A 72,089-nucleotide genomic window follows, 5' to 3' on the forward strand; every position below is an offset into this window, starting at 1 on the left:
ACACGAGCCAGGCTGCTGCAAGGCAAAGCTATGGGAAGTCAAATTGCTGTCTCCTGTGATATCCTGAGAAACTAGGAATGCCCCTTTGTGATTAGCCCCCATTTTGGTACCTAATAAAGCGTGAAACCTTCCCCATTTTTGCCTCTAAATCCCACTTCAAGTCAACCAAAGACAAGCTTGCAAATCCAGCCAGTATCATTGGCTATTTCACTTTTGTTTTTTTGAAGCTGACCAGCAGTTTCCTCATATGAATGGCCTCCTGTCAGGAAACACTTCCCTTTTTCTCCTGTAGAACTTTCTCAGAACTCTAGCCTGCCTTTGGGTCTCTGGAAAAATACTAGTGACAGGGATAATTGCTTGTTGCAAGCACTGAACAAACAGCTTTTGCTTGCTATTTGGTTGGTCTTTGCTTATTTCCACAGTAAGAATCCTGACTAGTTTCTGCTTAGCATCCAGACACTTCCGTCAATTTCACTCTACAACACTAAGAATACATAAAATTCAGAACAAATATTGCTGCAGATCTGCTTGCTTTTATTTGTTTATGTATTTATGTATTTATATTTTGCATCAATTACTAATTACCTTAGATAAGGAGCTGAAATTCTTGAGCTGAGCACCTGAGCAAACCCCTACCGGTTTATGCTTCCAACCTCAACAGTTACCACTCTCCAAGTTGTGGCTGTTCTTGTGACACACCCTAGAGTATCATTCCCCCAACTGTGTGAGCAGATGGGTTTCAATTCCTGTCATGAGTATGTCTACTTGATCCACCTGTTCAAACCCTTCCTACCCTTTGGTGCTAGATTTCCGTCTTTCCCCGAAACATTCCCATGCTTCCACTAATCATTACTTGCCTAGCTCTCTTTTGTACTCTGATAATATCCTGAGGTGAGGATTTACTAACATCCCACTCTTTTATATACTTTTATCTACTTTTCACTAGGCTACGAGGCTCTCCAGTGTTGATGTTTCATCTTAATTAGTTCTCTGTCTACAGAAATTAGGCTAATTCTTAGAATGTTGTTGATCCGTAACCAGTAACACTGGCTGCGTTACTAATTGATGCCCAATATAAATTACTTTTATTCTGAATTTTAAAAAGTCTGCAGCCTTTGATAAATATAACCAGCTGCCATAAACATCCTTCTTAATGGGCAACATCCAAAATATCTAAGAGAAACAATACAGTGACTATTTCCCATGGAGCATGCTGAATGTTGGGCAAATCTGAAGTGTCACCTTCCATTCTCTCTGGGAAACGTTTTCCATATCTTCAACTACCAACTCTTCCTTGATCATCACTGAGTCCAACTTGGGCTCATGTGGTTTCAGGGCCTCAGAAATACGAAATGTTTGTTTAATAGAAAGGGAACCTCTTTTTTCCTGTCTAGCTTTTTGTGCAATCATAGCAATATTCCACACAATCTTAGTTCTTTGCTTGTTCTACTCCAAACTGAACAGGCTCCCCACTACTTTCAAACTCTCCCACCTGGGATGTTGGGTTGTGGCATTTGGAGTGAGGCCATCACCTGAGACAGCAGCACTGCATCCCACCCAGATGAACAACAGCTTGAGTCCTCGGTATTCCACCTGCAACCTAGCTCCTCGTTCAAGTGCCTGTGGGAAAGCAGACGATGGCCTAGGGGATTTAGCTCCTGCTACCCACCTGAGAGGACCGGGTGGAGTTTTAGTCTCTTGGTTTGATCCTGGTCCTATCTTGGACTTTGCAGATATTTGGGGGTGAAGCAAGAGATGTAAGATCCTCTCTCTCCCTATCTCTCTTTTCCTCCCCTCTGTAACTCTACATTTCAATGAACAGAGAAAATCTTTAGTGAAAAGCTCTCTCACCACCAGGCCTGGGCTCTGGCTTGCAGCACTCAGGTAAGAAAAGCAGAGGGGTTTTCCCAGGGGTAACATTAACTGTGGTGGAAGGCATCAAGAGGCAGTTACAAAAGTATGAGTTGGGACACTGTTTTTCTCTGTTGGACTGGCCATGCCATGGTGTTGCTATATCCACTGCTGCCCGACAAGCATCCCACGGAAGAATCAGCTGTCAGTGAGTTTGCAAAATGAATTTACTTTGTTTCCCGTCTCTGTGTGCTACTAAATTCTCTAGCACTCTTGTTGCATTAGGGTTGTACCTTCTGAATTGAAGATCAGCAACAGTCTTTGACTATAGTTTTGTTTTCTGGGGATCAAACTGTAAAACAAAAATGGGAGTGAACTGTCAGCTTGCCAGAAGAGTGATTTGCAGGCATAAAAATATATTGGAACAAATATTAACACAATTGTTGTCTTAATCAAAGTGAAACTTTTAGCAACTTACCACTAGCACGTTATACCATTGCTGCATATATACAAAGCTCCCAGGATTTGTGCCTGTATTTTAGTACACTTTGCTGTCCATAGCCGTTGATGAATATGAAAAACCTCAGTCCTTGTGTTGGAAGAGAGAAAACCTGGTCATATGCTTATATGAAGTAACCAATGTATAAGGATGGCTTATTTCAAAGACATCTGGAATAGGTTCAAAGGATGTAAAAGAACAAGACGCCCTCAGAAATCCTGGATCCTGGGTGAAGTCTCGGTGTCCTAGCCGGGATGTGGGAGACAGAGGCACAGCACGGTTCACTTCCCCCATGTGCTGTTCCGTGTCAGTTGTTTAGAACTCGTGGCTTAAAGGCTTGGAGGGAAAAAAGTGAACAAAAGTTATAATCCGACACAGAACATCAGGCATTTGCAGCAATTGATGCCTGGCAAAGACACAAACTGCACATGAACACTGCAGAGATATGTTGGACATGGTAGGGGGAAACAGGCCCTTGAGTGCAGAATCCCTGCAGCAGGGCCTCCTGTAGAGTCTTGGGAATGCTGCACAGTGAAGGAGAGATAATTGCTGTGTCCAAATGTGCTTACTGGCTACTTTTTTGCTTGTTTTCTAAACAGAAAGCTCATCTTCTCTGCAAGAGTAGATGGGTTATCAGTATTGGCACCATGGAGGCACTTTAATTTGATTAAAAATTACACTGATTTTGATGTAATGATATGTTTCATAAAAGAATGTCTATACACTGTGGGGTTTGCAGCTCAGTGACACAGGCTTCATATGACAGAAACTTAGCAAGGTTGATGGGAGGGTGGGCATGACTTTCAGAGTTCTTTCTCTTCTTACCAGTTTTGCAGTGTGCCAGGACAAGAGGAGTAACAAATGTGCACCAAAAGAAGTTAGTAATGACTTCAGATCAAATGATGAGCTGGAAATGTGTTAAGGCATTGGTGCACAACACCTTCAAGCTAATTGCCACTTTCCCAAGCAAAAGGGAAACAATGTGAAAAGAAACTCTTGGATACACTATTAAAAATTAATACTGGTAGGGCCCAGAGCATAGCCTAGGGGCCAAGGTCTATATGGGCACTGGTTCATGTCCCAGCCATCCTGCTTCCAATCCAGCTCCCTGCTTGTGGCCTGGGAAAGTAGTCAAGGACAACCCAAAGCCATGGGACCCTGCACCTGCAAGGGAGACTGGGAGGAGGCTCCTGGCTTTAGATCGGTTTAGCTTCAGCCATTATGGCCACTTTGGGAGAGAATCAACAGATGGAACATCTTCCTCTCTGTCTCTCCTTCTCTCTGTGTATCTGACTTTCCAATAAAAATAAATAAATAAATATTTGAAAAAAATATTGTGGTACAATATTTCCAAATATAGTACTATTGCCCTTTTAAAGTAAATATGCTCGTAAAAGCAATTGGACTTTTCTACTTTGGTAGTTACATATTTTTACATTCGCTGGCAACATTTGAAAATGTAAAACATTGTTAGGTGAAGGTGAGTAGCCACACAACTGGTAATGGAATGGCCGATGAATATCACTAGGTTCACTTAGTGTGTCGCAGAATGTAGAGCATTAATATAAACCCCATGGTTAACTACTGCATCGTCCTGCCAACTTGAGTCAAGGCTACTGAGCTTCCAACCCAGATTTCTATTCATGTTTCTAAAATAAACCAGGTGATGGCCCAGGTGTTTGGGATTCTGCCATGTGGTTGGGAGACCTAGATGAAATCCCTTGACCCTGGATTTGGATTCACCTGAGCTTGGATGTTGAATGGACTTGGGAAGAGCTCTCTCCCTCCGCTTTCCCCCTCTCTCTGTCTTTATCTATAACTCTGCTTTCCAAATAAATAAAGTAAAAAGAAAGAAAAGATTTGAATCAGTGATTGAGATGGAGACTCTCCCACGCACTGTGTCACTGCACCCACATGTCCACAACAGCCAGGTCTGGGTCAGTTGGAAGTCAGCACCCTGGAATTCCATCTGAGTCTCCCCCTTTGGATAGTAGGTGTTCAGGCACATAGGATATATTTTGTTGCTTTCCAAGATGTTTGAGCAGCATGCTGGATTGGAAGCAGTACAGCCACAACTTGAACTGGTACCCAGGGAGTATCTTTGCCTCTTAGAAAATGACTTATGAGACCACATCAGAAAGCCATAACAAAAAAATTATGAATTTATTGAAAGTTAACGGTTTTAAATAACCAGATACATCCCTTACACCAGAAATTTCAAGACATTTTGAAAAAAAATATGTTTGATAAAATATGGTATTTATAAAAAATGGAATTTAAACATTCATTTAAGCTTTATTTCAAGTATTTAATTTAGAATAAATGACATAACTAGTTAGCATAGTACATCTTTTCCATTGGGATATCATTATATTCTCAGATTCATCCCTTTTAAAAAGATTCTCAGTTTAAAAAACAGTATGCAATTATTGGTTAATTTATATATTTTGGAAGCACAGAGCTCTTACTACTGGTCTATTCCTAGAAGAGTTGGGCTAGACCAGAGCCAGATCCAGGAACTGGAATGATAATCCTGTGTCCTGCATGAGTAACAGTGACTCAATCGCTTAAACCTTCACCATCACTTCTCTGGATTGAAACTGGTGGGAACTAGAATCAGGAACTAAAACTAGGAATTGCACAGAAACACTTTCATATGACATACGGATCTTGTACATACTAGAATAAATGTCTGCATATTTTAACTAGTTAGCCAACTCTCTGGTCCCGAGATTCACACAGTGTTTTGTTTCCCTTTTGTCTGTGTGCCTCTTTGCCCCTGTCTTCCATTGCTTAACCTCTTAATTTCATCTCTTCTTGCTTTTTAGAAAAATCACACTGACACTCCTAGGCTATAAACTTTTGTTCCTCCAACTTCCTAAAAGAGTATCTCCTAATTCTTTGACGTGAAAGAGGAATTGTTCCCACAATTGTATTTCATTGAAATTCTACATTGACCCTGAACATACTATGGGGTTATTTGCTACTAGGTGATTTTTTTAAATTGTTTATGTGGGGGATAAAAAAAGCATCTTGATCAACTTTGTATATTCTGTACTTAACACAGGGCTTACTACATTGTGAAAAAATCAACGTATCTTGTTCAATTGATGAAGATAAGCTTTCTGTTTTAGGAATTTAAAAGTTAATACTGGGCCTGGTGCAATAGACTAGCAGCTAAAGTCCTCAGCTTGTATACTTGGGATCCCATATGGACACCGGTTCATGCCCTAGCTGTCCCGCTTCCCATCCAGCTCCCTGTTTGTGTCCTGAGAAAGCAGTCGAGGATGGCCCAAGACCCAGCACGCATGTGGGAGATCGGGAGGAGGATCCTGGCTGCTGGCCCCTGGCTTCGACCTTTCTGGCCACTTGGGGACTGAATCAACAGATGGAACATCTTCCTCTCTGTCTCCCCTCCTCTCTGTACATCTGCCCTTCAAATAAAATAAAATAATAAATACTTACACTTTATTTGTTTATCCATTGATTTCACGTTTGAGACAGCAGGTTTATTTTATATTACAGCCGGAGGCCTAATGATCCACTAAATAAAAGAATTTAACAAATAATGAGAAAGATTGTAGCGCAGACTGAACATAGAGAAGGGCTGCAAACAAGCATCTTTAGAAAATAGTGTCTAATTTCACTTATATACACCAAATAGTAAAGTAGTCCCAGCTCATCAAAGCTGTGATGAAACGTCATTCTTAACAGATTGCAAAGATGGAAAACTAAATTTGACAGAACACTGTATTTACAGCATAACTGCTATTCCCAAACAATTTGTTACTGTTGATATTTGGTTCTTATTTTTGTTCCTTTAGTTCTGTGGTTTGACTTGACAGATATAGCCCCCAGTGCCAGCTTCTGTCAGCTGATGCTGTGGCTAAGCCCAAACAACCCCTACCCACTCTAATTTCATTTGCACCAGTAGGAATAATCAGCCCAGCCTGGCTTTTTCCAGATCTTGTCCACCTGAGGCATAGAGGCATTGTATCCATGCTTAGTCTAGTCTGCCCCCAACCCAACTCATGCTCTCCAGTGGGAGTAGCTGTCCAGCAAAGGAACCACTCCTTATTCCCCCTGTTGGCTCTGCCCCCTCCCTTTCTGGTTCTCACGCATGCTGGTTGGGTGTTGCGGTCACATCTGGCACAGGCAACCTCACCTTGGCATTCAGCATTGTGCACTAGTTTTTGTTGTGACCAAACCCGGCTCGACCCACACTGTTCTGGTGCTTGGATTTGCCAGTGGATGACGTGGACAGATTCAGCCTGGTCTTCCCCCAACCCACGCCAAATGTATGCCAGTGGGTAACTTTCCATAGCCTGTTCTGGGCTATTTCCTATCATGTTTCTTGCACTTACCTGTCAGATCTGTGTCCTGCCAGAGGAGTTGCCAAGGCTCCTCCATCAGACCCCTTCCCAATGCCCGATTTTGCGCATACCTGAAGGTCCACGAGCCAGCCCTACTCAGTTCATCTCCTGTCCTAGCAGAAACAGTGGCTTTTCCTGACTGGCCTTCAACCCAAGCAGGTCCTTGATGTTGGATGTTTCAGCTTAGCCATGGCTCGAACATACCCACATATGGCTCACATATGGGTCAGTAGGGGTTGAGACCTTGCCTAGTCCATCCCACATCTACCCTCGTCCTCCAGAATACCAGATGGTGCTGGAGTCTGGCCCGGCTCAGTGCATACAATCCCAGTCCACATTTGTGCCAAGGGAGACTACAACCGTTTCCTGTTCAGAACGCAGCCCTTATTTCAGGCCACGGGCCCCTTTGTGGGAGCCTCAACCCAGCTAGGGTTGTCCCCTTAGCTCTCCAACTAGGCCTGTTCCCAGCCATAGATCACGTGCATGCCAATGGTTGCTCTGACTCAGCTTAGCACAACCCCTCACCTGTCCTGACCTCTGCCTTAGACACTGTGGCTTAGCATTCCTAACTCATGTAGACCAGTAGGTGCAAGAGCCTAGCTCAGCATGACCTGTGCTCCATCCTGGTCTTTAGTTTTGCTTGTGGGCTAAGGTTTGTTCAGTCCTGCCCAGTCCACCCTGTTCCATTACCAATTGACATATTACCTAGCTGTTGGAGCTACTTTGCCCAGCTTATCTGACCCCCAGGTCTGGACCACATGGTCACCAATGGGAGCTATGACTTGCCAAGGGAGTTTCTCAAGTTCCTCCACTTAATTTACTCCCAGACCGAGTTCTCATACATTCCATTGGGTTTAGGCCAGGTCCCGGCAAAGTCTGACCTTCCATTTGGCCTTGTATGAGCTGGTGAACATTGCAGCCCGGCCGACCCCACACCCTATTCAGGATGCACATTTGAGTGCTACTGCCCTGAGCAGTCAAGACTGTTGCGGGTTCCTTTACTTGTGATTCATGGCAGGCTTGTTGGTCACACCTAGCTTAGTCCATCACCACCACAACTCTTGAGGTAATCAGTGGGGCTAGAATTTCCACAGGGTTTGGCACACACATCCTTCAAAGAATCTGCCCCGGTTATTGTTCTCGAGTGCTAGTTAATGTAATGACCCTGCTTAAGGTGACCCTTCTGATCCATCATCATGTCAGGTAACAGGATATGATGCTGATGGACAAGCCCCAAGCCATAGCTTTTGCATGGACTGGTATTTGGTGGTTAGCATTGTTCAGTGATTACAAGTTTTTCTAAGGAAGAGTTACTGTCATTGGGAATCTTTGTGACTGCTTCATATCCTGGAAGCACAATAGGTTCAACCTGGAGCTACCTAAGCAGCGATTCACAAAACAAAGCCCCAGAGCGGAGCCTGGCACCAAATGTTGCACTGGCCACCCAGGGACAGCTCACCACGTGTATGTGGTGGCTGTCATCTGGGATTCAGGCATGAGACACCCCGTCCTGAGACCCACCAGCAGCTGGGAAGTTTAAACTCCCAGGCCCAAGGTCGCGCCCCTCCCTAATCTCATTCACAGCCCAATGAGGGTGGCCAGTGGGCCCCAGACCGGCCCAGTCAAGGAGACCTCCCTGCTCGGTGTACTCACCCCAAAGGGAGCAGCCCTGGGGACAGGCCTGGGGACAGCTCACCTAGTGCGCATGGTGGCTGGGGTCCGGGATCCAGGCATGAGATGCCCCATCCTGAGATCCGTCTTTCTTTCTTTTTTTTTTCTTTCTTTCTTTCTTTCTTTTTCTCTTTCTTTCTTTCTTTCTTTCTTTCTTTCTCTTTCATTCTTTCTCTTTCTTTCTTTCTTCCTTCCTTCCTTTCTTTCTTTCTCTTTCATTTTTTCTCTTTCTTTCTCTTTCTTCCTTTCTTTCTTTCTTTCTTTCTTTCTTTCTTTCTTTCTTTCTTTCTTTCTTTCCTTATCCCTTCATTCTCCCCTCTTTCCTTATTTCTTCCTTCCTTCCTTAATTCTTTAGTTACTTCCTTTCATCCTTCCCTCTTTATTTTTGGAGATAACATTTTCAATTTATAAGATAGTAAAAAAAAAAAACACTCGTCTAAATAAAGAGTAAGCAAACAAAAAAACAAAAAGATCATAGGTCAATGTGAATGCAGGGAAGGACTATGAAGAATCAATTAAAAGATGTTCATTTTAGGGATCACCCTGTGGAACTGCCATCTCTACTGGCATGCGCAAGAGCTGGGGATGGCAACAGGCTTGCCCAGGCAGCTAAGAGGATGGCCCAGCTGGATTTGAGTTCCACTGGTGAGGGCAAGAGCAGGACTACGGAAGGCAAACTGAAATGGACATGGCTACAATCTCACCTGGGATGGGTGTGGTGTGGGTCAAGGGAGCTGCAGATTGGGCTGAACTCCAACACCTTGGTACTTGCGAAAGCCTGGTTGGGTGTAAAATGGGCTGGGCTAGGTCTTGACTTTACCATCTCAAGCACAGCCTTGCTGAGTTCTGAGCATCTCGCATCTGCTGAATACACTGCTTTCCTACCTCTTGGTCACTACTCCACTCCAAGCCCAGGATGGTTCATGATGCAGCCTAAATGATGTCATCTTTTAGAATTGCCTTATGTCTTCTCAATGTCTTTCCAAGCTGCAGAAGTAGCTCTTGAAGCACTTGCTTTTTGGATAGCTACAACACTCAAGGCCTTCACCATATTTTTAATTTTTTTTTTTTTAATTTTTGGATCACTCAAGAGTGTCCTCTTAGTAACAACATTAGCAGTGGGTTTTGTATATTTAAGGCCCAGGATGTTTAAACAAAATGAAATCAAATTAAACCCCAGGAAATGTGGAACAATCCACATGAAGAATATGATCCTGCTCCAGAATTAACAAAGCCTAGTATATTACAGTAAGAAGGAATGCATCCTACAGTAATGATAAAAATACAGTGTTATGGACAAATAAATCAGCAAAACGATATTTATCATCATTCTGAATAATGCATGATGAAGATAAGGATATGAAGGCATACTATTTTAAAATTTGATTTATTAATTTGAAGGACAGAGAGACGACAGACAAGCTTCCAGAGAGCACCTCTCGCCAGCTCCTTTACCAAATGCCTGCAGGGTCTGTTTTTGGGATTGCTTAGGATCAGCAAAGCAGTAGGCTTGTTTATAGCAAAATATCACAAACGTGTGGAATGTGTTTACTACAAAATTGCAAGAAGAACTTTTCAACTCGTTTACAATGTTCTGTGATTGCCTTCACATATGCTATCTGTCATTCACTAAGGGGTCTTTACTGCACATACACATACAGCTGTGCTTAGTTATATTGAATTACTCCATTTGTATATTGTTGAACTGATGCAAAAACAAAAGTGGCCATCAACAAATGTTTTTCACACTGAATGATATGATGTGTCAATCAAAAAACGTTTGCCCCTTAGCCTTGTCTGAAAAGATTTCAGTTATTAAAACTCTGGTTTCCAAACCTCTGCTATCTGGCTTACCAGTAAGTATGCTTATCTGGTATTGTACATGAATCTTTTAGTGACAAAATCGTCTTTATAATATAATGAGAAAATCAGGTCTTAGGTAAGTCAGGTGCATTTCATTTTTGTATTTGCTACTTAGAAGTTGCATGAAAAGGGGCTTATCCTGTGCTGTCATCATCCCACATAAGCACCAGTGTGTGTCCTGACTACTCCACTTCCGATCCACCTCCTTGCTAATGAACCAGAAAACCAGTAGAATATGTCCTGAGGCTTTGGCCCCAGAATGCATGTGGGGAAGCCATAAGGACCTCCTGGCTTTTAGCTTGAGACTGGTTCCACTCTGCTTTAGCAGTCACCTGGGGTGTAAACCAGCAGATGGGCAACCTCTCTGTAACTCTGATTTCCACAGACACAACAATCAATAAATAAAAATTTGAAAATAATTTGTATGGAGAAATAAAAATATCCAAGTTTTAACCTGTATTGGAATAGATGGTAAAATCACATTGATTTAGATTTAGATTGTTAATGAGGCTTATTGATGGAAATTATAAATTCTTTATATTTGGATTTAATTTTTAAAAAAATACTTTAGGAGAAATTCCATCAGGGATAGCAAGTAGTTTTTCCTACCCATGAACTTGCTCCACTCCTCTAGGGCAGTTTATGATGGAATGTAGGAAAAAAATGAGAAGCTAATTTATTTCAGGAAGGTAAAAGAAAAAAAAAAAGACTGAAATTGTTCATCAATTGATGAAGTGTAATTGTATCTCTGTTTTAGTAGATACACCTTTTGCTTCCTAAACTCTTTGCCATCCTCCCTCATACGTAGGGGAGTTTCCAATGATTTGGCAATTTGATAGTAATAGGGAGAATAATATATAATCAACACACTTGATTTCACACCTGATTTGATTACAGGGGTCTGATTAAACCAAAACTTGCACATTCCATTTAATTTAGTAATTAGGAACAGGGTGCTTTCCCTGTATTCCTCTGAAGAGACCAATCAACTCAGGTAAGAACATTTGCTATCCTATATGATGGGGAGGTCTGATTCAGGCTGCACTGTATTTTATATTCACTTTTTTTCTACGTAAATGCATCAACAGGAACTGGGGCTTTCTTAAGACCAAGACTGTCAGTCTAGGAAATGAAAGCCAAGTGTTCTCCTTGACTCTCAGGGTTAAGAGCATTTCTTACTGTGGAGTCCTGACAACTCCCAGTATTACATCTCCAGTTTTGAGTACTGGCAGGATGCTCAGCCAGGAAGCTGACACAGCCTTGGGTATCTTGCCCGGTAGGTTTACAAGTTAATTCATTAAACCAAATCATTTTCATTAGAACACTGGCCTCATGTGTTACTACCAGCACTAAAATAAATCATTTCCGTCTATCCATTATGGTAAGTGATGCATCTGATGCATTTATTAAGTTAAAGTGTTCTCTCAGATTCTCCTGGTCAATTATTCTTGTCACCACTCACTTGGCTGATGGGTCTCCCAGGAATCATTAAGTACAAGGATAAATCCTCAGCTTGGATTCCTCCACAGCCTGGTTGAAGCCTGCCTTTGCTGTCCTAGTTGCAGTATGAAATCGTGCTGGCATCCTATGGCCCACTCTCTCTTCAGCCAACTCTACAATCTGTATTGGATCCCACTGATTGACATCGCCTGCCTACAGAGTTTGATTCTACATCTCATCTGATGCGTTTCTTCACAGAAAATGTGTTATTGTGAACATGTTTCTTTCATTCCTTTACTGTGTTGTTGTTTAATAGAACCCATTATTGCTGATTTATCAGCTGACTATTCCTTGAGTTTATAACCTGGTGTTTGTACCTTTTTGAGGATGCAAGAAATTATTTCTTGAGAGTTCATATACAGACAAAACATGGCAAACTCACCTAAATATCAGTGTTTTCATTTTTTAAAAAGTATAATTTTGGTAATATTTTGAGACTTTTATCTTAATCTGTGTTTTACCTGGAAGGAGGAGATTCATGTTTCTCTACCAGACGTCTTCTTAATGAATCAGTCCTAAGATCTTGGATTGCATAATGATGGCCCCTCTTCTCGGGTTTTTGTGCACCTGGAAAACAGCATCCCTTAGATCATCATTGCTTGGAGCTACATTTTCTATAATTGTTGAGCAATTCTTAAAGGTAAGGTGCTATTTCTTACACACCAGCATGTAGGGGGATTCCTTCAAATTCTTAATTAGAAATTCAGCTTGAGTTTTGCTGTGTACATATTTTCTTCAATAATTTTAGCACTATTACAGAGTTCAGTTTTTGCATATACAAAAACATTGTTGTGTTGTCACTTGCACATATTATATTTTTCCAGCATCATGGTGTAAAATATTTAAACAGGTTATAACCAGTTTATTAAAGTCAAGTCACAGTGGAGTAAATAAATAAACTGCACTGTCAACAAAATTGACTGGTGCTGTGGCACAGAACACTAAACCTTCCCAGAAGCATTGGCCATCCCTTATAAGCCCCAGTCTGCGTCCCGGATGCTCCACTTGCAAGCCTGGCCCCTGCCTTTGCCTTGGAAAGGCAAATACATATGGTTTAAGTCCGTGGGCATGTGAACTCACATGGAAACTCCAACAAATCTCTTGCTCTTGGCTTCAAATCAGGTTAGCCCCAGAAGTTGTGGTCATTTTGGAGTGAACTTTCTCTTTGCCTCACCTCTCCGCAATTCTGTCTTTCAAACAAAAATGAAAATCTTAGAGTAAATAAAACAGTCTTTGTAGTGCATATTGCCTCAGTGTTGGTTGACCATGAAACTATGGCAAAATTGCATTAAGCATTGCCTGAGAGCATACGGCAGGAATAAAAATTATATTAACAGACTGTATTATCAATGTTATGTTTCACATATACAATATATTACATACATAATATTACAGATGCATGTGTATATTTGTGAAAAAAGCACGTACATCAAACATTTCAGAGGAAATAAGTTTTCACAGAAAAACAAAAAGCATTGCAATAAAAGAACTCTCCCAGGATCCTGGAAAAATAGGTTATGCATATATTCAAAATGAGAGCCATAGAACATATGGGTGAATATATTTGGATAACTATTTCAGTTATAGAAAACATTTGATTTGTTGCTTCAGCCTTTCTCATGAATATTTAGCATAATTCTGGTAACGTTTATCAAATATTTGAGATATTTTAGGAACCAAGGATCCAGATGTCCAGTCTTAGGAATTTCATACTCATATTGGAGAGAAAAGATGTGACATCACACATCGTGACACCTAAACTCACATATTCTGCATTGTGCTCTGGTGAGTTTTTGAAGTGTGAATTGTGCTAGACTGTGGTTGCCAATTATTCAGCCAAACATGTTTTTCTGGTGTTGGCTCAGAAGACATTTTGTTGATGTGACTAACATATATATATTCAACTGGCTGTGAATGAAAATTATTTTCCCACAAGATCTGGATGACCACAATGTAATCTGCTGGAATCCTTGGAAGCAGAGATGATACTTCATTGATGATGAATGCTGGTGCTGGGGTCATGTGACACTACGTTTGCTTCTCACCCGTGACACTGACATCTTATCCAGGGTTACCTGTTCTTGTATCAGAATTCTGCTTCCTAAGCAACTCCCTGCTAACACATCCAGGAAGACAATGGAAGTTAGAGCAAATGCTTAAGTCCCTGACATCCATTTGGCTGTCCTGGATAGAGTCTAGGGCTCCTAGTTGAAGCCTGGCCTAGTCCCTACCCCTGGCCACTTGGCCATTGCATACATTTAATAAATGAGCCTGAATTTGGAAGATCCTCTGTGTGTGTGTGTGTGTGTGTCTGTGTTCAAGTGCACATGTCAGAATGTGTGTCAGTCTGCTTTTCAAATACATAAACTAAATCTTTAGAACAAGAGTGAAGATAGACCACTTAAAAGCCATGTACATGGAGCACTTCCAAAAAGAAGAAGGAAGAGGAAGAAAGAGGAGGAGAACAAGGAAGAATGATGGGAGTAGAGAATCTGTTCCACCCAGGACAGCGTCATCCACGACTGGAGAACTCTAGCTTGAATTTCTCATATTCCTTCACAACACATTTTGCACTTGCCTAGTTTCCCCCTGTGACCATGAGATCCTGTTCCTTATCATAGTTCTAGCTGACACAATGGCATAGCAACCTAGTTCTCACCTGCAGTGGCAGCATCCCATAAGCACCAGTTCATGTTCTAACTGCTCTAATCCCCTTCCAGTTCCTCACCTATGGCCTTGGAAAGCTGCAGAAAATAGCTCAAATCCTTGAGTCTCTGCACCCATATGGTAGATTTGGAGGAGGTTCTTGGTTCCCTCTGGTTCCATGGCTGATCTCTGACAATGGCTGACATTTGGGGAGTTAACCAGCAGATGGAAGATCGTTCTTTCTCTGCCTCTCCATTTTGTAAATTTTTCATTCAAATAAAAATAATAAATCTTTTGAAAAAGTACAATTGCTTCTGGATGTACTTTTTCTTTGATGCAACTATAGACACTAAGTGTATATGTATAAAATATGTATATAATTATGCATATATGTGTACACGCACTGCATAGATCCATACTAAGATTATTTATTGAGTATGTATTCATCATTCCTTCCATAGGGCAATACTTTAATAAGGAAAAACAAAGACAGTGGTTGGGTTTACTAGGATACAGAATAAGCTAGGATTGTTTAAGGCATACTAAGCATATCTCTCTATCTTATTTGAAAAAAAGAGAGCAAGCACTTGAGGATGTTAAAAGGACATGAGATTACCTTAATTCCACTGGACGAAAAAGGTGTACTCACCTACGTTTTTAACTCTGAACTCCTCCGAAGAATTCATGACTCACGATGATTAAGAATCATTGAATTTTATTCTCTTTCCTCGAAAATATATTTACTACATTATATTGGACTTAATTTTTATTTTCAAACAGTGTTTTAATGTGCCTTGTAAGCACTCTAAAGATTCCATGTCTTTGTGCTCTCATTTCAAGAGGCCATTCATTCACTGCAAAACACCTAATACATTTGTAACACAGGCTTTTCTATATTTTCTCTATAGGAAGGCAAAATTATTAATTCCATAAATCATGAAATGAACCCAGCAATAAAAATGCAAAGACACCAAATGCAGATAACAACACTGGAATTCCTCTGTTGCTCCCCACATTTATTATATTAAAAAATATATATTAGCAGTGCTAGCAGTAGTTTCAGTTTGGATTCTCAAAAAGAAGACATTGTTGGTCATATGATGTTAAAGTCCATTTCCTCAATAGGTCTGTATAATCCTACCACTCCGAACAGTTGCCGTCTTTCATTTGTTTTCTTGACTTGATCATTCACACTTTTAGAAGAAAGATCATGTTCAATTATGGCAATGTATATCCACAAATACCTTCCACCAGTGATCTGCTACATGAGGTGTGCTTTGCTTATTTATCTTGTCTCTGTATTTTGTTTTAAAAAAACTGTCACATATATCACAACCTCCCCACACCTTATCCACCAGGCCAAGGGCGTTTCCAGAGTTATAGAAATACTTCTATAATTCAATAACCAACTAATGGACACTAGTTGGTAATTTAAAGCTATTCCAAATTATGTTTTGTTTAATTAAGTACACCACAGTTTGAAGAATACTTTTTAAAATTATGTGTCTGAGCCCAGCGTGATGACTCTCTCAGTGGTTAAATCATCACACTGCAATAACTAGGATCCTACATGGGCAGCAGTGCATCTTCCTGCTGCTCCACTTTTCATCCTGCTCTGTGTTTGCTGCCTAGGAAAACAAAGGGGGATGGCCTAAAACCTTGGACACCTGCACTTACATGGGAAACCAGGGGCTCCTGGCTCCTGGCTCCTGGCTCCTGGCTCCTGGCTCCTGGCTCCTGGCTCCTGGCGTTGGATTGGCTTAGCTCAAGCCACTGCAGCCATTTGCAGAGTGATCCAACAGACTAAGGATTTTTTTCTCTGTCTCTCCTTCTCTCTGTAAAGCTGATCTACCTTTCCAATAAAAAAGTTTTATAAAATTAAACTCTTTAAAATATTGCTTGTCAAGTATATAATTTTCAGATTTACTCAAGATATCTTCCTTGTAGACAATAACAGATCAATTTTGTTATTAACATAATAGTCAACTCTGTGTAACTCAATCTAATGTGATAAGTCTATTTCATGAATCCATTTCCTGCATTCTTACAACAGTACAATTCGTATCCCTGGCTTAACTTCCAGAACAATTCTGAAGGGAAGATCTTAAAATAAAACATCCAGTATTAATAAGGAGAGCAGTAAATATAAAGATTATATGTAAACAAAAAGTAATAAATTCCCCTGATACGGTTGTAAAGTAAATGGCATTCTTTCATGCATGAATCTGTAATTATTTAAAAAATAAGTATCATATAATATGAAAGAATATAAAACAATTTGCATACCAATTTCCATGAATGAGATTGAATTTACAAATGTTAAAATGAAAATTAAATTACATACCTGTCATGCTATCAATATCAACTCTTTTTAGAACAATCATCTTCAAATTAGTTTCAAAAAGTTAAAACTCAATTCAGTTTTGTAATCATCATTCTGTTCTTTGTAACCATCAGGAATACTCTTAGCTAAATATAAGCGGATGTACATTAAAATTAAAGCAATTCAAAACAAGAGTGCTTGTTTTAGGCACTGGTGCTTTAAATATTTTATGTGTGTTCCAGCAGCCAGCATGAATTACCATAATTAATGGGAAGTGTGCAGTTCATCCAAAGTATCATAATTTGTCATTGTGTCATTTTTGAGACAAAACATTGCATACTTTTTGCAATCTCTTATGTAAAGAAAGCATAGAAGCGATTTTATCTTCCCAACCATGTAGTTCAGAAAATTTTGTATTTTTTGTAAAAGTATTCTATTATTATCCCTTGACTTTTTAAAAATTTTCTTTCTTAAACAGAATAATATTTATTCATTGGTTTGTTCTTCCAAAGTGTCATAGAAAAAATCTGGAAACAAAGTTTAAACCGGAATTGGAACTTATCTTTTGAAGGCTGGAGTTTAAAGTGACAGGATATGTAGTTTAGAAAAAAGCAGAAATCACAGCAAAATCTCTTTAAATCAAAACAAAAACATACGTACATATGTAATATATTTCATTTTACAAAACTCATGCAAATGATTCCTCAGTGTTGCACATTTCATAGTTTAAAAATGTCCTCTATGGTTTGAAAATTGAACATTCTGATTCTGCTGTACTCCTTGCTTTTTGTCCTTTTCTTCTAAGGATGTATCTGCAAGGTACAAGGCATGACCCTCAGCTGTTTATTCTCAGACTCTTAATAAGAGCACTCTGAAATTTTCCAATTTGACTTTTTCCTCCCATCTCAGAGGAACTCTCGAAGTAAACCTCTAACAATGTCTTATATTCTAATATCAGACCCATCTTTCATCTGAAATGTCCCCTCTCTCTTATCTTTTGTACTGAAATTAGATTTAACTAACTCCTAATATAATGAAGAACACAGAGTTGATCTTGGCAAAAAAATAGAATGAAGCAGTTCCAGTTTTTGCTGGCTCTTACCTGAAACCTCTCTTATTTAAGAAATGTAACTCATTTGTTACATAAATTATTCAAAACAGAGGGGTACAAAGAAGGTGCAACAGACAAGAGACAGAAATACTTCATCCACTGACTCATCCCCCAAATGCATACAACAGCAAGGACTGGACAGTGTCAAAGTCAAGAACCCAGAGCTTTGTCCAGCTCCAGGGACGCAAGCCCTTGAGGCATGGCCTGTACTTCCTAAAATGTCCAGGAACAGGAAGTGGGAATCACAGCCAGGATTCACAGGATATGGCATCATGCCAAGTAGAGTCCACCTTTTTGAAAACCACCCAACCAAGACCTCTTTTATTTTTGATGCTCTATTATTTGTCTACAAAGATAACTTCTTCAATTTTTTTTTTTTTCTTACAGGACCCCATAGTGACACTCTAAGTACCTATTCCAAATGAAATGAAAAAAAAAAAAAAAAACCTTTCTTTCCTGTGATGTTTTCTTGCATTCTTTGAGAATATCAACATAAATTATTCTTCTTAAAATACAATTTTATCACAATACTTTGTCAAAATTGTTCAGTGTTCAGTGAAGACACTTTCTTGATTAATTATGACTAATTACATCAACTAATATTTTCACTGTATTTTAAGTATAAAGATTTCCATTACTTTGGATAGTCTGCACCATCTATTGCTCCAATTCTTGTCAGAGGTCTAATTTTTACCAGTACTGAAAATCTCAGTGCAAATTTCACCAATTTTAGGAAGGCTTTCCTAAACAAGCTACCTACCTGCCCCTCCTCCCCCCCCACTGAGATATTCAGTATGGTGTGATTTGGTAACTCACAGAAGTAGTTCCCCAATTTTGAGTTAATCACCATGTGAAAACCTGGGGCGATTTCTTAATTTTGTAAACGTTTAATCTGTTAATCATAAAAATGGGTTCAGATACACTCACATTGCTTCTTTTTTTTTACATTGCTACTTTTTTTAATATATTTTTAATTTGAATTTGAATTATGTGGTACAATTTCATATAGGCTAATTCCCCCCTGCAAACTCCCATCCCCCAACAGATTTTCTCCATTTTACTACAATACTGTAGTCCTTCATAATACATCATAATTCTATTAGTCTCTTGTTTAAGTGTACCACGACATTGTTGGTACAGATAATGTCAGACAGCCGAGCATCCTATTGTCTACACATGTTCAACAGTTTCATTGGGAATCTATCTTTCATCTGAAAGCAGGGATGCATGTTCCATTATTCCTCCACATCTATATATGATGGACCCTTGTACTGTATCACTATACATTTCCATAAATGAGAACCCACCAAACCATGTTAACAACTGGTATGATTAGAATAGCCACAACAACAACATCAACAACAAATACAGCACCATGAAAAAGCTCACCACTGCGTAACCAACACATGAGTGACAAAAAGCAAACACAAAAGTCTCTTGGAAAAAATGATGCCACCATGTAATGCATGAGCCAGTGATGAATACGACAAGAGAAAAGGAATTAGTTGGAATAAACAAAACTGAAATTGAAACATCAAATGTATGGGATATAGCCGAAAAAGCAAGCAAACAAAAGCAGTACGTATCGGATTACTGAATTTACACTTTCCATATTGGTTTTCTTATATAAGGAGAACATATGGTATTTGTTCTGTGCTTGACTGATTTCACTGAGCATGATGGTCTCTAGTTGGGACCACCTGGTTGTAAATGGTACCATTTTATTCTTTTTAATAGCTGAATAATATTCCATGCCTCAGCAAATTCTAAAAAGTTGAAATCATACCATGCATCTTCTCAGACCATCAAGGAGTGAAGCAAGGACCATCAAGTGGTGAAGCAAGGACCATCAAGTGGTGAAGCTAGGGACCATCAAGTGGTGAAGCTAGGGACCATCAAGTGGTGAAGCAAGGACCATCAAGTGGTGAAGGTAGGGACCAATAGGTCAAAACGCCCAGGAAGACCTGTAAACACATGGAGACTGAATCATATGGCACTAAATGAGCAATGTGTTAGAGAGGAAATCAAAGGGGAAATTTAAAAATTACTTGAAACAAATGAAGGCATCAACACAGCATATCAAAACTTATGGGACACAATCAAGATGGTGCTAAGGGGATAGTTCATTTCAATCAGTGCTTATATCAAGAAACTAGAAAAGCATGAAATAAATCAGCTAACCTTACAGCTGAAGGAACCAGAAAAGCAACAACAAAACGATCCCAAGATTAGTAGGAAAGAAGGAATCATCAAAATAAGGTTATCAATGCATTACTTCTTAAAGGCTGGCATAACAAGATATTTACACACATGTATGTTTGAGTGTGTTTATCAGTTTACACATAATAAAGTTTATCTACAACTTCGATTGAAGCACTTTTGGTTGCCACTTATGCAATCTTTAATCTTATATCTGATGATTGTGTACTCATAGCCACTGGTACTTAATCAACACAGCCACTTTCTTTGTTCCAGATATTAATTCAATATTTTAGTTTTCAATCATGCCCAATGCCACAAAGAAGCTGATTAATCAGTTTTGGCTTATTTGTTATAAAAATTTCTTATCAATCTCTAGCTTGGATCATAATCTTTCCGGCGTGGTAACACATTCTTTTAATCCATATACCTAGATAACAGACATAGGAAATCCAGAGATCACTACCTCTACAAGTTGATGACAATGACATCCTAAGAATAATTTGTAACCAGGACATTGACCTTAAGTAAACAAAGATATTTCTATAATCCTCATTCATGAAATATTACATTGGTGTTTTTTAGAGTGACATAACTATTTCATCACCTGTTGTATCATCTGCCAAATGACAATAACACCACTGTACACTAGTGTGAAAAGAAGTCATGATCATCTTTACAGATGTGACTTCACTTTCATTCTCACTGCTTTGTAACCAAATGTAGATAACTGTAGTTTAAAATTGATCAGGATGAGAAGGGCATTGTGAAATAACATGTAAAGCCATGTTCTGCGATACCAGCGGTTTAAGACTGATGAGATCCGAGATGGAATTGTAACATAGAATGTAAAGCCACCATCTGTGATGCCAGCATCCCATGTGGGCACTAGCTCAATCACCGGTTGCTCCACTTCTGGTCCAGTTTCCTGCCAATAGTACAGGAAATGCAGTGGTGGTGGCTGAGGTACTGAGGCCTCTGAACCGACGTGGAAGACCCAGAAGAAGCTCCTGCGGTAGCCATTCTCCAGCCTGGACTTTGAGCCTTCTTGGGAAGGGAACCAGCAGATGGAAAACCTCGTTCACTCTCTCCCTCTTCCTTTATGTTTCTCTCGCCTATGCAATTCTGACTTACAAATAAATATATTTTTTTTCTTTTTAATTGATGAGACTTAATCCTGTACACTGGATGTACACAGGCTATCAGACCAAGGATGAAGGACACAGATAATACAAGACTCTGGAAACCAATAGATGTTGCAAGAATACAATATAAAACTAGACGAAGAGATGGAAAAAGATGGATCTTGCATGATCACATGGAAATGAATGAATGAAAACTCGTGTATTTCACTAAAATGCAGTTTGTAACAGTTCTAACAGTTCTGCTTTTTTTTTTTCTATAACATGGTGCTATACTAAGGTTGGTAGGATGGAAGCCAGTTGTTGCATAATGGATAAATCTGCCACCTATAATGCAGGCATCCTATATGAGTACCTGTACCCATCCCAACTGTCCCATTTCTGATTCAGCTTTCTACTAGTGCTCATAGAAAAGGATTAAACATTGTTCAAATACTTGGGTGCCTACAGCCACGTGACAGACCTGGTGAAAACTTCTTGCTCCTGGTCTTGGACTGACCCAGGCCTTGCCAATTCAGCTATTTGGGCAATGAGCCAACACATGAACAAATCTCTTTATCTTCCCCTCTCTTCAAATCTGATTTAAAATGCACAAATAATTTTAAAGTGGACTGAAGGGCCTGGTTTTCATTAAGATGACATATTCCACACAGGTTATTAAGAATTAGGATTCAACAAAACTTTTTCTTTGAATTACTGTCTATTCTTGGCAAAGAAAAGTTCTAGAAGAGTAGAAGAGCTGTTTCAACGATGAAATAAATAGCTATCACCAGACTAGCACTCAACTTAGAAAATGCAAAGGAGAAAAGAAAAAACAACCTGAATCCTAAATCAACACTTGAGAAAAAAATGACTTAAAGTGAAAAATTCAAACTGAACTTGATAGAAAACCCACATCAATTTCTACTTAAGCATTAACCAGCATTCGCTAAGAAAGAACTTTGCAGCAATCACTCAAAAATCTTTGAAAGAGATTAACATAAGATGTTAAATGAGACATACTGCAATTTATGCTAGACAGAAAATAATGGACACTAAAATATTGAATTCATATCTTATCAATAACACCAAAAACCCAATGAGTAATTATGTGTAATTGATCTGAATAATAATTTTATTAAAAAAACATTGATTACCAAATTTATGTGCCAAATACATAAAACCAGTGTGAAATGACTTATTACATGGGGAAAATCAGTAAATAGTATTTCCCACTGATGCTGTTTTACATTACTTTACAGATTTTGCTGTCCTGTACAATGTTTCCAGATTTCTTTGTTACTAACGTATAAATGCGTGCCATTTCTTTGTAGAATATAGTCAATCTGGTATATTCCACATAATAACAGTAATGAGTCGGGTAAAAATTAAGGTAACACTTTTCTTTTGCATCAATAATCCACAGATTTGAAGCAACTAAGGTGTCAGGTTGGTTTTATACATTTAAGTGTTTTAATTACCAATATTTCTGATTAGAATTCCCAGCTTCACAAATCTGAATTAAAAAAAACAATTTAAAAATAATCAATCAGAGCAATTTGATCAACATTACTACAACATTTGTTAAAAAGTAGAATTTGAAACATAAGCAAATTGAGGCATACTGATAAGGAAATTTTTAAACACAGAGAGCAAATTTCCAGGTCTTCCTCATTGGAGGTCTCCAACAGCTTGCTTCTCTGTTCTGCTAGAATGGTATCTCACATCATTTGTTTTGCACCTGTAGTCTTGACTGACTTTTTCCAGTTAATGAGGGATCAGATTTCCACTTGTTCCACTTGTGGGCCATTGCAGAGCCCACAGTCCTGATTTAGCTTTTGCATCCAGCAGTTCTCTTCCTCTGCATGATTCTTCTCCTGAGTCCTCAGACTCACCCCTAGGCACTTGATTCGTCTGCTTGTATTCTGTTTCTCATACCTCTCTCCTGCCACCCACACTTCCTGTGCCTACAACCCTTTCACATGTCTTGAAGTCTGTGTTGTCTGCTGCCCAGGTTCTTTCAGTTACTGATCTATCTTCTGGTTGCTGGGTGGAGCGCTTCATCTCTTCAGGAAGTCTTCATCACAGAACATGGAGAAAAAAGTGACTTTCCACTACCACTGGGGCTTAATTCTTGCCAAGAATCAAAACAGATCAACCATCTTCTTTCTTTTTATCCAGTTTAAAGCCACCATCAGAAAAAAAGCCACATGCTACACATGGCAACTCCAAGGACTGGCAGAAATGGAGGTAGGTGTGTTTGAAGAATGGTGAATATACTTTTATGTTTCTACTCTTCAGTCTATTTTTATCCTGCAGGCTCCTTGAAAGAAGAAGGAAAGAAGATGCAAATGAATTCTTTTGAGAAGAAAGGAACTTTTAATTGCTGGGAAATTTTTGTCATGTATTTGTTCACAGTTTTATGGGAATATACATTTGTCAAAATTCATCAAATTGACCCTTAATAATTATGTATTTTTCTGTATATTCATTATATTTCAATTTCAAAAGAAGGTAATATTCTGTTCCTATTTTATTCCTCTAGCAATCTCCCATGCCAGAGGTATCTTGATTTGCTATCCAAAATGATACTGGTCATATGGTTACATGAAATAAAGTAGAATGTAATGGTTTAGTCACTCTAACCATATTTATGTTCTGAAAAGCAAATGGAGGTACTGGCTGCTATCTTGGTCACAGAAAACGTAGACCATGCCCAAATGTCTCTATTGGGATCTGCCGATCAAAAACAATGCCATATACTCAGCAGTTAATCAATAGCTATCATTTGTTGGTGATTGACTCCACCAATCCTTGATTGACTCCACCAATCCTTTTGAGTAACCTGTAATCTATTACCTGTATTTCATTAAAATTTCCCATTAGATTTGCCTAACTGTTTTTGTTTTCTCCATCATTTATTGTTTATTTGCCTTAATCAGACCCACCGGCTTATTGTATATACCAACTCCACCATGTCTTTAAGTTTAAACCTAGACATTCTTTTTTTTTGGGGGGGGGGCAGTGACAAAAGATGTTTGTTTGGTTGATTCAGCCACTCATGTAAAAAAATAAAAAAAAAAAAGGTGAGTCAGGAATAGAACCTTCAGGCTGGTGTGGTCTCCCTGCCTCCCTTGGGGCATCACCATCATAAACATCTACGCACCAAACACCAATGCATCCAGCTATGTGAAGCAATTAATAATGGATTTAAGGGGAGACATATGCAAATAAATAATCCTAGGAGATCTCAACACCCCATTAACACCAACAGATAGATCAACAAGAGAGACACTCAACAAAGAAATAATAGAACTCACACAGACAATAGAACAAATGGACTTAGTGGATATTTACGGAACCTTTCATACTACGGACACAGAATGTACATTTTTTTCAGCAGTGCATGGCACCTTCTCCAGGATTGACCACAAGATAGGGCACAATACAAGTCTCACTAACTTCAAAAAAATTGGAACCATACCTTGCACCTTCTCAGACCAACAAGGAGTGAAACTGGAAGTCAATAAATCAAAATGCCTCAGAAAATATGTAAACTATTGGAGGTTGAACAATATGCTACTAAATGAACAATGGGTCAGAGAAGAAATAAAGTATGAGATCAGAAAATTTATGGAAACCAACAAAAACTCAAATACAACATTCACAAACTTGTGGGACACTGCTAAAACCTAGACTTTCAAATCACAGTTTGTACAGATTCACAGTCTTCAACAGAACATTTCTTTCTACCTTTAGTAACCAGTGTTTTCTCTGACAGCCATGTCCAATGCACGTTTGTCATATTGTATGAACTGGATTGCTATCTGACTTCTCTATAATTTTACTTTCCTTAATTCATTGTTTCATACAGGTTAGCAACAATGTTAGGCCACTCTTTTATTTGAGTCCTCGCTGACCATTTTGATCAGCATTGCTTTCCATTCCCCTAATAATAGCAGCAGCTGCTTTGGAACCATTGAATCATATCTTCTCTTGAATTACAATTAAATGTTATTGTGTGACTTTAAAGAAGCAGTGTGCCTAAATGAGTAGCTATCTGAATTCTAATGCATAGCAAAAAGGTTAGGTGTCATCGTTGTTTTGTTTAACATCCTTTCTAGAAGCCTAGTGAGTCCTTAAAGGTAGAAAAATACCTCCATTTTATAACATGCCTTCTGTGTTTAGCAGAGTTTCTTATGCATATCATTTATCTGTACAGCTTAGACAGATTAAAAACGATACCTTATTCTGCACATATTGGTAATCAGTAAACTTCAAAGATTTTAATTGTAGCATATGCTAGTGATTTGAATGCAAATAAGAACAACATAGTATAATCCTCCAGTAGATGAAAGAACAGTGTAGAGTAAATCAGCCCTGAGTTTCTCAACATCAGTACTTGTTGTGTATTTGATGTTTAACTCTCATGTAAATAATATTTAAAAGGAAACATCAGAGTTCATCGTCAAATCAGAAACATTTATCCCTGAAACCAAGATTCAGTACACAGTGTGACAATGAGCAGTGCATCCTGCCATCCAGCTGTCCCTCACGGCCTCGCCACTCCCCTTCAGCAGATGGTCCACACCGCGATTGCTTTCAAGTGGGAGAGTGCTTTGAAGCACACTTGTATTTACATGGATGGTTTTCCCAGCAGGAGCTTTAGTAGTTTCCTAAAGCTGATTCGCTCCGTCCACATCTCAATATTTTTGTGTTCATAGACCATAGCCATTTTGTCAATCGCAGTGTGCACATGGTGCAGAGAGGGCAGAGTGAAAGCTGGAATGTAAGTAAGACCCTTGCAATGTGCATTCCTTTGCCAGAATGTGGTTAAGGGAATAACCTTACAACCACTGATAGGGATATAAAAGTCATGGGCCACAAGACAATTCAGGATACAAAGACATCTGGCTACATCAGCCTCAAAATAAATCTATAAATTATCAGCCTTAAACCAGTGATTGCTTAACCTGTGCTGACAATCATATCAGATAGGAGATTTTATGGTTTTTTAATGCTGAAATCATTTGAAGAGGATTTGAATGCTGGTTCATGTTGCTGAGAAATCCAACTTTCTCTTCCTTTCACCCATTGTTAGACAAGGGAACTAATTTATCAGAACATGCTGATATTGTAAAGTCTTGAGGGTATGAAAATAGGAAAATAAGCGCAGATGGATTTAAGTTTCACAAATGAGAACAACATTCTGAGAAAAGCAAAGCACAAAAGCCCATCACCATCTATTTCCATGCAGGACAAAATTCAACCAAAATCAAAAAGTATACTGATGAGAAACATATTCCAAATAATTGGTTTTTAATAGTTTCCATATAAATAAAATAAATGAAATCTCCATCACCCAGTTGCACTAGAAATATACTCTGGCAGGCACACAAGATAGAATCTCAAAAAAAGGCATTTAAAGTTAAAATATAGTATGTGGCAGTATAAACCTCAGGATTCCTCCTTTATTCCTTTCTGTATCAATAAGTTTTCATTGCTAAAAACCAGAAAAGAATGTTTTATATTAAATTATTACTAATTTAAGTCCCATGCACCAGTCAAGGGAGAGAGAAGACCTTGCAACAATTTTGTTCTGTCTTGCAGCCTCATTTTACCATTTTTTCCAAATCAAATTGCATTGCAGTATGTACAAATAGCGTATCTTTCTCTCTTCCTAACCCCCAATGTGTCTTCATTTGATGGGAGCCATTTCACTTTGGGATAGCTTTTTAATGCACAATATTATGTCCTAAACACTTATTCATTCATTTCTTAATTTTAAGATATTTCCATTAGTTAAGTAGGAGAAAACAGAAGTGTTTTGATTATCTGTCCAAATTCATATTTAATCGTTGAATTGTCGAGAGTGCAGATAACAAGTGCCACAAATCAAATGAAACTTTGAAACCTATTAAAGTTACTTTTTTACAAAAAGACATAACAGAAGAAACTTTATCTTCCTGTATTATTTTTCAATATGACTTTAAAGGATTTTAGTAAATAGAAAACTGCCAATTTTACTTTATTTAACCAAAATTTATCTTCGGAATATATCATAACTTCATTGTTTTCTTGCTCTGCAGTTATGCTGATAAAACTGGATATTTATTTCTTTTAAAAGTAACTAATTTGGAAAGGCAGATTTCAGAGAGAAGGAGAGGCAGACACAAAGATCTTCATCGGCTGCTTCACATCCCAAATGGCCATGGCTAACCTGTTTTGTTTTTAGAAGATCCTTATATTGAATCCTCAAAATATAATGTCTACTGAACAAAGACTATCTTTCTGTTTTCTATGAATATCTCTAAAAATATGGAGAGCAACTATTAAATAAACTCTTAGAAGTAAATTCTGACACCAGCAAATATAGTTTATTTTATTAATAATTTATTCACTTTTTAATTTTAAGGATTTGTTTATTTCCCTCGGAAGGCTGATTCAAGAGAAAAGGAGACACATAGAGAGGTCCTCCATCACTGGTTCACTCTTTAAATCATAACATAATTGCAAGTTGAGCCAATTCATAGCCAGAATCCAGGAGTTTCTTCTAGGTACAAGGCTCCAAGTCCTGGGACCATCCTGCATTGCTTTCCCAGGTAATAAGCATGGAACTGAAACAAAAGTGGAACAGCCAGGATGCAAACAAGCACCCATGTGGGATACCTGCACTGGAAGTTAGAGGATTATTCTCTTGAGCCATGGTGCCTACCCATGAATAGTCCTTAATAATAAAGGTCAGGCACTTCAGACCAGGACAGGGACAAGACCAATAAATTGTATGTTTGGAAAAAGAGACAACAAAAAATCTATAGTTTTGGTCAGGAGAATGTAAAATTTGCACATTGGAAACAGACAAATTTAATCTTTGTGAATTGACAAAATATTGTGAAATTTCTCAAACTTTTAAATCCACAAGTTAAATGTCAGCATGAGTTGAAAATCTGTTAGTTAAATAAGAGATCAAATCTAGACCAGCAGTATGGTCATAATATTAGGAAACAGCACAACCCAATGAAATCCTTAACTCTGGTTAACGTGGGCAATTGTTACATACTGCTATCGTTTTTAATGTTTCATCACATAAGATCTTGCTATTACCTACAATCTTAAACAGGGCTGCCTTTGTGGCACGATGAATGAAGCCACTGCCTGTGATTCTCATGTTCTATGTAAGCATGGTTTTGAGTTCTCCTTGTTCCACTTATGAGCTCATTCCTTGACGATTCCTCTGGAAAACCTTGGAGGGGCTATGGCTCTTGCATCCAACTAGGAGACACTGGCAGAAAGCCAAGCTCCTGACTCCAGTCTGACCCAGCCCGCGGAGGTTTGCGAGTGATGGTAAGACCCATCTTACTCTCTATTACTTGCTTACTCTCTGTCTTTTCTCTCTGTAAACCTTTCTAATAAAGAAAGATATCTTGAAAAAATGTATTAATGCTTGCATCAGTAATTCTCTATTAATTCTGTCTCAACATTTTACATATTTAATTATATTATAATTTTAAATGTATGTGTAGTTCAAAACTACTCTACAGTGATAATCTTATGAAATAAATCAATGTAATTTTATTGTTTACTCCATTCCAAGAGATACCTGTAGATTTTACACACACACACAATAGGAAACTTATAGGGTTTGAAAATGGTGATTTTAGAATATATTAAAAGCTTGGTATAAAATCATGTTGTTTTATTATTTTGAAATCTGCTGAAGTGGAAAGCATGTGGGGGTAAGACCCTGTGATGATTAACATATGTGCACATGCCATATTCATCCATCGAAATAAATAATCCAAGTAAAATAACGAAGAAGGCTGTCTTGGAGTACTTTCTGAACCATTCCTCTTCTGCACAGGTGGAGTCACAGACGAGGGGTGTTGGAGCTTCAATGTTTTTGCTCAGCAGAAATGCAAATTGAAATGAAATCTCAGTGCATTCGTATTAAGAGAAGAAGCCTTTAGCAAATGATTAGTCGCACTCTCAAAAGTGGATTAAAGCCCTTAAAATAGAGTTCTAGAAATCCAGTTAGTTCCATTTACCACTCCATCTCTGCACTTTGGAAGGCAGTTATATTTGGTGAAAAAGATCACATTTTCTGGTCCTTTGATGTTGTACTTAGCCTTTAATCCCGTGAGTAATTCAATTGTGTTACTTAAATTTTTTCCAGACTCAGGTACTTTGTTATAGTAACACAACACACCAAAAGGGGAGTTTCTTGGGATATCTTCCATTCTGGAAATATGGCTATCTCTATGTGTCCGCAAGCCCATTTGACTCTCAAAGTGTGAGAACTGAGTATTTACTTGTGTAAAAGCGTTCAAGTCATCCAGGTGAGCCAATTTGAATCTTCAGAAAGTTTACCTCAGATTAGGATATGTAGGTAAATTTGGAAAAAAAAATAGATTACATTTCACTCTGACGGTAGCTTGAAAGATAATTAAGTCAATAGATCTGCATCAGGGTGATTAAGGAACACACAGTTTCATTGAGAACTTGAGTAGTAAAATAAAACCCCGAGCTTTGAAGGTAATCAATGCAGGTTTCAGGAATCATAAAGAGGGTTTTATAATACAGTAAATGCCCTTTCAAGAGTAAAGCTAATCATTACCAATTCATGAAAAAGACAGGAAAAAATTGAGCAGATCAGCAGGCTCTTTGTGCGTATTTTATGTCCTCCCATGATTAGGACAGAGATGGCGAAACCTCCAAATCAGTGTTTATTACATGCATAATTAGATACAGCACCCTCTCTCCCATACACTTTGAATCCACTCCATGCAGCCTCCCAAAAAGTGGGCATTTGATATCCTTTTGTCTAAAACTGTTGCAGAATAAAAATCAAAGAACAGAGTAGTCGTACATTCAGGTAGTGTTTTATTATAAGAAAGTGACTTTGCTTATAATTGGATTGTGCGATTGGGGGCAGAGGTAGATGCACTAGTTTGGACATTCACAAAGCATTTTACCTGTTCTCATTTAGCCCTCCACATAACAGTGTGAGCTAAGTTGCTATGCTTATTTTAAAGGTGAGAACAGAAAAACTCAGAAACATTAGCAACTTGCTAAGGAGTGTACAGCATGGAAGTGTTGCTCTGGCATTCAATTTTGAATAGGTCTGATACCCAAAGTCTTCTTTCTCTCGTACCTTGATAAATGAAGGAGACATCCAGGAAACATTGAGGGTTAGTGTGAAAGAGAATTCAGCATACAACTGAAAAGTTTTAAAACTAGCTAATGTACATGTTTTACAATGTTTGGTAAGTTGAGGCCAAATAAACTGGTACAGCAAACTTAATAATGTCAGAAAATTAATTACATCTGTATCTGAGCAATTGATGTAAATTTCTGCAGGTAATCATTAATAGAAAGGATTATTTAAGCAAGTCACTGTATTGCATAACTGTTTTAACATAAACCATTATAAAATTATCAGAGAGTTGATTAAAAACATGTAAAATGTGAGATACTAAAACAAATAGAGCCTGCCTTTGTAAACATGTAAAAATAATTCTACACTTTTATGAAAGACAATTAGCAACAGAATGAGTAAGACTGGTGTTTCTAATTAGACTTCTTTGAGTCTGACAGGATATTTATATCATCTAGGAATGTATTCATTCTTTCCATCTCTTTGTTTTTTCTTCACTAAAATAGTGCCGCCCACACAGGTAGAAAATCTTAAATACTTTGATGAAAATCATTCATATATATTCCTTGTGTATTTTAGTAGGGTTTTAATGAATGCCAACAAAACATTACTGAATTGTTGCTTACAACATTCAGTACATATGATTATGTGAATTTTAATTTAATGTGCATTTCAACTTTTGGTTATTTTGAAAAGAAACTCACAAAATAAGTTATAAGAAAATACACTATTTTAACTTATCTTTGAAAGCTTTATTGAAGTTATCGATATTTATGGTGCAAAAAATAGACACAATCTATACCAAGATAGAATACAGTCACTTTGATGAAAAACAAACAGAAGGCCAAACAAATTGAGATAGATGACCCACTGCTAAGCAGGCATTCTCTAAACATAGTCAAAAACACAGGAAATAAATCACTACAGATAAATAAAGTTAACAACATTCTGCCTCTTAAGATGACTATGGGTTTACCCTTAATAAAAGTGCAAAGCATCTATTACAAGGAAGAGGAGGTTAGGAAGAGAGGGAGTGGGGTGTTGGGTGGAGTTTTCCTGACCATTTTAAAGGAGTGATGTGATGGTGTCTCATTCACACATTAATTTATTCTGTCACTTGTCACAAGGGAAGATAGAAAAGAACCCACAATGCAGCAACAAGGAAGAATTAGCCACTGTGAGCAACTGAAATGTACTTGGTTATTTGTTCCAGGTTAGTGGTCCCCCAGGCTGACTGCATAGGAACAACTGGGCACTTTGCACAAACAAGGATGCTATGAACAACCTTCTACAGCTTTCTTTTTGCCACGGTGTGCAGATACAATGTTTTTGACAAAAGTCTGCAGGTGCTTCCATTGTGTTTACAGAGCTGAGTGCAACTACAGGAGGTTCATTTTCCTATCTTTTAAAAAGCAGTTAGGTGTATTTCTATTTCACTCTTTATGTTAATATGTTAATGTACCTTAAGGGTTAATCTTAATGTTTATTAAAATATTTTTGAACAAACACAAAGCAGTAATTGCTATGCTACATCCTGTAGCAATTGACGTGTTCCTCATTTACAAATCCATGAAAAGCTAAGTTACTTTAAATGTAACCTATAGGCCAAAGATTAACCTTCCTCTACAAGCATCACAAGCATGCTTAACCATGGCACTAGTGACATTCTGCGTTTTGTCTGTTTGCTTTTGTCCTCGTTCTTTGTGTTTGTTTGTCTTTGGTGATAGAACAGAGCTATTCGGTTTGTTACTGAATGGTTATGAAATTCAGAATCCCTATTCTCTACCAAATACACAGATATCACTCTTTAGTTGTGACAAGCAAAATCACCCCAATCACTGTCAGGTGTCCTTGCGCCATGACTGTTTACCCTGGGAGCTTTTTCTGTCCTTCATGAAGTATGAGGCAGATGAACGAACCAAGAAGGGGATTTTTAGTTAACTATGTTACTTAGAAGAGCAGAGGGATTGAAAGAGCCAAGAAAAGGCTCCCAGGAAAGTAGCCTGGAGACTTTCTGTGAGCAGGAAAAAGCCTTTGAAGAGAACTGATTCAGAGCTCTTAGATTCATTGCAAAGTTTATATAAGATCCTTTGAGTAAAATGTGTTTTATTTCTTGGTGATCTCTGCCTTCCACACTTGATCTTTGCCCAAAGCCCTAGAAGCAAATCCCCCCACCCACCTTCCTATCTCCCATTCCTTCCATTCGATTGTGACTTCTACAAGACAGAGGAAAAGTTCCATCATGAGGGCAGTAAGGAGAAGCTGTTTGTTTTCATCATCCTTCTGAGAGTGGTCCAGAAGAACTCCTCCTGGGATAACTTTAACAGACAGACCCCCTTGTTCTCTGTACATATTATCATTTCCACTGCAATTGACTTATTTCATGTAGCTGAGAGTTGATTCACTGGCTTGTGTTTACTTCGCTCCTTCATCAGGGCTTACATAATGCATGTCAGTGTACTGTAATGGGTTGAACATACATATTTTTTAAAACTACAAAATAATTTGTAAGAGATGAAATATCTGAAGAAAAGATAGATACAATGGATTTAAAAGACTTTGCAGGAAGAAATGAGTTGCCCAGTTAAGGTTTATAAACCTCCCAAGAGTAGAGTTTCTTTGTAAAGTGTGTGGAGCATGGACAGAGAAGACTAGGAAACATCACAGATCTTGACAGACAGGGCACCGCCTCTCAGGAGACAGAAATTAAGTGACAAGCTAGGTAAAAGAGCATCCCGTCACCTGTGTCACAAACTTCTGAGAATTCTGGTATGTCGGCTTACAGCCTACAGGGGAAACAAAATGGAGAATTCATTTCCACACAAAAAGTCAAAGTATTTTTTGTTTTTCTTTGTTTTATTTTATGATAGCCATTCTGGTTTTCCCAAGAAAGAACATCACAACCAGTTGACAAGTTTCAGCATCAAACACAGAACTTCCAATCAGTGTTGTGGTGTGTCACTCTGAAGTATGAACAGATCATTGAAGACCACCATTCATCTGAGCAAAATCTAAGGCAGAAGAGGAAAGTAGAAAGGGAGATTAGAGGAAGCTTTTTTTTACAGATGCCTTGATTTTTGTTGGAAAGGTAGCTTTACAGAGAGGAGAGAGAAACATCCTCCATCTGCTGGCTCCTTTCTCAAGTGGCTGCAAAGACCAGAGTTGAGTCTATCTGAAGCCAGGGGCCAGGAGCTACTTCCTATCCTCCCACTAGGGTGGCAGGGTCCCAAGGCTTTGGACCACGCTCCACTGCTTTCCCAGGTCACAAGCAGAGAGCTGGATGGGCAGTGCAACAGTTGGTACACAAACTGGCATTATGGGTTCCTGGTGCATGCAAAGTAGGGTTTAGCTACAGAGAGAAAGTGCTGGGCTGTATAGAAAATATTTTTGCAAGATTTAGTATCTCATGATCTTTCAGGAATTAAAAGGATTAAATGAAACAAGAACAGTTAATATAAAACATCTGTGAAAACACTAAAATATGACTAAATGAATATAAACATAAAGGAAAAACCTGCTGAATTCTACAAGAAAGACAAAATATGAAGAGAGAATTGGACAGAAAATAATAGGGGATTTGGTGAATAATTAAGAAATAACACATCCATATAAGATCTTCAAAAATTAGAAAGAAAATGTGTAGAGAGTAAATTGACCAAAACAATAACAATTTTATAAAAGGATCTCAGATGTAAATAAATTAAGTACTCAGAGCTGGACTGACTTCATAATTTAATTATTGGAACCAAATTTTCCAGAACCTTACAATGTGATTTAATTTGGTGGCAAGCACTATAAACAATTAAATTTTAAGTGACACGTTTAGGGTAGTACCTAATCCAATATGGCTACTGTCTTCTTGAGAGGAAATTTGGAAACACAAAGAAATAACCAAGGCAGATTCATACAGAGAAATCAGGATGTGAGAGACCACAAGACATTGGTCATTTGGACTTGGGGGTTTGTGATGTAGTGGATATCAGCACCAATCTCACCACCTTAAATGATCACAGATTTCAGTCCCAGCTGTTCCAATTCATATTGAGATCCCTGCAATATGCCTGGGAAGGCAGCTGGACATGGTATAAGTAGTCAGGCCACCGCTGTCTACATGGGAAACCCGGATGAAGCGCCTTGCTCCTGATTCCTTCTTCCTAGCTGTGGCTTGGCCCACACCTAGATATTTTGGTTTGGGGAATGAACTGTAAACAGAAAATCTTCTCTTCTCTTCTCTTCTCTTCTCTTCTCTTCTCTTCCCCTCTCTTCTCTTTCTCTCTGCCCCAATCTTGCGTGTCTGTGTGGGTGTGTGCCTGTGTCTCCCTATCACTCTGTAACTCAGTCTTTAAAATATGACAAATTTTAAAAATAGCACTATAAAAACTTACTTGGTCATTTATAGGCCAGTAAGCTGAGCTGAGTCTCGAAAGAGACTAGACCAGTCATGCCTGCTTCTTTTATTTTGAATATATTTATATAGTCTACCTATACACAAGTTATCTGTTTCTTTAAACCACCCAATATTCAATATTTTGTTCTGACAGGTCTAGCAAACAAAAGCCACCACAAAAAGAAGAGACATTGTCATCAAGCCCCTTCACAGTGAAATCTCAAAACACAAAGTTCCTATCAAGAGCCAGAAAAGCTCCTAGAGACGTGAGTTTTGCAAATATTAAAATATGGACAGTGCCATAGTTCAGAAAAACAACCCTTGAAAGGAGAAGCCAAGTGGATATTTCCTTGACAACCCAAAGAGAGAATTAATTTTCCAGCTAGAGTTCTATATCCAACCAATCAATCAAAAGTAGAATAAAAAACTTTTTGGCAATGCATGGTTTCAAAATATTCATAGCTCATGATTTCTGCTGAAGAACATATTGCAAGATCTATCCTATTAAAATCAGTGAGGGAAGCATGACAGAAAATGACATGAGATGGAGAGCGCTAGTGATAAGCCCAAAAGAAAAGTGAAAGGAGCAGAGAATCATTTGGGATAACGGTGAAGTTTGAGTTTGAAAATGAATTTATATAATTGAAGTACAGAAAACTTTTTTAAAAATGAAATATTCTTTAACTACAGCAAAATGTGCAAGATATCCACAGTTGCGGGTATGGAATTTTTGGATATAAATGTCAAAGATGAATGATATTTACATAGAAATAATAATGTATGCATGAGAAAACAACTACCCTGTAACTCCTGGGAAACATGAAAATATGCATAGGAGGAAGTGTTGCTCCAATATGTGAAGACGCATCCTAACTTTGTCTATTAGGAAGCAAATATAATTCATCTGAACCTCTTGGGGCATCTCATGAACATTACACTCTAATATAGGGAGATCATTTATAGGAGAAATATTCACATCAGCTGTTTGGGACCACATTGCGGTACAGCAAGTTAAGTTGTAATCTGACACATTGAGATTCCATACCAAAGGCATGCCAAGTGTGATGCTTCTGATCACATTTGCTGCTAAAGTGCCTGGGAAGACAGTAAAGGTGTCCCCATGCACTTGGGACACTTACACCTCTATAGGAGAAAGATTTTGATTCCAGGTATTGGCCTGAGTCACCATTCTCATGGCCATTAGAGGAGTGACCCAGTGGGTATGCAATTTCTTTCTCTCTCAGATACATGCAATAAATAATACATTTTTTAAAAAGAGGTCCTTATAGGAAGCAAGAACAAAAGAAGAGCCAGGATGGGTGCCCCTTTTGTTTGCTTTGTTGAAGAATAAAAATGCTTTTGAATTTTAAAATGTTGTATGTTGCATCAATGTGACTGAGTCCAGGAAACCTCTGATTTGGTATAATTCTATTCCTGCCCACTCGGCTGACTTAGCCCCTACCAATAGAGTCAATGTTGGATTTCAAAGATTTTTTCCCCTTCTAACATCCTTGAATCTTCATTTGGAACATCATGGATCTTACAAATTCGTCACGTACTGGAAATTTCATCAGGGTCCTCTTTTAATCTTTCCATTCAAGAAGCTAAGGAATAAGACAGAAATCCATAAATTTGAACCTGTGTCCTGGATTAAAACGACGGTTATATCTCCATGCCTTTCTTCTAATCAGAAAACTTAGAATATTCATTGCTAAGAGCAACCTGTTACATAACCTGCCACCATTAGATGTTGTTGATCTTTGGAGTGGTGACCTTCACAAACCCTGCCTGGAAACTGGCAAGTGGCTCTGTGGAGCTGATGGCAAGGCTGCCTGTGGCCATTCCTCTCAACAGCAATTTCAAGTTTCCTCCCATAGGACATGGATTAAAGTCATTCTGGATTTAGGGCACCATCTTTGAAATGAGTACTCCATTACCTTTCCTGTTTAAAGAAATGAATGCTGGGGGGGGGGGGGGCTACTTTAAGCTCACTGTAGCTTCTAAAAATGTTGTTTTAAAATAGTATATGTTTTCTCAGATAGAGCAGACAATGACAGCAGCTTCTACTAAAAACCAGCTCGAAAGCAAAGAGATTCTTAGCGTTTCTGACAATAACAACAGACAAGATAAATATTTTAGGAAAATGTTTCCCACCGTTCCTGTTAGATCACCGTGGAGCAAGTAGCACTCAGAGACAGAGAAAATGAGTTTGGCAACTGAGCACTTGAACAAAGGAAGCTGATGGATTTCTCGGTGGGGAAATGAAAAGACACATTCACATTACTGGTTCTTTTTTAGGTCTTGTAACTACGTTAATGAGCCTTGTCTTCTGGTTCTTGCAAATGTTAACATTCTCAGACTTGAGTCTACTTCAGCTCCCAGACGACAGTGAGAGCTTTCCCCGGAAGAGAAAGAAGAGACCCAGGCCCCCGGGTCTGTGGGGGAGAGGTCTTCAGTTTGTTTTCTAAAGCAAAACACATTTTTGGCATTATTTCTGTGGTTTGCTCAAATGTGTTTCATTTTCCTGAATGAAATTTTTAGTTATGTGCTGTTCTTTGGTGTCTTTTCTTCAGCTTGCTTTCTCAAAAAGCCAGCGCCTCTAAAATAGCGAAGAGAGCAAACTCATATTGACTTGCACAAAACATATGTTCATTCACATGGAACTATCGGGCATTGTAAAGGCTAAAACTCAATTTCGCCACTTTTGCAATGACCATGAATCCAAGTCTTAGCTAATGGAACAGGGCTCTGCTGTTGCTGCCCCTTGTCAGTGCCTGAACTTCATGCAGCCTGGAGCTGCAGCAACCCTTACTGAAAATGGCAGAATAAGAGGCTTGGGTTTTCCCTGGCTACAGTACACAATTCAAACATGAAAATGTTGCCAATTGTACCAATTAATGGAATATCAAAATTTGCATCATGGTCAAGTCCTATCATGTGTGGATTCTGTCCTCAAAATACATGGCAGGCTCTGGGAAAAAGGATGTGGTCTTTGCATATTTTTAAGAAAATCTGTGAGATGGTCGAGTGCATGCAGACAGCATGTATTTGAGGGGGAAATGATCTTGAAATTTAACTTGCCACTCTATATATTTTGCCCTTTGACACAGTATGCAAGCCTACCATTTAGGATGACTGTATGCAGAAGAGATACAGCTTTGCAGAATTATTCCAGAAAAGATCAAAGTTGTGCGAAGATGGCGTCCCCAAGTACTCGTATATAATTGCTGCTGCTACAATCCTGAAGTTTCATAGATAAAGATATTTCAGCTAGTTACAGAAAGAAAAAGGAAGAAGGACCTTTGAAATGATCTAATGGAATATCACTCTCACAGATTTTTAAAAATAAATAAATAAAATAAGTCAGCCTAGTGCACTAGAATGTATGCCCAGAGTATCGCTGCTCTATGAGTTTATACATCAAATTCTTGTTGGGAATTTAGTTTATGGCCTCTGTGTATTATCTAAGTTGATGTTCTTTCTGCTCCTGGCCAGGTAGCAGAGATTTTCCAAACTAAATTGCTTAGGGCATATGTGCATGGGAAAAGATCACAGACGGGTCTTCCTCACTAACTTTCAGGATCACAGCCTGCCAGGTGATCGCCCCTCATTAGTGGCTACCTCAAGAGCAGAGCTTGGCAACAAAAATGGGAGAAAATAATTAGCTGGAACTGAGGGACTGAGCAGAAAAATTTCCTGTGCTTATGTTCCACATGTTGTTCTAGTGCATCTGAAATTGTCAATGTATGTACAAAAATGACAGGTGACTATGCACACACACACACACACACACACACACACACACACACACACACACATCCTAGTAAAACGATGATGACTAAGGAGAAGCGTTCCCTTTCTTTCCTGTCCTCTGGCAGGCAAGGCATGAATGTATGAATTAGTGTTGACAGAGGGGATAGGCACATGTCCTCTCCTGGGCGAAAGTTGCACTGGGCACTAATGAGCATGCCTTCCAGCATTCCCTCATTAGACTCCAACTCTTTTCTTCCGGTTTCTGAACTTTTCCCATTACAGACTCCAGGCTCAATTAATATTAAAATGTGCAGGAATCACCATTTTCAGAAAAAGCCAGTAAACTGCATTATCTCCAATGTTTGCATTGATGCAATGCACAGTGATCTTCCACAAAGAACTCATTTACCCACTAAAATACCACATTCGGAAACTGCCGATACAATTGTTAGACATCTTAAAAATGCTTTACAGAAAGATATTACAAACAAGGGGAAACTTTCCAGAAAGCTGTCGTGTTTAATGTCCCTAAGACCTACATTCTGAATCAATGAGAAAAGAAACATGAGTTAAATAAAGACTTTCTCACTAAGCACTGGAAACAGTAAGTCATGACAAGTTCAATTATGGGGAACAAAAAAAAAAATGTGTAGTGCACTGGAGAGTTTTAAAAAAGGATTTACACATAGATTTTTTTTTTCCTCCTAACTCTTGCTACTCTAATTGTTTTGCCAGCTCTCTACAAAATAAGGCTTCTGGGGCATTTCACTACTTGTCAAGCCAAATTGACAACACTTTGTGACAGCTGGTCAGATTACAAACAGCAAGAGAAAACAGAAGGTTTTGCTGTGCTCTAACATTCACTGGCAGAAGGGGATGGGACCCTCAGTCTGCTATGTCCAGACAATCCCTTTAAATTCAATTAATGAAATATCAAATAAGCTGAAAAGGTATTTTTGACACTTCAATAACTGACATTTTAAATCATCTGAGTTAAATTAAGAAGTGTTTAGATTTTTACAAAGCATTTTTTTTTCCAAGAAATTGCAATCCAGAAATTTCACTTCAACAACCTTCTTTTGTCTTAAGAATGTCATCCACCAAAATTAAAAAGGAAATTCCTGAGCGTTCCAGGATTGAGTGCAGTCTACACCCAGGTTGAGAGTGTGACGGTAATGGATTGGATTTAGTAGGTGGGGAAATGACACAGGGCAAGGTAAAGGGGTAGAATATCAATTTGCCAAGGGGCTTCTTCAAGGTTGCTCTTAGGAAACTATTTAAAAACTATACTCTCTAAATCACGCTGGGAGAAGGTACATTCTGGGAGCCATCCAGTTGGGGTGGATGGCATAGGGTATGATGAGCACAGCGCCTCCCTTAGCAAGGCTACCAGGAGTTTTTGGCTGCGTGGCAAGGCCTAGAAGAATGTCTCTCTAATCCCGGCATTGCTGCCTCACCCCATTGTATGTACACTCAGTCACCTCTCTGATATTTCATGGAATTCTCCAGAAGTTGTTGTTGTTTTTCTTGCAAATGTAAAATGATATCTGCAACTGATTTAATACTAGAAACTGATTATATCAATCATGTAATGGTAAAAGGCTCGTTAGCAACTTAAATTATTGAGACACAGCTAAAAGCACACAGTAGAGCAATTGAGCCTATACTGTTCCCAAATGTCTTATTGTGTGCCCACTTTTGACCTGGAACTTACTCTAAGACGTGTGATGTTCTCCATAAGAAATGTCTTGATAATATCCTGGAACAGATGACAATCATAGAAGCACAAAGAGTTTGTTTACCATGCAACCTCAAACTGTTACAACACATGAAATGACTCATTTTGGTTTCTTACCATGGAAGGCAGAATGTATATGGGCATGTTCTAAGGGGAGACAAATGGGAACCCCACAAAGAAAGATGGTTTAAAATGTCTACCTTATATTGGCACTTACATTTAGGGAAAGAAAAAAGACATTTTTTTGTAAAGGCCCTCCATTCATAGAAAGGCTGAGTTGCCCTGATCCTTTTCACTGACCTTTAACAAAAGAATAAAAACAACTGAATCAGTACTAGGTGAAGGAAGTGATAATTCATATATGACTGATTTTAAGATTTAATGAAGAATTTATTATACATACCTTTTAAATTTCTTTCATTTATGGACTTTCTTTTTTAATCTTGCACTCTTGATATTTTAAGTAATATTAGTTACGTTTAGTGAAAATTGATTTTGGATATAACTAAACCAACTGTTACTGTGTAACCGCATGTGCTGCCAACCGTGGAGTTCCTAAGCTTTAACCGGGTTTGAATAAGCAATGGCTTGCTGAAAATGTTTTCTTTGAAGTAAAATAATAATAATGTGGTTTTTTAGGATTGTTCTTTATTCTCTTAACCATGAAGCAAAAATGAAACGGTTAGATGTTGTTCAAAAGCTTGTGATGATGTCTGTATAAATAAAGAAGGCAGCCGTTCTGAGCTGTCCATTCTGAGCATCATGCCATGGTGGTCCACATCTCTTCCTACCTTCTGGCCAAGCCGCCCATCACTTGCAAGCTCTCAAGTTCTGTTGGAGCTGGTCTAGGGCAGATATACACTATTATTTCTACTGATGTACTTTTCAATGTTATTACTTTGATTATTTCCAAGAGAAAACAGTGAGTACATCGAATATCAATACTCTAATCTTCAAAGTTAACAAAACCAACCCACTTTATATTATAAATATACTATCATCTTCATTGATAATAAAGGTCAAAAGAGCTCACACTGAACTATGAGTTCAATGTTCTAAATTTCAAGTCCATTCACTGGATAGAGAAGAATTTATACTGTTTATTAATCTAACACATATGTCTTAGCATCTACTAAATATTGCCTTATTTCTAGACTTTAAAGGTTAATATCAGTGGTTTCAGTGGACAGAATTTCCTGTTGTACTTGAAATTGCATATTATGCTTATGGTGATGCCTAAAGGAACATCCAGAATAGTCATGAGTTAGTAGGAATTTCTTTATTATAATACAAAGACTGAAAAATAATCATTGATTTTTCCACATGTATTTTTGCATCAAAATCTTCAAATATTTGTTCTCATAGCTAGTTATCAGCACTGCTGCCTTGGCAAGCAGAAACATGTATACGTAGTCTGTTGCAAATTTGTTAGCGGGGGACTGGCAGTAACAGAAGGTTCAGAGAATTCCCCCGAAGTAAAATTAATATCTGTCACTTCTGAAAGAATGTTTTTAAAATCCCACGTTTGGCAGAACTGAGTTAAAAATATTCTGGATAGAATCTGGTGTTGTATCATAGCTGATTAAGCTGCTGCCTGTGACACTGCCATCCCGTATGGATAAGGGATCATATCATGTTTGCTCCATTTCCCATCCATTGTCCTCCTAATGTGCCAGAAATAGCATTAGCAGGTGACTCATATCTTTGGGCCCCTGCACACACCTGTGAGACCCAAAATATGTCCCTGGGTCCTGACATCAGTCGGGGCCAGCCTGGGCATTTGTGGCCAGGGTCCTGACATCAGCCGGGCCCAGCCTGGGCATTTGTGGCCAGGGTCCTGACATCAGCCGGGCCCAGCCTGGGCATTTGTGGCCAGGGTCCTGACATCAGCCGTGCCCAGCCTGGGCATTTGTGGCCATCTGGGAATGCACCAGAGAGTAGGCATCTCAGTGTCTTGCCTCAGTATCTTGACATTTCGAATAAATAATTAAAACTTTTTAAGAAAGTTTCTGGATCGTAAATGAAGGGAATGGAAGCGAGTAAAATGAAATTCAGTCTTGTCAAGAGCCCATGCTTTATATTTGCTTCTAGACTGTCATAAAATAACACCTATCTCAATGTGTTATGTAGCAAGAACCACATAACTTTCACTGAGTTTCTTTAAAACATTGTGTCAGTCAACTTTCTTGTGCTATGGACATGGAGGATGTTTAAAGTATTCTCTCTTAGGAAAATCCTATCACTTGACTGAAGACCTTATGACATCTCACACATAAGCACAACCTACGCAACTACTTCTATAAATTCAATATAGGGCAATGGGGAAGGAGAGCTTTCAGACAAACCTTGTTTGTTTCCACAGTAGCAATCTTGTTTCATTCACTGTTCTTTCCTGATAACATCAAACCAGGTGGGGTAAGAGATGGATAAAATGATAGCATGGAGATCTAGCATTCCAATTACTAAGAAAACTCAGGGAATATTAGCATAGGCATCATCGACAAAGGAACACATATTCAGAAATAAATGGTTTTTGCTTAAAAGCATATAAACAAAAACATAGTTAACAAATTGCAGAGCACAAGCAAAAAACATTCTTATTTAAGGGATGAAGTGCATTTGCTTTGTTTTGTTTTTAAGATTTATTTTATTTTTATTGCGAAGTCAGATATACAGAGAGGAGGAGAGACAGAGAGGAAGATTGTCCATCTGATGATTCACTCCCCAAGTGACCGCACCGGCCAGAGTTGCACCAATCCGAAGCCAGGAGCCAGGACCTCCAGGTCTCCCACGCAGGTGCAGGGTCCCAAGGCTTTGGGCCATTCTTGACTGCTTTCCCAGGCCACACTCAGGGAGCTGGATGGGAATTGGATCTGCTGGGATTAGAACCGGTGCCCATATGGAATCCTGGTGTGTTCAAGGCGAGGACTTCAGCCACTAGATCATGGCGCTGGACCCATGCATCTAGTTTCTTACAAAAATATTTTCTTATCATGAGAAAGCCCAAAATCTAGAACAATAGGTAACAGGAAAATACCATATGAAAAATGTTACATGCTGCAAGGTATTCCAATTAGGTGGAAATCAGAGGATGGCGGAAGCGAAAAAAATATGTGTCAGTGTTCATAGGTCGATGAGAAAAAGCTAGGAGAACACCAAGTGTACAAAGTCAGACAAAGAACAGTGTGCACGGTTCAGTACAATCCAACCAAAACCAAGGTATTTTCAGGTGATGGGAAATCCGTGCTAGGCTTCTGTCATAGAGGCCCTGTAACCCATGAAAACAAATTCAAGCTTGCTCTCCAGGAAAGGGGAAGTGTTTGTGCATCGTGAGCAAGAGTAAACTTAGTTTACTTTGTTTTTCATTTTTTATTATATTTTTTACTATCTTTACATAGTTAATTAGGGTAAAAAAGGTTCAAGGGCTATGGGAAAGTGGGTAAAACTATTGTTTCCATATTCTTTTCTTCATGTATCTGAGGTAAAGGGGGATATTGAGGGAGAAGCCCCACCCAGTTTCCCACTCACCCCAGGTCCCGGATGTGGGCATGCTCCAAGATACTTGCTCAAGTGGTTTTCAAGTTCAACAGTTACGAATCGCTGCCAATCTCACCACTCCAAGCACAATGAGGTCATTGAAGAATCCACTGATTGACATAGTCCATCATAGAATCTCCATTTGCACAATATTTTGCTGCCAACATATAGCTGAGGTGGTTGATTGACTTGTTCTGTCTTCTGTCTTTTCTTGGTTAGGGTTGTGAGTCTGGCATTTCAATTGGGGAGATCCCCAAAGAAACTTTATCTGAGGTGTTCCCAGACCCAATTCTTATACTAGCAAGCACAGGGCCCAGCACAACCAGCACAAGTGAGAACCAGAAAGGGAGGGGGCGGAGCCAGCAGGGAGAATGGGGGGCGGGGTTTCCTTGCTGGACAGCTACTCCCACTGGAGAGCTGAGCTGGGTTGGGGACAGACCAGACTAAGCAGGGCTACAACCCCTGTGCGCCTCATGTGGAACAGATCACGGAAAAGCCAGGCTGGACTGATTGTTTCTACTGGTGCAAGCAAAATTAGAGTGGGCTTAGCCACAGCATCAGCTGGCAGAAGCTGACACTGGAGGCTAATTCTGTCAAATCAAACCACAGAACCACCTGGGGAGTGGCAGAGGCCTGGGAGGGAAATAATGGGCTCCTCCCTCTTGGGTTACCACTCCCAGGGTAGGGCACAAAAACTAGGACAGGGGCTGGGATGACTAGACAGTGAAGCACCCAATAACATCCTTGAGGACTGGATAGTTGAGCTGGTTAGATGGAACTAAGCTTTAATACCCATTGACATGTAAGAGAGCCGAATGGGATGTGGGACAGACTGGACTGGTCTGCTACACATACTAGCAAACCAGGGTAGGGGGCAGGCCTGGTGAGGGTTATTGTGGGTCACTCTGACCAGGCTGCAGCTCCCACTTGTTTAAGTGATGCCGAGTACATGACGGGCAGAACCAGGCTGGAGTGCAAACCCCATTGGTTCACGTGGAAGTTGGGGCTGAAAACAGAACCAACCCAGCAAGTGCAACCGCCGGCTGATTGTGGCAATGGACTGTGCCGGGTCCTGTACTTGCTAGTGCATTCAAGAATCTTGTCTGGGAACACCTCAGACAGTTTCTTTGGGCATCTCCCCAACTTAGTTTACTTTATAAAATATGAGAACAAGAAGAGCAGTGCAAAACAAATAATGTTTTATCCACAGCTTCAAATGAAGGATTTTGTCATTTTGTTATTGAATGACTTTAGGTCATACCATCTATTACACAGAAATACAGTAACTACCTGAGATGGCTCAACATCAAAATGAAATTGCCATAACAAGCAAGGATAGATGCTGGGGTTAAAAGGAACTAACTGTATAGTTATCAACATATCAACATTGGATGGGTCTAGTTTGTAGGGTGAAGTTAAGGGAGTAGAAAGAAAGAATGACAAAAAATGAAAATGCAATAAGGGGAGAATATAGTTTGTAGGCAAATGGAGAATCCCAATAGAAGCCATGAGTGGGACAAAAGATTGCCAAAAAGTTAAAAAGTGAGGATAATGAGGTTTGCATTGCAAGAAGGAAACTTAGAAGTATGTATTAACAGTAAAATATCAGTAAAGACACCATCATATGGGCATTCCTCCTGCTAAGGTTGGGAACCTATTTCAAAACAATTTTTCTAACTGGATGTTTTCCACAGTAGAGATACCCACTTTTAGGGTATGTATAATTAATGAGTTAGTCATCCTGATAGGAATATCCGTGAAGAAAGCTTCATAGTCTATTATTAGTGTTTCCTTTCACAGTCAAAATTCTGCCATAGGTTCCTGTAAGGTGAAACCCACCGTGATTTTGGACAAGTGAGTTGAGGTTTGGCTTCCACACAAAACACACAGTCATAATGTCATATGTGGAACCCCTGGGGGAAACATGCATTTTTTTGGGTTTTTTTTAAGATTTTTTTGTTGTTGTTGTTATGGAACAAAAGAAAGATTTACAGAGAAAATACGAGAAAGATGTTCCATCTACTTCACATTGGCTGGACTGAGTCAATTTGAAGCCTTCTCCGATCGCCCAATTGGACGCAAGGACCCGGGAATCGAGCCATCTACTGAAGCTTTCCCCTGCCATTAGGTGGAGAGCTGGATTGAAAGGGAAGCACCAGAACGTGAACTGGTGCCCATGTGGGATGCTGGCGGTGCAAGTGGAGCCTTAGCCTGATGTGCCACACACTTCCCCGAGTGGGATCTACAGCAGTTTGGATACTCTGGGGGAATTACTCTCCCTGTATTCTCACAAATGGCTAGTGACATTTAAGGCTGAGAAGCATTCTGTTAACTGAACCCAGGCCTTTGCTAAATACTGTCTGAGAACAGAAAGTATGATAAGTTTTCTTATAGCCACCTGAACGCTGGCTCAGATGCTTCATTTTGTTGAGAATATGGTAGCAAGGATGGAGTGAATATTTGTGTGTTTTGAAAATGTGCATGCTGAAGATCTAAGTCCAAATAAAATAGCACTTCAAGTTGAGGTTTCGGGAAGTAAGTGGGTTAGGTGAGATCACCTTAGCAGGGTTTGTCATGGACTGATTCCTGTATTGGAAGAGAAACCACAGAGATCATTTGTTCTCACTGCTATGCGACGATGGGACCACAAAGCCATTGTCTGTAACCAGAAAGGATAACACTGAACACAGCCTGCTCATGTTGATATGTCGATCTTAAATTTCTAGTTCAGTCATGTGAGGAAATAGGCTCTGTTTCTTTAAAAAAAACAAAGTTGAGTGATTTTCTGGCCAATGACTATGTACTCAAATAAGTGTGCTTTATGGAAAACAGCATCTATCGAAGAACAATGTGCCAAAAATTCTAATGATTATCCCTAGCTTGTGGCTGCCTCCTTGTCAAAGATGTCATTTGGGGGAAAAAAGTCAAAATTATATTTTCAAAAGTTCCTTTGTCAGGAGAGGAGTCTGACATTGTAATGCATTGCCTCCATATTTTATGAAAACACCAGTTCCAGTCCTGGATGTGCTACTTCTGATTTGGCTCCTTGATTATGGCCTGGGATAGTCACAAAGATGTCCCAAGTGTTTGGGTTGTTGAGAGTCATGTAGGAAACCCAGAACATGTTCCAGGCTCCTGCTTTGGGTGTGGCAGCTCTGTCTTGAGCAGCTGTTTGGTGAGTGAACCCAGACATGAAAGAACTTTCACTCTTACCCTCTCTTTTTGTCCCTCCCTTTCCTGTCCTACCTTTCATATGAATCTAACAAATATGTAATAGAGAGAGAGAGAGAGAGAGAGAGAGAGATAAAGGGTTTGCTGAGTCCAAAACTAGACAATCTGAACAGCTTCGTTCTCTACTGAAGTGATTCTGTTTATGAATTAGTCCTGACAAATGATCAAGAATTGTTCCCACATGGGCACAGCTGTCTTTGTAGCAGAAGAACTCCAAAAGAAACTTGGCTCCCTTCTGAGTTGAGAGAGGCTTAAGAAACGATAGTTTATTTTCTTGCATTACTGAGTTAATGTTGTACACCAGCCGAAGAGCCTCAGCATCTTTTCTGCATGGACTGTTCTCTGGAACGTATTAAGGCTATTTCTGGTTTTTAAATTATAAAAATTCAAAGTTCAGTCCCGAGACAATAGAAGTCCTCTCATTATAATAGCTATATTTCATAGGAGATTATGATCTAGCTTTCACAAATAATGTCATTATGTTTCTAACAGAATAGTAGGCATATTGACTTTCAGATCAAAAAGTAGAATAGAAGTATAACATAGTGTTTCAAAAAATGGGTGCTAATATAAGTATATTTAAGGATAGGATTGTAACTTATTCTTGGCAAATAAAAGAGTCCAAAAGTATAATGGTGTAATTATCATTTATTTTCACATTTTAATATAAAGTATTAGTATATTCTAATATTTATTTGTGAAAAGATGATTAAACATAACATTTGGATTAAATGTCTCTGTAAATTCTGCCCTAAAATATGTGAAATTAAAATAGTAGCAAGCCCAGCTGTGCAGCTCAAGGATCTAGATTGGAAGGAAAAATGGATCAAGACAATTTTAAAAGTCTGTGCTGATGAATATTGTAATTCTATTGCAGCTGTTGTAAGAAAAAAAAATGGCAAGAAGCACTTTCTACTGTGGAGCTCCAGTTACCAATCTGACACTGTAGCTTTATTATCTCTAATTCTGGCAAAAGTCCCATACGGGAGTTCTTACTATCTCCATTCACTGAAAAGAAAAACGAAACCCACACAGCGCCAATTACTTGTCTAAGACCACACAGGTAGTAAGAATCAAGTTTAAAAACAGCTCCCTCTTGGTCCAAGTCTCACACTCTTTCTGTAAAACACTAACTTACTTAGAGATTTGATTCACAATAAACGTGTTAAATGGAACAGGGAGGGAAAACAAGAAAGATATAGTAGGATTATGTTCAAGGATGATTGACTAAAAGGCAGCAACAAACGGCCTAGCAAAGAATATTCCCCAAACAAGAAGAAATCAGTAAGAAAGAGCTTCAGGAACCAAAAAGACAGGTAGAAAGGGCTTCTAAAAAGATGCTGCTTTCTGAGTTTTCTATAGAAACGGAAAAGATGTCAAATGAATAGAAATATCAGTGGTGGAAGTCAAAAGCTTATATAAAAAAGAAGGAAAATGGTATGGAGGCAGAGAGAAGGAGGCGAGGAAAGGGAAGCCACTAATTCAGGTAACTAAAAGATGGACAAAATGAAAGGAAATGAATGATATCATCACCTAAAAAGTAAAACGAAGTTCCTTCTGTACGTCACCAAGCGAGAACCAGACACAATGAAAACTCGTTCCTGCTGCCACCTCCTGCCTGTCGCCCGGCACTCACAGGCACACAAGCACTGGACATTCACTCTGTGATGAACAGAGATTGAATTCCGGAAGAGCTTGGCATGTTACAAAGCATTCCAATCAGTCTGAGACTTCAGTGCTATGTTTAATTGATAGAAAGATTCTACGTTTTCTAGCTAGAATAAAGTCTCATCATAGTAGAACAAATCTAGTAAGTAATATGCTCCTTACAGATTTATATTGTTAAAACGGTCAAGTTATATTTATAAAGTGACCATCACGAACAGCTGTACATCTGCCTTTCTTTAAGGTAAGTTAGTAACTAGCTGAACTGATTTTTTTTTTTTCAGATCTGCAATTGATAATATTTGGAACTGATGGATGAGAGGGACTAAGGGCTGTCATTGGTCTCATAAGCTGTCCTGGATTTACACAGATCACCATACATTAACCGACACACACACAGCACAACTTGTGTGAGATGCCAAGAATGCTTCCCAAACATTGAACCTTGCTTTTGTTTTAGTTATTCACCACGTTAGAGGTGTAATCCAGGTTTGTTGTGTTAGATGTGCGATGTTACATAGGCTGTATGAATCTAGATGATGAGTGCTGCAACTGAAAATACAATTTTCCATTCTTGATACCCACAGCACTGCTTCCCAAGAGCTAACGATTTTTGTCTGTGTTACTCACTGATTCACTGTCAAAAATTTTTCTGTCTCCAGAATACAATATATAGTAATTTCCAAGAAATGGATTCAGATTTTTCTGTTTATTAAAAAGAATCCCTCATTCAATATCTGACAGTAAATCTTTGAACAGCATCTGCATTCCATATTCTGTGTTGGATGCTGAGATTATGAAGTTAAACAAGGCGGACATGCTTGATTCATGAGAATTGCAGTGCAATTAGAAATAAGTAAATAATAGTGATACATGATGTAAGTGCATGAGTTGAAAAAAAGTTTCATAAACATTTCTATTAAGGACATTTAACATTGGCTTATAAAGTTGTGGAATTCCCTCAGGATAAAGTATTCTTGATGATGAAAAATTCAGAGAACAAAGACATCCTTTGTTAAAAAACATATGGGTGAAAAAAGAAAGAATATATGGGGTGCCATCAGTTGGACAGGCATTTCCCTGGAATATAAGGGTCAGTACATTCACATTATAGATTGCAAGTGGCAGAAGAGAAATCTGGAAGAGCAACAGGTGTCAGAACAGTAAGATACTAGTAAAACAGGCATAGGATTTTGAAATTTCCCATAGAGTAATCCTTTGGGACAGACTTGATGTCTCTCCACCTATGCAATCTAACAAGCAGGCTCCCTTAAGGAGCAGCTGTGCTTCATTAAATGCATAACTCAGATGCCTCTGCCTTTTACAGCTTAATCATTTTGGGAAAAAAATAAAAGGATTCTGCCCTTTTGTTTTGAGATTTTATCCTATGAATTATGTAACTAATCCTGACATCAGGGTTATATTGAGCTTCATGTAATGAGAGACAGTAGGTGGTCAAACTAGATGTGAGCATCTATCTCTTAGGTTTCTTCTCTGTCAAGTCAAAGAAGTTTAATGCAAACCAGACTAGGGTCGGTGTGACTATTCAATAATCACCAATGACTCTGTTCCCTTTTTTTGGTCCTCCCATCTGTCTCAGGGTGTGTTTCCTATCCTCGTAATAGTGTCAAAATCCCAAATAAATAGTGAAGTTCCTGGATCATAGCCGTTTTCCATAACATTTTATTTTTAGAAGTGAAACTAGGGGAAGGGGAGATGCACACACCCATTCTGCGTTTGTTTGATTGGAAGAGCTACTCTGAACGCAGTGGTGGCTCCATTGTTACCGGTTAAGGAAGGCTGTTTAGTCAATTACACTCAGACAGAAGGCAGGCAGACAATGCCAAGATCAGCTGTGCATTTTTTGATGATCATCCTGGTGGAAGTGTGCTGGAGTACAAAATCAAAGGCAAAATATAAAGGCTAAACTATTCAGGTAATCTTGTCCTAATATGACAGTGAATTGAGAAGAAACTGGCAGTGTGCCTAGTGACAAGTGTGAAGTTCACCAGCCATTGAGGACCAAAATGCATGAACACTTTTTTCATTTAATTTCTGTTGTTATTATTTCATGATACAGCTTTGTAGGCACAGTGTCCTCCTCTGCTGTCAGCCTCCTTCCCTGTAACCGCCTTCCATCATTTTCCCTAAATTGTTATAGTAGTACAACCCCTTGTTAACATTTGTAAGTGATTGGAGTCCCCTTTCTTTCTCCATTGGGAAAGTTACCATTTATAGTTTCATTGACCATATTTTTCAGCCCAGCTTCCCTTTCTATGCATTCAACAATTCCTACGACCCTTATGTTTGAATGGGTTGCTGGATTGTCTTCTTCGCTTTGCTCAGTTTCTCGTCCAGGGGTCTGGCTGGGCATTTTTGTGTGCGGTTGCTTCTAGCTCCAAAATTATTTCTTCTGCCTCTCTCATTCTATTATTGAGATTTTATTTGCTCCATTGACTTCTTCAGTTTGATTTTGCTTCAATGCTACTGTTTCCAATGGAGCATATTTGGAAAGTTTTTTTGAATTCCTGTATCTGCTTTTCACTGTTTTTAATGACCTTTATGATTATCTAAAAGTCTTTATTTGGCAGTTTCTTGATGTCCTTATCAGCTAATTCTGAGCCTGTAACAGTCTTTTATTCCTTTGCAGGCACCAGTATCTTCCCTCAGAGATGTTTGTCACTCTTATCTTGGTCATTGCAATTCTTTTTTTGAAAGATGTATTTATTTTCATTGCAAAGTGAGATATATAGAGAGAGGAGGAGAGACAGAGAAGAAGATCTTCCATCTGATGATTCACTGCCCATGTGACTGCAATGGCCAGAGCTGAACGAATCCAAAGCCAGGATCCAGGACCTCTTCTGGGTCTCCCATACTGGTGCAGGCTCCCAAAGCTTTGGGCCATCCTTGATTGCTTTCCCAAGCCACAAGCAGGGAGCTGGATGGGAAGTGAGGCTGCTGGGATTAGAACTGGCAGCCACATGGGATCCCAGTGCTTCAAGGGAGGGTTTTAGCTGCTAGGCTACCATGTTGGGCCCAGTCATTGCAATTCTTATTAGTTGATTCTTTTCAAGCCAATTTTACCTTTAAGCTATGTTCTCCATGGATATACACACCTACATTTTTAATGTCATTCAGTGGTTGTTACGATTGTGCCTCTCCCTCCAACTGGTTTCATTCTCCAGCTCCCACTGTGAGCTCCCGCCACGGTCTCTGCAGCCAGCACCATACAGTTCTACCCTGATCATCTGTGATCCTCTACTGTGGCTGCACCTTTGTCTGCTCAGCCTTTACACACTCACAGTTGCAGTAGTACCCAGGGTTGGGATGGTACCAGCTGTGACTTTAAACGGTGTGGAACATGTGACTATCAGTGGGGCCCAGTTCCCTGCAGACTGCTCTGGTCTCACTTTGTACACAACCTGGATGTTTTGTTTTACTGTTTGTTTTTATGTTTTTCCTTTACTTGCCAGAACCTGCTAGCAGTTAAGTCAGGGGACAATCCAGACCTGTATTGAATGTGAACAGTGAGATGCTAAGTAGCTATTCCTTGTGAGATCAGCAAATTGCCTTCCTGGGGGGCAGGGGGCAATGCATCAGATTGCATGGAAGACCATAGACTTTTGCAACTGAAGTGCACAGTTTAGAGAAGGAAGGAATCCAGCTGGAGATTAGTTAACTTTCTTCTAAAACTGTGTGGTTCTTGGTTGAATAAAGAGACAGAAATCTACCACATGTTGGCTTCTTCCATGAATGACAGACCAGTTAAAAGTAGGAAACCAGGAACTCTATCTTAGCCTCTTATTGGAATAGTAGGGACGTAAATTTTTAAACCAGTATCTGCCAACTTACAGGAAACTAGATAAGAAATCTATGGAACATGGTTCCAGACACAGGGATATCGGATACAAGCATGTCAAGGAAGGACTTCACCTGCTAAAGATGAATAGCTCTTTTCATCCCCTGACCTTTGGATGTAATCCAGAAACATAGCAAACAAGGTATGTGGGGCTGCTCCCATCAAATACTGCACGCATTTTCCAGTTTCCCTTGTTTTAAGCAAAAAGCCATACTCTAAATCATCATTAGAAAATGTACTGTAGTAAGTACACAAACCAGCGATGTAGCTGGCTACTGTCAATCTTTATGTATTGTCAATAGTTGTTTGTGATACTTTTTATTTTTAATCTTGTGATGAGTTTGAAAGATGGACACAAAAATGGAGGGAGACTGGCCTAGTCCCCAGGAGAGAACATAGGAATACAATATCATTGCAATGTCACCAACACAAAGAAGTCATGAAGTATAAGTATCAATTAATTGGAAAAAAAAAAAAACTGCCTTCCTCTTCAGCCTGAAATGGAGTAAGTTACATAAGAATTTTACTTCTGCATGTCATCTTCCAGGGGCAAGACATCATGTTCTGGGCTGAGCCTACTGACAGGCCTTGTCCATTGGAAGGTCATTGCTTCAACTCCTGAATAAATCTTATCTGCTCATTCATCCAAAGTAATTTCTATGTGACAGACGATGTACAAGACCATTGGGACATGGCAGGGAACAAGAAAGACAAGGTCCTGCCTTCATGCACTTCACAGGAGGAAACGGAATTTTGAAAAAGTCTTTGTCATCATGTCAAGTTCTAAAAGGGAAAGTGAGACAAGGAGACTTCTGGGTGACACGGACACATGTGCTGTCCACTGGGTCACCCTCTGTCTGGGCGAGTACAGTGATCACAGTAAAGACAGCTTTAGAGGGATCAGGAATATATGAAAATTTTACATGACACTTCAAAAAATTAGAATTCAAGGCCAAAATGTATCAGGTTCTATATTTATGTATCATCAAACATTTGTGTGAACAGAAAAGGAAAACTATGGTGTCATTTCTATGGTTAAAAAGAGATTTCAACTAGATCTAGGAAAGAGGACAGATTTAAAAATTACATAAAATCTATCTTCTCATATATATGGTTAAAAAGGATAAAAGATTGCATAAATGTGCTTAAATGCAAGCACTAAATGATTTATTAATGAGATATGCATGTATCACAGAATTGTGAAAATTACTTTTAAATTATGCTTTTGGTAATTTAAAAATACCTACTTAGTCAGTAGAAATATTTAATATTTAGAGAATTTGTTTAGAGATAGAACTGCTTTTTCAGTAGATGAGAGGGTATATAGGAAAATTACTTAATTGTTCAAGAATACACAAAATCACAGACTGTAGCCAAATAGGACAAATGTTCTGAATTTAAGTTATCCAAACTTTTAGCAATGGTGTTGTATTTGCTTGAGCAAGTAATGGAAGGTAGAGGATTTTTAAGAGTTGAAAAGAAAAAAAATATGCTATAGGCCCAGTAGGATAGCCTAGCACCTAAAGTCCTCTCCTTACACACGCCGGAATTCCATATGCACATATAGTCTAATCCCAGTAGTGCTGCTTCCCATCCAGCTCCGTGCTTGTGGCCTGGGAAAGCAGTGAAGGATAGCCAACACCTTGGCACTTTGCACCAGCATGGGAAACTCAGAAGAGGCACCGGGAAACTGGTTTTGGATCAGCCCAACTCTGGCTGTTGTGGCCGCATGGGAAGTGAATCAATGGACAGAAGATCTTCCTCTCTGTCTCTCTTTCTATCCGTATATCTGACTTTCTAATAAAAATAAATAAACCTTTAAAAAATAAAATAAAATAAACGTAATGAAGTATTATTTAATGATTTTTTTAAGGTAAAAAGGAAAAGATATCAGGAAGAAAGAAATTCAAATTTATGTAGAAAACCTAATAATAAACAACAGGTCTTCCATAATGAATAAAAAGAATAAATATTAGAGACCAATTTTCAGAGGAAAATATGAAAAAGCTTGGAGGCTATCAATACTTGAGGATTATTTATGTAGAATATCAGGATTGTGAAAAGTGAATATAATACGGCATCGAGTATTTCAGCTATTCCTACATTAATATTCTGGATAAAGCCAGATAGAGGGCTGTTTTCAAAGGGACAATTGCTTCTGGAATCTGCAAAAATCAAGAACTGCATCAAAAAGGTGTTTCTGCTTTGTTTTATTTTCTTTTCTTTAAAAACAGGAGAGTAACAATCATGGTAAATACCGCATGGTACCCCTTCCCTCTCACCATCTCTCCATGTCTCCCCCGTTATCTCACAGATGCTGAACCAGGCACACAAAGTCAGCACTGCTTTATGGTTTCAACCCTGTTGCAACAACACATTGTTTGTGTTTTGTTACTTCTCATTTTGTTTTCTCCACATGATCACAAGCGCAGATGTTTCTGAGAATGTGTTTGAAAGAAGAATTACTGAGAGAGAGAGAGGGAGGAATCTCCCATCCGTTGTCTCACTTCCAATGATCACAGTGGCTGTGGCTAAGCCCAGCAGAAGCCATTAGCCGACAACTCTGTTCTTCCTATGTGGGTGTCAGGTCAAGCACTTGGGGTGCCTTCCAGTGCTTTCCCAGGTGCATTGGCAGGGGCATGAACTGGAGCAGCCAGGAGTTGATCTAGCAATTATGTGGGACTCTGGCATTGCAGGCAGATGCTACAATCACTGTGCAACGATGCCAGGCCCAAGATGTTTCATCACTGGTTCATTCACTGCAGCTGAGGCTATGTGACTGAATTCTGGAAATTAACATCTCTGTAATAAGCATCTAGTTTGCGGAGGCTTGCTACAAATCCTAGAACACATTCCCTTTCCTGCCTTACTTTGGAAACACCAAGAATATGTAGTAATAGCCAACAATATGGAAAGACAGACACAATTGAGAGCAATGAAGATATCACCAGAAGACAGAATCAGAGGACGTCCCTGACGCTGAACTGGGTACTTTTGACCTGGAAACCTCTGCTCCCGGATGAGACCTGGCTGAGCCCTGGCTGTTGGAATAAGTCCAAGGGTTGAAGATCTCTATTGCTCTTTCTTTCTCCATTAATCTACCCTTTAAAATAAATAAATAGCTTTTTTTTAAATGTGAAAACAAATCAACAGACCAACCTATTTGACATGATAACATGCATGAAAAAGAATTGGTGACATTTTGTTTGCTTGAATTAAAAGTATCCAAAATCTTCTAAATTTAAACATTTATGTGTAAAATACAATATGCAAATATTAGAATAATCAACGTGAAAAATGAAACCTGAGAGTTATGTATAATGTGTTAGTTCCCAGGAAACTAATATTTAATAAAATGCAGAGTGAGTCATTAAAGGTTTTCTTCCCTTTGACAAATCAAAGGATATTGAGCATTCTGAAAATTTTGAGCTTATATTGAGATGCTTAATATGCACAGAACTAGCCATCATTTCAATTTGTCTCTAAAAGAAAAATTCCTGAGCTTAGTTGATCACTGATAGCTCAGAATTATTCTCTCAGCCAATTATCCTGCAGGTTCTATAAAAAACCCATTATGTATAGTTAATCTTAATACCAAATCCAATTTCAAAGAATAAGTGATAAAGAGGCTCTCAAACAAATTACAGACGATTGTTGAGCTTGACTCAATTCAGATTGCATTCAACAACATCACATCTTTGCTCACTTTCACATGGCTCCTCCGACTCCCTTCCCCACCCCTTTCTAAGCACACATATCTACAACATCCCAGCAGTGTGTGTAGCTTGGGCCCATTTTAATTTCCACTTACTTTCTTCCCTTCATTCAAAAGCATTCCTTTATTAAGTAACTATATCCATTTTCCACTTAAAAGTACGCAGAAGATTTTGTTCTCTTGCGTCATTTCAAGTTTTTAATGTGCTTACATGCTTGCTGTGACTGTCTTCCACGGTTACGTACAACCCACTGCTAGACAAAAGCGTGGAAACGACCACGATGATAGTTTGGATGGTGGAAACAGCTGGTCCTAGAAACCACGTGTACCTGGGAACCTCCCATCCTGCCAGTGAAACAGACCCTACCACTGCTGAGATTCATTTACTTACAAAAAAGTAAAAGTCACCGCATAGTACAGCCATTGGTTTATCAAACTCTGTTACAGGGAACAAAAGAAAATAGCTGGACTTCCTGTCTTACAAAGCACATTAAAAACATTTTCAAGACAACTCCTCTGTCTTTACCCTTTGCAATACTTTATAGGTACCAAGCATCCATGCAAGATTGCTTGGTTGTTCTTTACTTTGTATCATTTATATTAATTAATTGTGTTAATTGGTGAGTTTTTATGAATCATTTTGAATATGGGCATATTGTCACTCCATTTATCTATTCTAGCACCAAGTGCTAGAGCAATGATGACTGGGCTATGATAATCATTATTTAATACTAAGCCACATTGAGCATTTTTGAGTTTCAGTGACTGCTCTTTAGATTTTGCATCATTTTCTTATTTTGTATTCTAGAATGTTAAAATCAAATTATCTGTGTCCTCCCATAATCTGCAAGTTGAATCACTGCTGTCTAATGTTACTGTATTTGGAGACAGGTCCTTTAAGGAAATCACTGGAAGCCTAATCCTTCTAAGATTTTTTTTAAAGATTTATATTTTTTATTGGAAAGGCAGATATACAGAGAGGAGAGACAGAGAAGATCTTCCATGCGATGGTTCTCTCCTCAAGAGGCCTCAACGGCTGGAGCTGAGCCAATCTGAAGCCAGGAGTCAGGAGCTCCTATGGTCTCCCACATGGGTGTAGGGTCCCAAGGGTTGGGCCATCCTTGAGTGCATTCCCAAGCCACAAACAGGGAGCTGGATGGGAAGTAGAGGCTGCTGGGATAGAACCGGCACCCATATGGGATTCTGGCGCGTTCAAAGAGAGGACTTTAGCTGCTAGGCCGTGCTGCTGGGCCCTGGTCTTTGGCATTTGTTATAGCAACTCAAATAAATCAATTTCACAAGGTATAAAAACTGCTTTAGGCTCTATTTAACAGGGGCATCTGCTTAGCTTCAGGTTGATACAAGATAGGTGGCTTAAAGCTGTCAAAGTTTTTCATTTTTTAAAATATTTATAGTTTAGTTGATTATTGTGACAAGCATTTCCTCTATATCTGGAGGAAAAAATTACTAAATGAAGGAAGTAAGGCAACATTTTTTACGCAAAGTACATATTTTCGCAGTGTCACAGTTAAGAAAAAAACACAACTTACAAAAATACAACATCACAGGTGAAGTTTTTCTCAGAACATTTTTGTTAAAGATACATTGATTTTTATTAGAAAGGCATATTTACAGGGAGGAGACGGAGAGAAAGATCTTGTGTCCACTGATTCGTTCTCTAAGTGGCCACAATGGCCAGAGCTGAACCAAGCCAAAGGTAGAAGCCAGGAGCTTATTCCAGTTGTCCCATGCAGGCTCAGGGTCCCAAGACTGCTTTCTCAGTCTACAAGCATGGAGTTGGTTGGGAAGTGAGGCACCCAGGACATGAACCGGTGCCCATATTGAATCCCAGGCATGCAAGGCATTTAGCTATAAGGTGACCATGCTGGGCCGCAAGGACAATAAAGCTAGTGGTTGGACAAACATAACAGATTCCCTTGTTTAGAGTCCTATCTTTGTTCTCCATTCAGCTGCCAACTTATGCAGACTATCTCTGTTTTTTTGAATAAAGCACTCTTTATGCATTGTTCTTGGACCACGCTCGTAACTTCTCCATGGTCACGAGACATGAGCCTGATCAGCTGGAAATGCCAACTGCTGCTCCAGTACCTCCAACAACCATGCAATTTGATGAAACTGTCACACATGTTCTGCAACCTGAGGTCCAAGCCTTGGTTTGTAAATTAGCAACTTGACAAAAGTAGAAACTAAGGACTCTGGATCACCCAGGCTTGCTTTGTTGATATTCTAATAACTTCAGCTTCACATGAAATAACCCATGTCCATCTTTCTGTAATGAAGTCTTTTTCATTCTAGGTTTCTGAGCTGTGTCTACGATAAACCATTCAGTGCTGCATGACTTATTAATCGACAAAAACGTATGGCCAATGTCAGCTGCACATTGATCAGGAGAAAAAACCCAGGTGAAGTTAACAATTATCAACATATAGAATGTAGACGAGAAACAAAATTATTTTAAGGTCTAGATTTTGGAGTAGTGCATTATAAAGGAAAAGCTAATAATGAGCCAGGTGTTTCTGATAGGTGATGATGCATAATGCATGAATTGGTCAATATTGCCTGACACAAAGCAAGCTCTGGATTACTCTGTATTTGTGTAAAAGCACTTAGACACACTAACAGAAGTATTAAAACACTCTGTTTTAAAATTAATGACTGTTGGGTAAGTTTCAACTTCCTACAAATCCTAGTAAGTACAAATATTTTCATATTTTTTTCCTAGAGGAAATGTCTTGGTCATATGTTTCTAATTTTTATTTGTTTCTGTATAAAGTATGCTTATACATATATTAGTTTCAGTTATTTCCTATAATTTCCACAATGACCCTTTAAAAACACTAAATGATATTGTTATATTTTTATATCTTCCAAAATTTAATTATCATCTTTTTTCCACTCATAATGTAAAAGTGTCTATTTTCATCAAAATCCTAAGTAATTGTAAGGTCCTACAGCATATCCTGTCTTATGTTGCTCTATGACAAGGAGAAAAAACAAACAAAATGGAAATTTGACCTTGAATGTCATTTTTAAATGACTTCTACACAATTTTAACCAGAAACATTGTACTTAAGCTTCTGTTATGAAGCCACACATGCCTTAGCTGAAGACACCACGGGGTCATGTGCGCCTGTATTCAGTCAACCCAATTAGAAATAATGTTCATTTTCTTTCAGAACTCACAGCTGGATACAAACAACTAATAAGTAAATCTATTATTTCAAGATGTGCCCTGACAATCACAATTTTATTATTTTGATTTCCAAATGCTCTGTGCATGAAACTGCACTTACCACGGGAAATTAGGGCACATGGCCGGCACAGTGGGGCAACGTCCATATTTGGACTTGGTCTTCCACACATGTTATTTAAAGTTATTCTACTATGAACTGAATTCACAGCAACTGGTTGGTAAATATCATTAAATATTTGATCTCTAAGTTTGCACAGGAAATTAACATAATGGGGGAAATGGCCACTGTGCACTAGAAAAATGAAAAAAGAAATTGCATGTTTCCTTGCACAATGACTTCTTGGTGAATAGGCATTTTGGTTTAGATATTCCCTTAGCTTCCAAAGAACTTGGCTGTTGCTAGAAACTGTGAGTCACTGACTACAACTTAAAAATGTAATTATTACATAATTAATGCCATGTAGCATTTTCCTCAATTCATTTGCTATTGACCAAATTCTCACACGTTTGCCAGTTAAGCATCCAAAATAAATTATAGTTAAAGAATTATAGAATTAACCTTGTAATTTCAATATTAGAATATTTAAAATATGTAGCAAAGAATGCTTTATTAATAGTCACTACTCATTATTAAATCACTTTTGTAGAAAATCAGAATTAGAGCAGTTAACATTAAGTCAAACCCCAGAAAAACAAATAAATGTAAGAGTGCTTAAAATTTCTTTGAAATCACATGTTGCGTTTTAATTCCATTTTCCATGGTTTTGAAATACCCTCATAAGTGTTGAAGTTTTCATCATGTGCTTTAAATTTAAGATAATCTACTTAAACAAAACTGCAAAACAAATGCTAATTCATTATTTTTTAAAAAGTTGATTGCAGGACCCAGTGGCCTCAGAACTTACACAGAGAAAAACGCAGGGCCCCTGTGAGTACAGGTGCAATAGGACACCAATCAGACAATGAAGCTATCTGATGAAGGTCAGCATGACAAAGTCAGCCAGCTTAGGGACATGGGCTGGGCACACACCTTCCCCCTCTATGTCAGTCTTATTCTTTTACCATTCAAGTAACACCCCTAAGCAAACCTGACACCACCCAGCCAGCCCTACCAAGGCCCTTGAGGCCAGCATCAAGATTCCACCTCTGTTCCCTGGCACTGCCATGAGGCCTGCCAATAAGGAGCAGCACACTGTCTTCCATCTCCATCCTCCATGTGGACACAGGAGAGAAGGAAGGAGTTTTTCATCCTCTCTTCCCTTCGACTCTGCCCCCATCCCTAGCAGTGCCCTACATAAGTTTTCAATCCCTTCTTTTTTGTAACAAACAGTAAAGTTCAAATAAATAAAAAAGTGTATGAATTAGAAATCTGACTGAATTTATTGTTCTGACACAAACGCAAAACTTAGTATTTGTCCAAAAATTACAGTAATGATTCTCCCCATCACAATTTTAGAATTAAAGAAAATAGCTCCTTATATTTTACTTAAGAAAAGCACAGATCATTTCTGAAGTTATAAATTCTGTGCGTTAAAACTGATATATTCTGAAAAGCAGGAACACATTTTGAGGAATTACTTTGTTACAAACTACTAACTACTCAAATCAAATGTTTGTATTTTACACAAGCTAAGTTAATATGCTTTAATGTAGAATTCCTTTTATGGGTGCAATGTTGATACTCTATGGTAGAGATGCCTTTAAGTTACTTATGAACTGAAATTTAAAGAAACAAAAATTTTTGATATATAATTTATGCTAGTGATTTCAAAATGTATTAATCATTTTCAATTAGTTGCATTTTATATATTGGATTCTTATGACAAAAATTACACATACACACATGGATACATATACAAAGGAGTTCATTACTGGAAAACAAATACATTATTTTTTTTCAAAAATGTGAAATTCATGAATAGTTTTTGCATAATGGTTATTTTCTGTGAATTTCAAATATACATACATATATTTATGTATTTATATATATGTATATATTCGGTCCTAAGGTAAATATTTTCCAAAATAATATTTTAACTCGCTGTGTGCAGTGCACTCCAATATGGTTGGTTTTTCTCCACACTTTGTTGCATTCTGGTATAGAGGCATTCAATGGAATGCTGAAGCAATGGGTTAATGTCTTCATAAGCAATCAGTATTTCTTAGCATGCACAAATTTGTGTGCCTGAAAATTCCTCTTACTGCTGAACTACTCTGACCACTTCATGTGAACTATTGTGTCCACTTACTGTGTCTTCACCTTTACAAGTCCTTTTTCGGGTTCAAAAAGGACTTTTTTTTTTTAGTTCAAGCAGCATCACTTCTGCTTTATTACCTAAACTTTTTCCAGATGCAGCAGATGCAAAAGCGTCATCACAAATGTTTAAAAAAAGAGAGAGATGAGATTCCAGTTTAGAACATACATGTAAGGAAGTTTGAGGATTCTCTTAGCAAGGAGGAAGATGATCCTGCTGTAAAGGTGATCTTCCTAGACCTGAAGAGAAGTGAGGTCCAAGGGGATCCACACTGGGGCTGGAATTTTCCCCGGGAAGGTAGAGGATGCAGCAAGAAGAGCACAAGTGATGAGCTGATGAAACCCACCTAAAAACCAGACAGTGAATTCATTCATTCATAAACACAGTTAATGGCGACTGACCCTTTAGATGTACTTACCCTCCATGAAGACTGCTGCCACCAGGGGACTTGGAACAATTGGGCGCACACATGTGTTGCATCAGCTGACAAAGGAAGAATCCTGTGTTCTGGGTACAGAACTATCTTCCTGAAATCACAGAATATTTTAAATACTTAACTAGAAATGCAATCCTGAAGTAAATCTTACCTGTCATCTTTTCCAATTGACATACTGATATGCCATAAATTGAAATGATGACAAGCCAAACGGTACATTTAAGGCAAAAGAATAAATATTATGCCATATAGTGTTCAGCAAGAATGAGTTCGCTCAAACACACAAAAGCAGTGTTTCTTTCAACATTTTAAAAATTGCTCCTGAGTGAGTTAATAAAAAATGTATTTAATGCAGTCATAATCCCTCTTCCATCATTCCTGAAATGCAAAGACGTCCTTCCCATCCTGACTGCACATCCACTTAATCCCCCTACAATAACCGTTTCCAAATAAGCTTTCTGGCTCTCTGATACTCACTACTCTTTTCAATGTTTTACATGTTGCAGCTGACTTACTTGACACTAAGAGATACTATGTCCTGTCTCATACAATATGTCAGTTGATCTAAGCCAGCTGTAGGACTCTCATCCCTCTTTGCAATTCCTGGAGTAATCAGGTGAAAACATTTCTGGATAAGGGGCAAAAGGCCTGAGAATAAATGTCCAACTTTTGCAGAAATGAAGACAAGATGAGCAAGAAATTTCTCTCCTCCCCTTTCCTTCAGGCATCTGAGTTGTTTTTGTGAGGTGCCAATGCTTGGGGCATAGCTGAGAACGGTGAGCATACACCATGTTGATAATGCTGAGTTTCTGAATTACGCCTATAACATGTTCACTCCCACTTCATCAAGTGAAGCCATAAATTCTTACATCTGTTATATTTAAATCCAGTGTGGGAGAGTCTAATACACAATGCAGACCTTAAAATCAGGTGAATAGAAAACTTATTAATAACAATTTGTTTGCATAAATCTTTTGATAATTCCAAGTATATAATTTCATGTAACCTTACCACATTGGCTGAAAGAATCAGTGGTAATAAACCAGTGTACTTTTGTTGTCCTACTGTGACATAAACCGATCTCCCTCTCCATGGAAATGAGTTTTATTCTGTGATGCTGTCAATTTCATAAGAGGAGGAATTCGGTGAGGGATGCATCTGGGTTCACGGCCCAGAGGATATTCTCCTAGCTACTGTGCAGCTTCAGGCTGGCAGCTTGGCATTGAGAGCCTCCCTTGCCCAGAGGGGCTGTCCCTGCAAGGACTCCCAGGCTCCAGTGTCAGCCTTCCCCCCTGAGGTTTACTGAAGCCTCTGCTGCCTCAGGTCACACTCTCCCTCGTTTCCATTCTGCTTCCCTCACATGCTCACAGTATGGGAGCCAGGAGCACACTAGAATCATCCACCTACTTGCTGATTCCAACTTACAACAGGTGGTGTCAACAGTCATCCTAAGAAGCAGCTTCTAAAACAGAGTTGGGAAGCTTGATTGCCCACGAGTCAGCTAAAAATGAAGACCAGTAGGAGGAGTGCTATTAGCCCTTGGCAGCTAGTAATGGTAAAATTAGTGAAGTTCTTGCTGGTGATGAACGGAATTCTCTTAAGTTTACCAACATAAAGAATGCACCCACAGGTGTGATATCTCAGGTGCTTGTGAGGTTTATTAGGTAAGCATTCTTGCACAAGACAAAGAAAACAATTTTAAAAAGTGATTATTCTGAAATTAAAGTATTCGAGTGGTAGAGTCCCCTTGGTTGCTTGTTAAAATATTTTTATTGCCTGCAGGCGGAGTGCAATACCAAAATAAACATCTTGCTCAATAATTTATTATAAGACTTGCAGAGTGAATAAGTTAAAGGATCTTGTCCCGATTGCAAAGAAATGAGTTTCTGAGATTTGGAATAGAGACATGCGTATTTTCAGACCCTCCAGGCTTGCGGAATAGCCCCATTCGGTGAATTAACATTGTATTCATCCTTTCCTTGTGGAAGATGTGGAGGCCTCAGCCTTAAATGTCACATCCCCCTGGCTCTATCCTCTCCTTCTCTGTGAGTATAGAACATTCTTTAGAATTACTTTGCACTGTAATTTACTCAGGAAAATGTCAGGGTTGCTAGGGAGAAAATGGAATATACTCTAAGAGAACTCCAAGGCACGCACCATGAAGAGTAAAGGCAGCAAGCTCAGGAATGGAATTTTCCCTCCAGGTCCTAGAATCTGTCAACCTAAGAGCATTCTCCCATTATATAGAATTTAATATTCTGGCACACCAGGAGAGGATGCTAACACATGCACAAGATGTCTCACAGAAAATAAGCAGGGGTCGATAATGTACACTACACAAAGCAGAAATATCTGAGCTGCTAAGAAAGAGGAGAGGGAGAAATTCTATGTCCATAGAGTCAGGCATGCTGGAATGGATAAAAAGCACACAACCAGAAAATCTGCACCCACAACAGGGCCAGAGGGCACATCTTTTACTTTCAAAATAAAAAATACGCCTGCAAGAATACAGAAGCTTGATTGAGAAGTTCAATAGGGACTTCCCTCCACAGTCTAGAGTTGAGATTAGAACTGTGCCCTTAACAATAGGAGCCAATGAGGCACAATCATCAGGCATAGTTGCTGGATATGTGGCTGAATCAGATGGCAGCCTAGGTTATTTCAGACACACAATGTTATGGGGATAATGAACAGAACACAGCACCCCTAGGAAAAATATAGACAGGCAGAAAAGGCACTATTCAGTCTGCAGGTTGAATCATTGAAACCCTAAAGTGGAGGACTGGTAGCTATCAAAGAACCCGAGCCAATTTCAGATTTAGAAGTAGTTGGTATTTAGACATTATTGAATAAGAGATTCAAAACCTGGGAACAAGAATATTACAAAACCAGAGTGAACATGCAAGTGATAACTGGGCATCCCTGGTGTGACCTGATATGGTTTAAATGAGGTCTGTCCCTTACCAGTGGATGTGTTAGAATAGCTGTTCCCATTGTAAGGGTATTGAGAGAAGATGAAAGTTAAGTACATGGCACCTAGGGCAAGGTACTGTGTCAACAGGGTTGCCGTCATTGGGGATGTCAATGTAGATCTTCTAGAAACCCAGTTTCCACAAGAGGTTTTCTATGAAAAAGCCATACCAGCTCCTTGCTATTCTCTGGCTTCCTGTCCCCCCATACGTTCTTCTCTTTTACACAAAGCTCCACCATGATGTCATTCTTTATAACATGACCCAATCAGGGGACTCTTCATGAGGTCCATGGATATTGTTTGGACTTTCTGCCTCCAATATAGAGAACCAAATTCAACCTTTGGCACATTCTAATATCAGTAGAAAGCAGATCAATAAAGAAAATAGTGCAGAGAGTGTATCTGTTGCTGTGTTTCATAATACCTGCATATGTATAATGAGCTTTCAAACTGGGAAGTGGACAGATGTTAGAAAGGATAGGAGCACCAGGATATAGTGTCTGCCATACCTTATGTGGAACGTGATAGGCAATTCTGGTGGTGGCACAGAAGACAGACTACGGAACTCATCTCCAAGAAAATGATTTTGTTAGGAACTGGAGAAAAGTCCATCCTTGTTATAGAACAACAAAGAGCTTACTTTCATGTTGTCCATGACCCATAGCTTTGCAGAAGCCTGGCTTGAAGAATGGCGAGCAAAAATGATTGGGGCCGGTAACCTTTTCATAGTAATTTATTTATTTATTTGATCATCGGTGAAACAGAAACATATGCTCCCACAAAGTCAGAGAGAACTTCCATCCATTGGTTCACTCCCTAAATGCCTGTGAGGCCTAGGGCTGAACCAGGGCTGGGAACCGGAACTCAGCACAAGCCTCCCAAGAGAGTGACAAGAACTCAGCCACTTGCACTGTTACATGCTGCCCGTCAGAATGTGTGTTAGCAAGAAGCAGAGTAGAGAGAAGGGCTGCGGTTTTGCTTATACAAAAAGATTGACTCCTTCATAAAGAAAGCGTGATTTATATCTAGTACAGGGGGTATGTACTCTCCACAAGATGCAGTTGCCAGCGTGTATATTTTATAACCTCCAGAAACATGGTGAATGCTTTGATATTCCTTATTAATTAGTCTGTATATTCTGCGACAGCAACACAGACAAGACTTAGAGTTAAGTGAGTGGATGTTAAGATACCACTCAAAAGCTGAGCTACAGCTATCGTAACTGTGACCCACTTCCAGTATGTGTTAGCAGGCTGAAGTAGAAAGCAGTGACCTGCGATTGTATTACAGATTCCAAAATTAATTTCCCAAAAATATTGTAAACTCGTAAGCCAGAAAAAATAACTCAATTAAGAAAGTCCTAATCCTCCCAGGGTTCACCCTTGGAATGGAAAGTGTGTGCTATTCACTGTAGAAAAGGCTTAGCAAATGACTACGTATGGTAAGATAATAGAATAATTTTCTAGGTTTTAAGCATGCTCTGTGATTTCATTGCTGTGGGTTATGATGTTTTGTTATTGTTGATTTATGTTTATGAATCAAAGCAAGATAACTCTAATCTGCCAACTACATACTCTAAATTCCCTTCAATTTATGAAGAATGGAGTCAAAGAAGCATATAATGCAATAGTCCAATTTAGTAGGAAATGATAAAAACTGTGAAAATGCATAGTGTTTTTTTGAAAATATATTCTGATCTTCCAAACCTTATAATAATTTTTTTTTCATTTGGCTATAAATTGCTGTTCTCAATATAGAATGTGGTGCTGAGATATTCCATATTGCATTATCCTCAAATTAGATTTTTTAACTATAACTCTGATAAAAGTGATGCATTTAGAAGTCACAGCTCCAGAGGGCTCATTCACTGACTCAGCCTTCAATCTAGACCTCCCACGTGGGCAGCAGGAACCAAGTGCTTCACCATTTCCTGTTTTCTTCTATGACTCTGAAACTCTTAGGATTCATACACAGGTGCTTCGGGGACATGGTCATCCTCACACGTGTCTCAGTCACTGTGCCAAGTGACCACGCCCTTGAACTTTTCTCAAACGTGAAAATCACAATTAAATCTAATGTAGTACATAAACAGAAACCCACATATAACATCCCTTATGTGTAACTGTTACTTGCTATGGATTGATCACAGTTGAATTATCAGCGGCATGCCTCACCCGTTCCAAGTACTCACTGATAATAAAACTCTATGAAGTGCATAATGTATCGTCTGTGTTGTACAGAGCAATGAACCAAGATGAATGGTTTAGGCAGTTTCCCCATGATCTGCCAGAAGGAAAATGGAAGAGTCAAACTAAAAACCAGCTTTGTGTATCCTAGATAGCCAAATTTTACACAGATCTTTGTTTTCTGCTCTGAATAATATTAATAACAACAGTGATGATAATTTCTTTGAGGTTCCTATAGTTAATAAAGTTTTTGTAATACAAAGCACATATATGTGTGTGTATATGTTTATATATAACATTTTGTATCATATGCATAAAATAGGTATGGTAAGAAAAAAGCCTCACAAGAAATAACTTAAGCTATACAAAAAGTAGAATGTCTTTGAATTATGTATGTATGTATATTATATATTTTTATATATACACAAAATTTTCCCAATGTCAAGATTTCTATTGTACATCGCTTCAAATAAACACATTCATTTTGACCCAACCGTGATATTTGGGAACAACCAAGATGAGCCCCTGGCCCTGTCCTCAGAAGTCTTTTATTAAATTTAGCAAACAAAGTACATCTAGACAATATAATAGTGAAATACCAGTAGAAATGTATTTATAACATAAATCTGTTGGAGTTCTAACAAAGTAACTACCTTCTTAGCAGATGAAGAATGGTTTTTAGGAAAGAAAAGGAAGGAAATGGCATCAGGCCGCCATGAAGTGAACATATTATTAAACTGGAATAGACTGACCAAAGTGAAAAAGACCTCAAGACAGAAATACTTTAAAGTTTTCTGTGCAAATGTATTGAAGGTACAATGGAAGGTAACATTTTTTAAAAGCATAGGTCATAAGGCTGAACTTTAACTTTGTTTATTTGTAAAGAAAACCCTTTAAAAGAGCAGGTGTGAGAAGCAATCATGTTCAGAACTTTATTTCAAGCATGACAACAGGAAGCAAGGCTCAAATTTGGGAATATTGAGAAAGCCTACCAAGTACAGTGTCCAATGCCATAGTAAACTCACCTAACGAAAACTTGAAAATTAGCAGCAATATTGGATTTCATTAATACATATACAACCTTACTTAGGACAAGCATAGTGCTTTAACTACATTCTCATGTAGCGCATGGATCAACCCATTATGCAAAGCCAAAGCCCACATCCTGCGCAGTACCTTAGAGGCTAAAGTCCTCACCTTGCACGTGCTAGGATACCATATGTGTGCAGATTCTAATTCAGGTGGCCCCGCTTCCCATCCCAGTCCTTGCTTGTGACCTGGGAAAACAGTGGAAGACGACCAGAAGACTTAGGATCCTGCACCCACGTGGGAGACCTGGTGGAGGAAGCTCCTGGCTTCGGATGGGCTCAGCTGTTGTCACTACAGTCCTTGTGGTTATTGTGGGAGTGATTCAAAGAATGGGAGATCTTTCTATCTTTTGTCCTCTCTGTATATGTGACTTTCCAATAAAAATAAAATAAATCTTACAAAAACACTCACACACACACAAAAGTCAAGGCCCAGGGACCAAATCCACCCCTCAACCTTTGTCTGCGTACTAGATAGAGCCATATTAATTCACATATGTATTTCATGTGGTTTCTTTTACTCTGGAAATGTGTTGTTCAGGGGTTGTCTAAAATATCATATGGCATTATCAGTGTCTCTAAAAAGTGAGAAAAGGCGTTTTGATGGGTTCAAAAATTGTTTTGAATAATTCTGAGAAAATCTTGAAATAACACTTATCTTTGAGTAAATGAGAACCATCTTGTTATGGTCAATAATAATATAAAAAGTTACGAATTTAAATAACCTGTATCCAAGCCCATAGACACATATTTGTAAATTACTGTCCAAGCTTGAATTCTTAATGAAATAGACATCTGATATCTTTCAAAAGACAGAAATGCCACATACACTTAATCTCATGCATTTCCATTCCTAAAATTTTTTTCTTGTTTACTTGTGATATCATATAACTGAGTTTTTCATCTTTATGAGATTACACTCATTTTCTATGACTCCTATTATAAAAAAATGAGAAAACTGATTTAAAAAAAAAACCTGCCCAAACTTTGTACTACATTTTCAGTCCAATTAGTTGGCATTTCTGTTGGTCTGAATTACGAAAATTCTTGTTTCTCTTCTGTCATTTTTAAAAGACTCATGCCATTAAGCATATTTTCTACCCAAACATACTTACAAAATGATTTAATTTATGAATCAGACACTATACACAATTTATAACAATTATTTAGGTTTTAGTGATCTCAGAATACTTTCTTTCCTTTGTTGCAAATTTTCACATTTTCGTGTAAATAAAGCACTTTTTCACAACCTTGTTTGTCATATTCCAATGATTAGCTATCAACTCTTGAGATCTGGGCATTATCAAGCATAACTAAGTGATCCCTGAACCCAAGCACCGTGGTAATACAGGGTGGCTATGTGGACAAAGGGATGATCTACGTTTTGGTCAAAAGAAAGCGGAATGATGTGACATTGTGTCATACTGCCCAGACTACCATGACATTTTAAACTTATGGACTATTTATGTCTAGGTTTTTCATTTAATATTTTCAGTTTGCAGTTGACCGTAGATAAATAAAACCACAGAAAGAAGCTATGTATACAGATTAGCGATTGTATACTTATTTATGTGTTTTTCTGCCTGTTATAAAAATTGCTTGCCTTGGCTAAACCTACATTTGCTTCTTAAGGTGACATTAACAAATTATGGAGAAAAAAAAACACTGCTTCAATAACAGCTTCTTTTTTTTGCTTTTTGTTTGTGTGTTTGTTTTTAATCTCACAGCTCTGGGGGCTGGAAGCTTCGAAGCATGTTGTGAGCGTGACACCATCTTTCTGAACCATGTAGACATAAAGCTTCTTTTGTTTCTCCAAGCTTCTGCTTGGTGTTCCTATCTGTCTACATCCTTCTTATCTGGGCATCTGCGTTCACTAAAATTCTGTTTCCAAATAAAGTCATATTCACAGGTTACAGGTGTGCACAGAGTTTGCTGAGACACCACTCAACTCGTTGTGCTGGGTAATAAAATCGAATTGAGAAAACCATCAAAATACCATTTGGAATAGCCTAAATCAAAACTCTTTAGCTTAACCCAGAAAAGGGATTAAATAACTCTAATTAGAATTAATCACTTTGCTAAAAAGAAGATATTTTAGAGAATATGTGAGAGATAAATTGTGTTTGGATTTTAACTGTTACAGAGGATATCCAATCCTGAGAGTTTAAGGAGACCAGATAGTGAATCTTTTCTCTTTGTAAGAAAAATAAAACAACAATTTGTAGATGAATCAATGTTCAAGATAATTGATATCTACCACAAAGCCTAAATTAAATCTGAGGTGGGAGCCTTTTCATGCTCCCTGGAACAATAATTGCCTTTTTGTCCCAAGGTTGATGAAACCAAGGCAAGGAACACAAAGCCTCCTGTCTGACTTTCTGTCTTAAGCCATTTACTGCAGAGCTTGCTGGATATAAAGACTAGTGCCAAGGGTCTTTGTATAAACATGAGGTTTGGTGATGGGTCTATTGGTGCCTCCATGCCAAGGCTCTTTGTATAAACAGCAGGATTTGTGATGAGTCTGTACAACAACAGGTTTTGTTCCTTCCCAGGTGAATATGCTGGAACCCAGACATGAGTTGCCTTCATCAGTCACAAATCAAACTCTGACACCAATTGGACAACACAGGCATCAAAAAGAGGTTTCCTAAAGGGAAATGAATTGGCACACAATGTGCTGAACAGCTTGCCAATACCCTTGTTTTATTTCAATGTATCATTTCATGCAATTCCACTATTCTGCACAACTGGTCACCCAGAGATGAAATTTTCCTGCTAGCATATTCAACCTCAAAAGAAATCTTTAGCCATCATCTTCCATTACCTGTGGGATTATGTATGCTGATAAAACAGCAAATGAAAATGTGACCAGAATGGATATCTATTAGAGTCACCCAGTGTAGTCCTATGGGATGCATTTGGACCATTTCTGTGCTGACTCGTTTTCTCAACGATTGTGTTTCTACTCTATACCAGTAATGTTTTTCTGAATGAAAAGAAGAAACTGGTTGTACTACTCTTGGTTTTCCTGTTAGTAAAGTTTCAGAGATAGTATTCTGCAGGAATTTAGCAGCTTTATTATGGTATAGGAAGCATCAACAGAATGGTTGAATACATAAGCAATCTGTATGAGCATATACCACTTACATCAGTCTAAGAGTACCTAAAAAACTTGTACAGTGAAAAGTTCCAAATCTTTCATAACATAAAAACAATTCACCTTCCTCATAGGAAACTCAACCTCAAAAAGGTCTAAGTTCTTGCTCATCTTAATGAAAAATTTTACCATGAATAAAGAAATCATCATCCTCATTCTCAAAAATAAAAATGGTCTTATAAGTAGTTACAGTATGTGCATAATCATCTCTTCTAATTTGTTAAATAGAACTTATGTGTCGAATATCGTGCAGAGCTGTCCCAAAACTTTTTGAAAACCCAACAAAGATGGAACTGATGAACATTTTGCTAATTAGCATCTTAGTAATTATGAAATGTCAAGGAAAATTCTAGAGAAGCAACATATAGTCTTAATTTGTAGTCTGTGCAATGGGAGCATAACTGGAACTTATCCCCTGCAAGAAAATCAAGTAGAAAATATGTACATTTATTAGACATCTACATGTCCCTGCTTCATTAACACAGTTCATATCTGGCTTTCAAAAACAAAACTGTCTTTATTAGCTATCTACTTAAAAAGTCCTTACTAAAAAATGAAAACAAAACCAGAAATTTAACATCAATAG

This window comes from Ochotona curzoniae, unplaced genomic scaffold (genome assembly GCF_017591425.1).
Source record: "Ochotona curzoniae isolate NIBS_2020 unplaced genomic scaffold, NIBS_Ocur_1.0 scaffold_4506, whole genome shotgun sequence".
In the NCBI taxonomy this organism is placed as follows: domain Eukaryota; kingdom Metazoa; phylum Chordata; class Mammalia; order Lagomorpha; family Ochotonidae; genus Ochotona; species Ochotona curzoniae.